This window comes from Astyanax mexicanus, chromosome 2 (assembly GCF_023375975.1).
Source record: "Astyanax mexicanus isolate ESR-SI-001 chromosome 2, AstMex3_surface, whole genome shotgun sequence".
Classification (NCBI taxonomy): Eukaryota; Metazoa; Chordata; class Actinopteri; order Characiformes; family Acestrorhamphidae; genus Astyanax; species Astyanax mexicanus.
Genome location: NC_064409.1, coordinates 48828027 through 48899926, shown reverse-complemented (window position 1 = coordinate 48899926; position 71900 = coordinate 48828027). Strand labels below are relative to the sequence as shown.

The 71900-nt window shown below is 38.7% G+C and overlaps 4 protein-coding genes across 8 annotated transcripts in view; 3 read left to right on the top strand and 1 right to left on the bottom strand.

Annotated features, from left to right (window-relative positions):
* The window catches only part of LOC111191047 (uncharacterized), a 13147-nt gene extending 10410 nt beyond the window's left edge, over positions 1-2737 (top strand). For 3 of the 4 annotated variants that reach the window (XM_049474433.1, XM_049474432.1, XM_022665065.2), the window contains 6 exons: positions 1-136; positions 318-511; positions 592-742; positions 1343-1470; positions 1850-1922; positions 2087-2737. The exon at positions 1-136 is cut by the window's left edge and continues 12 nt beyond it. In XM_049474433.1, the coding sequence (XP_049330390.1) occupies positions 1-136; positions 318-511; positions 592-742; positions 1343-1470; positions 1850-1922; positions 2087-2322 (918 nt within the window). In that variant the 3' untranslated portion in view covers positions 2323-2737. Of the gene's footprint in view, positions 137-317; positions 512-591; positions 743-1342; positions 1471-1849; positions 1923-2086 lie in introns of those variants that run through there. The other variant, XR_007437802.1, reaches the window with a different exon arrangement.
* Positions 2738-5056: 2319 nt separating this feature from the next.
* On the top strand, positions 5057-10931 carry adck2 (aarF domain containing kinase 2). Its single transcript, XM_007235191.3, has 8 exons — positions 5057-6781; positions 7048-7194; positions 7296-7424; positions 7527-7622; positions 8676-8921; positions 9057-9185; positions 9298-9351; positions 9894-10931. The coding sequence occupies exons 1-8, from the start codon at positions 5909-5911 to the stop codon at positions 10035-10037; spliced, it is 1818 nt and encodes a 605-aa protein (XP_007235253.3). The 5' UTR covers positions 5057-5908; the 3' UTR covers positions 10038-10931.
* Positions 10932-32476: 21545 nt separating this feature from the next.
* On the top strand, positions 32477-48923 carry bbs4 (Bardet-Biedl syndrome 4). The gene is made up of 16 exons (XM_022672425.2): positions 32477-32576; positions 34185-34236; positions 36513-36592; positions 36686-36749; positions 36848-36959; positions 37880-37952; positions 38407-38460; positions 38799-38926; positions 41641-41695; positions 41794-41862; positions 41979-42131; positions 42246-42417; positions 43261-43330; positions 43442-43586; positions 45676-45883; positions 46936-48923. The coding sequence occupies exons 1-16, from the start codon at positions 32550-32552 to the stop codon at positions 47079-47081; spliced, it is 1608 nt and encodes a 535-aa protein (XP_022528146.2). The 5' UTR covers positions 32477-32549; the 3' UTR covers positions 47082-48923.
* A 50-nt stretch (positions 48924-48973) lies between these two features.
* Positions 48974-57597, bottom strand: adpgk (ADP-dependent glucokinase). Of its 2 annotated transcripts, none has more exons than XM_007235188.4 (8): positions 57493-57597; positions 55720-55949; positions 55304-55529; positions 54637-54699; positions 53662-53782; positions 53265-53461; positions 52345-52443; positions 48974-52235 (listed from the first exon to the last, which is right to left on the bottom strand). In XM_007235188.4, the coding sequence occupies exons 2-8, from the start codon at positions 55932-55934 to the stop codon at positions 51666-51668; spliced, it is 1491 nt and encodes a 496-aa protein (XP_007235250.2). In that variant the 5' UTR covers positions 55935-55949; positions 57493-57597; the 3' UTR covers positions 48974-51665. The 2 variants fall into 2 exon arrangements, with proteins under 2 accessions (XP_007235250.2, XP_049330388.1); XM_049474431.1 differs by having other exon boundaries at positions 48974-52232.
* Positions 57598-71900: the final 14303 nt, after the last annotated feature.

The window sequence follows — 71900 nt, the reverse complement described above, 5'->3', positions numbered from 1 at the left end:
AGTCCAGGTCGAAACCACAGACCAGCAACTGGCTTCATTGAAGAACGTTTAAGAAATGTACGGAAGAGGCTCCGTAGTGGAACGAGCAGACCTAGCCATGTGGAGAACAACGTAATCAGTAGTTTGGTTTTGCCAGGTACATGCACAAACAGCTTATAATACCAAGAAAGGTTTTGAGTAACTGATTCTGATGAGATCTTCTGTTAGGGAGTATTGGGGGGGGGGGATTCCAAATTGTGGAGAAAAGAAGATGAATAAATAAATAAAACAAACCGTGAAAACATTATCTTTCTGTTTTGTTTTTTTGTTTTTTACAGAGACTGAAATATCTGATGAGAGGGCAGAGGCAATGATGGAGTGGCTAAAAAATAACATCAGACCCCTAAGCCAAGTTGAAGAATACATGAAGCAGACAGCCATCCATAGAGCTAAGTGGATAAGGGAGCATGGGTCAAAGACCATGGAAGAGATCAAGAGAGAGTATCCACGTCTGCTGGATACACCAGGAATGGTAGGATATACAAAATTTTGTCAGAATTGCTGAATATAAAAGTTATTTGGAAAAGTAATATATATTTTATTTTTCTAAAGATTGCTCAGGACTTTTCCATTTTACACCCAGCCTGTGCCGGGAAACTTGCAGAAAAGTGGATGCCTGTTTTCAAAGACAAAATTTTACGATTTGCTAGCCAGGAGAAGCAAGCTTCTGGAATTATTTCCAAAGTGGATTCTGTGTGTACAGGTACTCTTCACAAAGGATATGTTAATAATCTAATACACATTTAATGAACAGGAAAATGTATTCCCTGATTTACATCACATGAGAGAAAAAAACAAGTAGTAAAAACAATTGTAATGGTTTTTACTACTAATTAATGTTTTTTGTAAATCATTCACATACCCTGCCACCTGCAGTGCTGCCCTATTGCCTACAATCAGACCACGCAGAGCGCTGTGTTTAGAAGTGAGCGCTGTAGGGGTTAAGTCAGCACTAATGTGGCACAGATATTTCAAATTAGATTATATTTAAAAACTGATTCTGTTAAAAGATTTCAACTAAAGATTGTATTTCATGTTTGAATAGGCCGTGTCTAAAATAGGCCTGAGCTGAAGATTGTGTGTCATCTTTGCTAAAAAAAAATTATTCAAATCACAAGATATTTAAAATAGTTTAGGTAAGATATAGTCATACTGAACTCAGATGGATTTTTAGTTTTATTGCCCATGTCTGCACTGATGTAAAATCAATCGTATGATCAGGAAAATTGGCTCAAAAACATCATGTGAATCTAAAACATATATTATCCCTGTATTATTCCTAATAAAAGGTTTTTCTTTTCAGATGCACAAGGTGATATGGCTTTGAGATTATTGCCAGTAATCCTTCCAGCTTCTGTCTATAGGATTGGTCGGAAGAGCTTCCGTCCAAGCTGTGAAGAAACAAAAAAATCATTTATTGATCTGCAACCAGTAAGTTGATTTTCAGTGCTGTGACCTTACATATTATCTTTTTGCCTTTTTTGTCATTTACATATTTCAGACCTACAAACACATGTTAATATTAGACAAATGTAATCTGAGTAAATATAAAACTATTTAAATTGTACAATTTAATTTATTAAAGCAACCAACATGGCCTTGTTTGAAAAGAATTGCATTAAATAAGTCTTGTATTACCTAAGCGCCTGGTCGCATTGCAAAGATGGTCACCAAATGAACTGACATGTCTATAAGTACTTTACAAACATTGGATTGATAACCGCTTATGTTCAGTGTGTAGTTTAAACTTGTTTGTACTAATTCAAAGTAATAAAAGTACTAATTCTGTTCATTTCTATGTTTACAACAGGTTGGGACTAATATGGTGGAATTCCTGTCCGAGGCACAAGGCACAAGACCTTACCCGTTTGTTTTGGCTCTAGGTACGTACCAACATACCACTGTGTAGTATTTTAATGTGCAGTGCAGGTTTTATGTGTTGGAAGATTTTTATTTATAGTATTGGTTTATTTTGTAGCCTCTGTTATGCTCTGCCTTTGATGCTGTGTCAGCACTGTGGGACTAATAAAGGATTATCTTCTTGCAGGTGATGATCAGCGTTGCTCACAATCATTTGTGGTCATCAATGGGGAGGCCATGGAGCAGAGTACACTTATTGGAGCTGTTGATGTTTGTTTTAAAGCATACTATGTCTTTGACATAAACTACCCCAGACAGTGTTCTTCAGTGTGGGAGTTTTTACAGACTGTCGTCTATGAACTGCCAGGTCAGGAATCTCCCTCTGTAAGACTTTTGCGGGCATTTATTTTTTCCACCCAGTAGTGAAGCTCGTTTGCAGCTCCTTTGTATATTATACATGTTTGTAAAAAAAAAATGTTGTTACTGAGATGTTTTTGTTGATGTAAAATAGAGAACGGTTGTTGTTAATTAGAAATGTTTATGAAATGAAGAATAGTTGATGATGAGAAATGTTGATGAAATGGAGAATGGTTGATGTTAATATATGTTGATGAGAAATGATGAAATGTTGATGAAACGGAGAATGGTTGATGTTAATATATGTTGATGAGAAATGATGAAATGTTGATTAAACGGAGAATGGTTGTTGGTGAGAAATAATGTTGAAATGATGTTAATGAAATGGTTATTGAGATGTTGTTGAGAAGAAATGGTGTTATGGTTTTGAGAAATTACTTTGTTGAAAAATTACAAAAACAATAAAGCATTTTATTGTTAATCCTTGTGTATTTTATTCTTTCAATGTTTATAGTGTAAGAATATAAAATGGGTGTCAAAGTAAAAAAACAAAACTTGCATTAGGGGTCTAAATTATACATTTATTTGTACTCAAAAATCAACCCAAACTTTGGTTCATTTAACCCAGCAATCTAGTTGAAATTGCATAGCATTTGGGTTGAATGCTTGACCCAAAATGCATGGTCAAATAAATAACCAAATATGCTGGGTCAATTCTACCCAATGCTGTGTTTGTCCAATATTGACCCAGCGCTGGGTTGTGAAAACAACCCAATTTGGGTTAATTTCAACCCAATGTTTTTTAGAGTGTGCTGAAGAACCCTTTATCAAATCAAATCAAATCAAATTTATTTGTATAGCGCTTTTTACAACAGGTGTTGGCACAAAGCAGCTTTACAGAAACATGATTACAGGACAAAGAATCAGGCAAAACATTACACATAGAAAATACAGAATACAGAACCCCCAGTGAGCGCGGAGGCAAGGAAAAACTCCCTCAGAGCTGCAGGAGGAGGAAGAAACCTTGGGAGGACCAAGACTCACATTAAAGGGGGGGACCATCCTACCACTGGTCAAACGGCTTTTAAATTAAAATTTAAAAAGTCTTTTATACATCCATATAGGTTTTATGTACTCAGGAGTGTAATAGCGCCACTAATGGCTTGGATGTAATCTGTAGTGGAGAGTAAGATGGTCGATGAGCAGCTGATCTGTGGTGGTGGTGGAGAAGAGCTGACTTCAGAAACTTCCATCAGTCTGGCCGGACAGGAGACGCGAAAGCCTGAGGGTCCAACATCGGTATCGGGTCAGACAGGTGGGCAGTCAGTAACTCGGAGGAAAGCAGAGAGATGGAATTAGTTTTGACTGGATTTATGCAAAACTGAGAATATTAAAACATTATCAGAGTGTGGCAAATGACTCCGGCAGAACTGAATAAAACAGCCTAACTAAAGGCAGAGAGCCAGAAGGTAACATAGACATGGAGGCTCCCTGAAACACTGGCATCCACCCACTCCACCGTCCACAAACCTGAGTGACCGTGTGCAGTGGGAGAACAACAGCACCAGCATCTCAGTTTACCACAATTTCCTCTGTCCATGAACCCCTGAATCTGCAGCCTTATCTAGAGGGAAAAACATTAATTACCAAAAGCTAAACTAAACAAGTAAGTTTTCAGTCTAGACTTAAAGATTGAGACTGTGTCTGAGTCCCGAACATATTCGGGGAGATTATTCCAGAGTTGAGGCGCTTTATAAGAGAAAGCTCTTCCTCCTGCAGAGCTCCTCTGAATTTTAGGCACTACTAATTTTAGGCACTACTTTATTTATTAGGGTTCTTATTATTCGACTCATATCCCTGCTTAATGCTAGAGAAGAACGCCACAGCAGTTCATGCCAGTAACAATACTTAAAAGTTAAATGTCTAATTAAAAGACGATAATATTAAAACCAGAAAGCTGAACTTTATTAAACTAGTCTAATCTAGATTTAGATTTTTTAAAAAAGGAGATGGGTTTGATTTGTTTTTTTGTTGGGAACCTGCTGCACTTCACCTGCCACTTGTATTGCATGACAACAACAACACCCACTGTGTAAAAGCGCACGAGATGCGTTAAAACGCACGGCATGCATAAAAGCGCACGAGATGCGTAAAAGCGAACGAGATTCGTAATAGCGCACGAGATGCCTAAAAGCGCACGGTATGCGTAAAAGCGCACGAGATGCACAAAAGCGCACGTCATGCGTAAAAGCGCACGACGTGCTTAGAAGCGCACAAAATGTGTAAAAGCGCACGAGATGATGCGTAAAAGTGCACGATATGCGTAAAAGCGCACGAGATTCGTAAAAACCCATGAGATGCGTAAAAGCGCACGAGCTGCGTGAAAGCACAAACGTTCTCATTATTGGACTCAAAGCCCTGCTTAATGCTACACAGAGAAGAATCCCACAGCAGTTGATGGCAGTAATAATACTTAAAGTTTAATCTTCAATTAAAAGACGATACTAAAGCTAGAAAGCTTAACTGTTGATTTGGTTTCTATTGGGACCCAGCTGGCACTTCTGCCACTTGTATTGCATGGCAACAACACCCAAGCGCATGATATGCGTAAAAGCGCACGAGATGCGTAAAAGCACACGGCCTGATAAAGAGCACGAGATGCGTAAAAGGGAGATGTACTAGATACTAATGTTTTACGTGACTAAGTGGTTGAATAATTTTGACAATGATAAAATTACAAAAAGGGAAAAAAAATGTAATTTAAGTTGCGTTTGTGTACTATATTATACGTTCTTATTTGATCTGATTGTGAACAAGATCAAACATAAACGTTAAACTTGCTAAAACACTTTACTGCAGTGAGGGTTGAATAATTTTGAACACAATAATCTGAACACAATACCAGTTGTTATTGAAACAAATAACTGTATATTTTGTGATGATGTGGAAACAACTAATCATGTGTTTATTTATTCAAATATACTATATGCATGTTCTTCGTACAATAAAAAATGTTTATCTCCGGAACAAAGGGCAGAGTGTGTTTCTGCACGGACCTATTTAAAGGTAGAGCAGTGTACTATGAGCCGCATATACACAGCTGAGTATGAATGAATGTAAACATGCTGGAAGCTGAAAGCGGCTGCGGGGCTGAGGGTAACTCCGCGTATCGCTGGTGGAGTGTTTCAGTAAGATAACTGAATCAGTCAGTGTTAGTGAAGATCTTTAGTGAAGGCTGAGCGCGGGGACTGAGACGCACAGCAGCGTCTGTTTATCTGACTGTAGCTCTGGATGAGTGAGTTGAGTTGAATGGCGAACAGCAAAATGATTTGTATTAGAACTGTGTTTGCGTGCTGCGTGTGCTGATGTGTTTGTAGAATCTGAAATGGCATAGTATCAGTATTTACTAAGTTTTACCTTTACAGCCTTATGTGCAGTAAAATTTGGTGTAGCAGGTTTCCACTGAGAGCAGCTTTGGTGTTACTGTAAGTTTTATTTTTTTTGTAATTGGAAACAGTTAGTAGACTTTCACAATGCAGTCCAGTCAAATGTAGCTCAAATACAGCCTGTTGGAAGTCTGTACCAAGATTAGAATATCAACTAAGCACCAACTAAGGCTTAAGACCTAAAATATAAACGAGGCTACATCACAATGTCTGCATTTTGTGCAAAGAGCATTTTCCAAAGCCTCAGGTGCTCCATTCACAGAGTTTCAGTGTCAGTTCGATTGACACCATGCAGAACTTTTCTCATCAAACGGGGTCCACTTTTCTCTCAGACTCCCAAAGTGGCCCTGTTTTGTTGGGGTGTTGTTGGAAGTGTCACATATGCCTCAGCACAGGAGGCAGTACTTCCTCAGAGGACTGCAGAGAAGAAGTCTTCAGTTGCCAGAGTGCAGGTCTACAGGCTCATTTTCATCCTGAGACTAAGCATCCGTGCCTTGGTACTCCTGTTCAAGTTCACCCCCATCTTGCTGCTCTACCCCCTGACCCTTCTCTCACAGCGCTGGGCCTCCTGTTGGCTCAGTGCCCTGCTGTGGGTCACAGAGTCCTCTGGTCCAACGTTCATCAAGCTTGGTCAGTGGGCCAGCACACGACGGGACATCTTCTCCCAGGAGTTCTGTGACCGCTTTTCACGTCTCCATGTGAGAGTTCAGTCCCACTCCTGGGCTCACACTAAGCAATGTCTGAAGCGGGCCTTCGGTGAGGGCTGGAGGCAGCTGTTTGTGTTCGACAGCAAGGAGCCTGTCGGTTCAGGCTGTGTGGCACAAGTGTACAGGGCCAAGGCTCGAGTCTCGAGTGTGGAGGACCCGGCATTCCAGGAGTTGGTGGAGAGCCTTGAGAAAGAGGACCTGCTCGAAGCGTGGGAGATCCCTGGGCTTGGGAATGCTATAAACCACTGGTTGGGGTCGGAGCAGGTAGGGAAGGTGGAGGAGCTGTCAGAGGGCCAGGAGAGCACTGCTGAATTTCCATACACTCGTAGAAAGTACACAGAAGAGGATTGTCTCATGCCGGTGGCAATAAAGGTAAGGCTAAAATAAGATCTTCCTGGGCTGCATTTATATATTTCTAAGCATTTTGCTGTTTTGTGTATATTCCTAATAACTATATTTTGATCACTGAAACTATGCAATTGTTTTAATAGATTTTGCATTTTTGTCACTAGAGTCATTTCCAAAGTTAGGTACTGATAGTATATTACATCTAGTATCCGCTTTGGATTGAGTAATAATTGGATAATGTATTATATAAGTAAACATGTTGCATCTCTTGTCTCTCTCTATTAATGCAGGTGCTTCATCCTGGCATCAGAAGACAAGTTCAAATAGACCTGATTCTTATGAAGGTGGGAAGCGTGCTCATCAGCTTCTTACCTGGCCTTAAGTGGCTCAGTCTGCCTGAGGTGGTGGATGAATTTGAGAAGCTCATGACCAAACAGGTAGCATTATCCATATTTATTGAACCCTGCCTAAACAGGAAACCATGACACTCTCTTTGATCTTTTGTATGTGAGTGCATTTTTCTTTTCATTGGCTGCAGATAGACCTTCGCTTTGAAGCAAGGAACATTGAACGGTTTAAGAATAACTTCAAGGACTTGGAATATGTCAAGTTTCCAACTCCATTGAGACCATTTGTCACCAGGACTGTCCTGGTGGAGACATATGAGGTGATTTGCAGTCGATTTTCACCAGCGCTTTGGTTAAACCTTGTTCTTCATATATTATTTAAGCTGTTGGTACTAATGTTTTTTGTTGTTTGTTTTTTTCAGGAAAGTGAACCCATTTCTAGTTACCTCAAATCGGAAGTTCCCGCAGCTGTCAAGCAGAGAATTGCCCGAATGGGAGTGGACACTCTGCTCAAAATGGTGCGTCTTTATCAACTAAAGTCTAGCTGACCTTTTCACTCCACGTTCACTTTAGTACATGAAATAGATCTACATAGAAGCATTAATCAAATCAAATTTATTTTTTATAGTGCTTTTTACAACTTACAAAGCAGCTTTACAGAAATGTGGTCACAGGACAAAGAAACAGACAAAACATTTCATTCAAAACATTTCACTCAGAACTAGAGGAGGAAGAAACCTTGGGAGACACAAAGGTATTACTTCGATTCTCAATTCAAACTCTTGATTATAGGGTTACTCAGATTAGGGGAAATTATTCTAGATTATACAAAAAAGGGTTCCACCGTTCAGTCACTGACCACTGACACACTTTTTTTTGTCAACCCCACACACATATTTCTTGAAAAATTGCCATTTGACCCTTGAAAATATTGTGTGACTGGATTCATAATTAACATACAGTATGTATTGCATATGGTATTTGATGGCCATTTGAGGCATCACAAGAAAAAACAATGAAGTCATATTGTATAGGTTTATTCTTTTGCAACATTGTTGTAAATTTGATATTTGGTTATTCTAATATATATTTTAACTATCTAATGGAAAGTTGTATCAGTGTTCCTGTTTAGATACTTGACATTTGTCACATGACGTTGACACTGAAAATATTGCATCACTGGTATTTGCTACTCCAGTTTCTAAATATATGTGCTCATGTAACAAAAGTAGGTTAGAGGTGCTGGTGTCCATCGGAGCTTCAACACATTCATTTAATTTCAGTATCTTTTAATTTATAAAATAATTTTTAACATTAATTAAATTTGCATTACCTGACAATGGACTCACTGCGTTCATCGGTCACTGCTATTTATGTCACAATGCTGAAAAGATATATTGTGAAACCTTAGATCTTATATATTTTAATAAAAGCTCCTATTATGTGACCAGTCGATTCTTAATAAAAGCTTTTTTATTTTATTTTATGCATTGATTTAAAGAGCCTCTTTGTAAGAGAATCTTTTAGTTTATGAATGCATTTGTTTTACAGTCTTTGCTTGTTTTGTGCAGGTGTTTGTGGATAACTTTGTCCACGGAGACCTCCACCCAGGGAATATCCTAGTGCAGAGCGATCAGGGGGCTGGACCTCAAGACAGGGCCACCCTGACAGACCTGTGGGACACAGTGGTGGTCAGCATGAGGCCGACTCCTCCTCCGCTCCGACTGGTGCTGCTGGATGCTGGGATTGTGGCCCAGCTCAGTGAGAACGACCTGTGCAACCTGAGAGCGGTTTTCACTGCTGTTGCTCTCAGACAGGTATCAGAAGCCAAAATTAACATGTACTGTGAAACAGATGGCTTGTGTGTGTGTTTCAGCGCAGTCTGTTTTCTGTGTATCTATTTAAATGAGTTTTTTATGTTTGTGTATTTAATCTGCATGTTGTACTGTTAGGGAGAACGTGTAGCCGAGTTGATTCTGAAACATGCCAGGGCCAGTGAGTGCAAGGATGTGCCTCGATTCAAAAAGGAAATGTCTGAGCTTGTGAACCACGCACTCAGCGACACTCTTTCTCTGGGGAAGGTACTGCAGCTAGAACACACACCTGCAACTCTCAGCAGACCATTCCAACTTTATATGTTGTATGATCCAATACTTCTTGAGATTTCACTCTTTGCTTCTGTATTCTTCTAAGATTCAGGTGGCAGATCTGCTGTCTCGAGTGTTTGGATTGCTCATCCGCCATAAGGTATGTGAAGTAAAAACTTTTCTTCATTATATTTACTGGGAATAATCAAGTCTGATTCAGATGAATTGTGCAGGTTCGAACCCCCGCTCATGCAGTTTTGCCATCAAGCTTCCGGCACTCAGCTAAATTGAGCTAAATTGGCCCTGCTCCCTCCGGGTAGGTAGATGGCGCTCTCTCCCCACATCACTCATAGGGTGATGTCCGCAGCACAGGGCGTCTGTGAGCTGATGTACCGGAGCCGAGCCGCTGCGCTTTCCTGCAAGCGTGCTGTGATGCTGCTCAGCAATGCTGCATCAGCAGCAGCTCGAAAAGAAGCGGTGGCTGGCTTCACATGAATCGGAGGAAGCATGTGGTAGTCTTCACCCTCCTGGTGTGTTGGGGCATTACTAGTGGGATAGTGAGAGTCCTAATGAGTGGGTTGGGAAATTGGCTGTGCTAAATTGGGGAGAAAATGGGGGGGGAAAAAAATAAAAATTATTAATTATTTTGAGATGATGTTTCTGTGTAACAAGTATGTTTAGCTGTTGTTCATCCTGTTGCAGGTGAAGCTGGAGAGTAACTTTGCTTCCGTTGTGTTTGCCATCATGGTACTGGAAGGCCTGGGCAGATCACTGGACCCTAACCTGGACCTGCTGGAGATCGCTAAGCCTCTGCTGCTGAAGAATTGTGCTTCACTTCTCTCCTGAGCTTCTGCATTGAACTGGGGCCACCTGAACACAATGAGCCTGTTTGCGTCCAGTTAGCTTTGACAAATGAGAAACATCTAGGGGATTAATTAGGAATGGATTGGTAATAGATTTTTAATTAGGCAAGGATAAATTGAGGGTTTAACAGGTGTTCATTCTGTTAAAAATAAAGGTGCAAATAAATCTACAGTAAATTTTTTAACTTACTCTGGGTCTTTCCCTTTGCCACTCCTTTACAATATCAACTGATGACCTCATTCTCTTGACTGGAATAAAAATTATGAACAATGAGGTACAGATACATTTTGATTTGAGTTACAGCCTAATCAAATTGAGAATTTCCCTAAGATTTGCATCTGAACGAAGTAATAATGAAAGGGTTCAGGAAATGTGAACAGTCAAGGTTTTACACTAAGAATCCAGATGACATACATGCCCTAACAATGCAATGAAACCTAGAGGTCCACACATTCTTAGAAGCACTATTTGGTACACTGTGAATTTAATCCCAGTGAGAATAATTAGCCAGTAATATTCTAAAGTGTGAAAGTAGTGTTATTTATGTTGGTGTGTCTCATTTTATTGTGGGCAACCTCAGGGTTATACTTAAGCAGTCAGTGTCCTATGATACGGTAACTGATGTATAGACTTAATTTTAGACTGGAAAATTTTATCTAACATCAGATTTGTCACCACTATAAAACTGATGAAGTACAATCTTATATATTTTGCACAATTGTCTTGTATTATGTTCTGCATGGCTATTTTTTCTTTTGCCAACCCCCCGAAAAAATCCTTATCTATTTTGTTTTATTGATTTATTTACTTTGTCGGTAAGAACATTTTGCTTTTCTGTGCTCAGACTCCTGTATTAAACGTGTTCACCAATACCAACCACCTCTCAGTGTTTCTCTGTTAGTTTACACTACATTTCTACTTCTTAGGCTTCATTTGTATCATGCGTGATGAGGCACATGCAGTTGTTTATTTCTGTGTTTATGATTAGTACAGAAAGCGCTGGTGTTTGCAGTTTAGGTCTGCAGTTCTATAATTACTAATGAGGCTAATCTATAACTACCTTCTGTAAGACTGCTCCTCTGCATGTTGTCTTCTTGTGGCGAAGGCCTCAAATTGTGTTAATTACACTCGGGGGCACGATAGAGTGTGTATTGCAAGAAAGAAAAAGTACTGTAATTAAATTAATTTTAATTAATTCTATCTGTATCACAGTTAAGGATTTGCATTCTTCAATTAAGCCAATGTAATGTAGAATAATCATAATAATTAAGCCACCCGAGGAGCAATGCTGCTTCACATGGTGTAATATTTTACTGCTGTCTAGTGCTTTAGTTTAGTTACTATTTCCACACACTAATATCTTTAAGTATCATTTTAAATCGTTCTGTTTAAGCATGCTTTTTGACATATCACTATATTACAATAAATGTAAATAAAAACAATAAATTCAATGATTTGGAAATCTCATAGACCTGCATGTTATTTACAGTTAAACAAACAACATGCCAGATGATGAAAGTGAGACCTTTATCATTTTTTTTATTACTTAAAACACAATGGCAGAAACACTACTCCCAAAACAGCTACTCCCAAAACGACACATTATGGCTGAGTAGGCAATGCCAAATTGCTCCTGGGTATGAACGATTAGTGTGCAGAACCATTTGATGGACTGTTGGTCATTCCTTGCAGTCCATGCCTGGATGATTCCAGGTATGCTCCAGATACTGGGTGTGAACCATTCCAGCTGGCTCACAACCCATCTTTAACGGTGAAATGTGGTTGAAATATGACTAAAGTAATGTTTGTTCCGTTGCATCCATTCCCCCTGTATCCTTTATTTATTAATCTGTATATATCTGAGTCTATTACTGATGAATTTAATTTGATGTGCTCATCACAACGTCCACATAGCCCAAGCTTAAGGTGGATGAATGTAGTGAAGAGTAAACTATCAGCAATATAGAGATTTCTGTGACGACCACCTGATATTAAAGGAAAACAAAATGGCTGCATTTTTTTTTTTTTTTACAAAAGTGACCCACATGTACCATGTGTGAGCAAATAATTTTTCCCTGATTTCACTATAGGCCATTCTGATTCCATACTTGTCAAGTCTCCCGTTTTGGCCGGGAAACTACCGTATTTTACTCCTCTTTCCCGCCGTCCTCCCGTATTAGTATTTTCCCGTAAATTTCCCGTATTATACTAAAAAAAATAATAATTAGGCCACAGGCGACAATGCACTGACCGCTGTGTGTCTCTTAACCAATCGTGGTGCCGGTTCAAGGAGAAAGTCCCGCCTTTCAGGAGAAACAGCCAATCAGCTAGCTGGTTTTGTGGAGAGCTGTTTAGTGTGGGGGAAGCCCCGCCCCTCCCCTCGCTGTGAGTTCAGGCAGCTAGTCGGAGCAGCTATCGTTAAAAATAATCTGGATATACAGAGATTTTACTAAAAGAAAGGTAATTAACCATGTAAGCTGTGATGAGATTGTTTCTGATAGCTGGTTAAAAAGACTCTTCTCTGAATCAAAACATAAATTAAACCCACTGTGTGTTTAATAAAATCCAGCTTGTGACTCAGTTAGCTTAACTTTAGAATTAGCTAGATAGATATTCAGGGTTTGAGAAAAATCTACATAAATATAAATAATGCCCTGCCCTGATGTGCCTGATCAGCCAATAACTATCATTTCCAAACTCTATTTGTTCAGGGCTAGTTTTAGGGTTTGTTAGAATTTGTTTAAATCTCAAGTATTGTGGTGTAATGTATTATAATGTAATGTAATGTATTATTTAGAAGGGGTAGAAGAGATGGTTGAGCTGGAGAGAGAGAAAATGTGAAGAGGGCTGAAATTAACGGAACTGATCAGGAGTGGACTGAACAATAGAAAGAAGTATTAATGAAGGATTAGTAATTGTGTAGCCCCCTTAGGACTATTATTTACTTATGGAATATATCTGATCCATGTCCTTCTTATAAATTTGTGCACCCTTCAATTTCATATATATATATATATATATATATATATATATATATATATATATATATAAAGCACAAGCCCTCGGTTGGGCTGTTGGGGCGGCGGAAAAAATCCCTTATTTTTAAGTCCAAAACTTGACAGGTATGTGATTCTCGTGGTAAGAAGTAAATGTGCACCCCCCTGTAATGTTTGGTACTGTAAGTCTTTAATCAGGTACACTCACTAACACTAACTAGCCTAAAAAGGCTAGTGTTGATCTCTTTGGACTGAGCATCATGGCACACTAGCTAACTGATTTTCTTATGAGAGGTTTAAAATCATGTATTAATTAAAACTGTGTAGTGCATCCATACAGTTTTTGTAGAGCACTTAAATTGCCTGTATATCTGGTATCATAAAATAACATGACACACAATTAAGTAGATAATGTTTACAAACAGGTGTAGGAAATAAAAGACATGAGACAAAATGTATGTTGAAACTATATACTAACTATATACTAACAATAACAATTAAAAATATAGCCGCAAGCGGCAATCTGCGGGTTCAAGCACCAACTGGCACAATGATGCCTCTTAGAGCATAGAATGGTGATGTGTAAAAAGGACTAATATGATTGGAGACGCCCTGTCACATTTAGAAATTATCAAAAGTTTTTCACCTGTTATTAATGTTGAGCAGAGGCCTTTCAACCTGATCAGTGCTTAAATTCACATACAAATCTATTGAAGTTTGTAGGATAGTCATCAAGTGAGTTAGAGTGCATTGTCTGACATGACATGTAACTACAAAGTTATTCTAAATCTAGTTCTGAATTACATGGCGCTTCATCGAGCACCAACTGGCACAATGGTGCCTACTAGAGCATAGGATGATGATGTGTAAGAAGGTCTAACATAATTGGAGACACACTGTCACATTTAGAAATTATCAAAAGTCTTTCACCTGTTATTAATGTTGAGCAGAGGCACAAAGGAGTGCATGTTCTGATATGACATGTAATTACAAAGTTATTCTAAATCTAGTTCTGAATTAAATGGCGCTTCATCAGAGTGATTTTGTACAGAGGTCTTTAACATTGTGAGATTACAGCAAATACTGCAGAGTTACAGCAATTTAGGTTGGAAATTCCAAGGACGCACAGATAGCTTGATGCCTGGACACTATTGTATCCACTATTGCCCCAAATGTTTTTAATGAACATTTACCTAGAGACTCTACAGTGTGCAACAAGACTGAAATGGAGGTGATATGCCAAATATCCAGAGACTAGTTTCAATATAGCTATTTTCAAACAATTAGCAATTATGAATAAACAAAGCACTTTTTAAACAGAGTTGTATTGAGAAATTTGTCAGAGCCACTGTACTAAACATGGCAAAACAATTAGATGTCAAAATAGTACAGCATGATTGACATATACTCATTTTTTTGGAACAGCGCCCCCCAGTGGGCGGATTGTTTCAGCACTTTGCAGGTCACTACAGTGTCTCCACCTGAACATAACTGCCAAGTGTCATCCAGATTGGGCAACATTCAGCCTGCTAAAATGTCTGCTGAATGCTGATTGGCTGATGGTGTTCAGCCATGTTAATTGATTCAGTTGCCCTTTGACCATCCTTTAGAGGTTGTATAATAGATTCTGCATGCAAAGTTTTAGCTTGCTAGGTTGCACTGTTGCTGAGAAACAGTGCTCCAAATTTATCTGTTGGAGTGAATGGGGCATGAGTCCGGAAGGACTAATTTGCATATGGCGGCCATATTGTTTACAAATTTCAACATTTTTTAATGAATATTGAAGGCCATGCCCTCACGAGTATTTTGATACCAAACATGCCAGGATTGGTCAAAATTCCTAAGACTAGTTCGCAAAAGTATGTTTTGCATATTATGCAAATTAGCAAAAAATCTATATAGACGGAAGTGCATGGTTATTGAGCAAAATGTGAAAAATGAACTTTCCTTGTTTATAGCGCCACCTATTGACCAATCAGTGCCATTTTTGTTGTCCTCTGAGATGCACTAATACTACATATACATACCAAGTTTCATGTCTCTAGGACTTACAGTTTAGGCTGTAGATATGCTTTTTCAGAGGAAAAAGAATAATAATAAGAAGAAAAATTTTAGCAAAAACAATAGGGTTCTATGCACCTTCGGTGCTTGAACCTTAATAATAATTTATATTACAGTAAGTGAGGAGAGTTTAATGTAGTTATGTCAGTAATCACACATTTTTAAAATAATATATCAAATGTTCTGATTGCTGCCTTTTTCCTCTATAACTGTTCTTTTGTTCACTGATTGGATTACACTGTTGGACTGTCTGCATTACCAGCCAGTGCTGGATGTTAAACACATGTTATGCTATTGTGGCGATAATATTATGTATATTTATATATGATTATTATTACTACATTATTGTGCTAACATTGGGCTAACATTTTAAATGTAAACAAATTGCACTGTGCAAGTTACCTAGGATACGGTGGTGACATCACCAAGCCACTGTACATAAGGACTTGTGTCTCTTATTATTCCATCAGTAGGTGACTATACACCTACTGTATTGGACAACTGAGGCTGATCTCCATTTAAAAATGGATTTTCGCGGAAACTTTGAGCCCTTTTTTCCACCGCTGCCGCCCTCTGGACCTCGTCCCATCAGGCCCAAGACTCGCAGGGGTCTGAAGGTGCTGAAACCGGAATGGCTGGAGGACTCCTTCACATATGAGGAGTTCCTTTCCAGACCATTTCCTCAGCACCCCGCTCCTCCACCTGGACCTCCCCGCCTGTCACTACCCAGCCAGACATGGTGAATAAAGAGCCGGCCTACTACTCACCGGGTAAGTTCCAGTTTTGAGTGTCCCTAACTAATCTCTTACTAATTTATTCCTTACTAACTAATTCCTTACTAATTAATCCCTTACTTGACCTTACTTCTTCCATTTATCTTTTAAATAATAACAGGTAGCAGGATCCCGATCCTAGACAGGCGGAGGAAGCAGAGGCCTGCTGCAGGATGAGGAATGGTAAGATCTTTACTAATTCTTTAATTCTAACCGAGCAGTGATATGTTTTAGAGTAGTGCTCAGACTAGAGTTATAAGAGCTGAAGATTACTGAAAACATTAGAGACCATCTTCCAGATGTGTTTAATCTATAATTCTCTGCATGTTTTGGTTGTAAAACAGGGAAAGAAAAAACGAGGGACTGCGGCTGGTGCGAGCTCTGGCTCAACACCATGCTGATGTGGTGCTGCCGGAGCTCCACAGCGTCAGCACAGCCGTCATTGAGGAGGTAAGAGTTTATAACACACTACATAAACACTCTACAGCAGCTTCTTCTGTAATGATATGATTCAGAAACTGATTCAGAGTTCAATAGACCGAGGCTTAGTGTGCTGCTTCTGTTGTCTCCACTTTCTCAGATAAAAAACCTCAGGACAATAGTCTCTCGGGACACCATTTACACCATGGCTCACCTGTTCCATCACCTGCAGCACAGTATGGACAGCGAGGTCGAGGGCGCCGCTCGCACCCTCCTGCACAAGGCTGGTGAGGCCAGTCTGTTTATTAAGGAGGGTGTGGAGCTCGCCCTCAGCATGATAGTGCACTCCTGTTCGCCCGGCCGAGTCCTGCGCAGGCTGCTGGCCGGTGGATTCAGGTAAATATATATTCACGTTACTTATTCATTACTAGAGTTGAAATGAAACTCTCACTCTCTTCTGTCCAGACACAGAAACCCTGCCACCAGGGCAGCCACTGCACTATGTCTAAATAGGCTAGTGCATGTGATGGGGGCATTACGTGTGCTGAAGGGCAGGACATTTACCAGGAAGATCCTTCCTGCCATCAGCACACTGGCGTTCGACGCTGCCGAGGAAGTGAGGTAAGCAACTGTCTGCTTTAATCAACCTAAAGCAACCACAATCATCTGATGAAGGAACCAGAACTAAATCCACTAACTGTTGTTATCTTTCTCTACAGGACTCCTGCCCGAGCCGCCTTACGGTTTTTGGGCGGGCACAGAGAGGCTGCGGCAGCGGTGGAAAAATTTGTTTCCATTAGAGATCAGGCCTCAGTAAAACAATTACTTGTAAATTAATCAGATCAAATTAATCAGTTGTACAGTTTTTGTATATAGTTCAGATGTATTCGGTGTTCAGCTGTTCAGAGTGGGTTTGGGGTGAAATCTCTGTTCTAGAGAAGTTTACAGAGTCAGAGCTGTTCACAGTGGTGGAGACAGGTACCACATCTGAAGAGGTGGTCGAGGCAGGGACTCCACTTTCTTACCAGAGGTGGGGTCTCTGCTTGGCAGGAAACGCACCAGCCCTGTGGCATCAGGACATCCCAGTCAACCAGCTGGGAATGTCCTGCCCCAAAACAAGCCCTACAAAGCTTGTGAGGGGTTCGCCCAGGGCCGGCCGGCGTGCCCCAGCCACTCTTTTAGAGCCAGTCCACCCTTCAGACATATGGGTCCTGTCTCCATCACTCTGACCAGTTCTGACTCGGTCAGCTTCTCTGGAACAGAGAACACCTGAACACCGAATACATCTCATCCATTTGAATTTTTATCATTGCAAAATAAAAATCATTAAAAAAATCATTGTCTCTGTCATTATTTAAATAAGTAGAAACTATTCAGACAGACAGATAGACAGTTAAGGTCTGTAGGGATGGATAAATAACAACCATATGCATAGACAGTAATAAACAGACAGACAGGCAGAAAGTAAAGGTCTGTAGGAATACAGATATAATAACCACAGACAGATGCATAGACTGAATTATAACACTAGCCAGTTATCTCTTTTAAATATATGAATACTTTATATAACTTGAAGGATAATATTAATGCAGACTGAACTGACTGTATTTATTAACTGGAGAAACAAAGGAAAGTGATAAACTGATAAACAGCTGCTTAAAATATTTTAATGCCTCTAATGGCTTCAATAAAATCATATTGTAATTTAATATTAAACTTGTGTCTTACTTGTGCAATAGAGCTTCTGAGAAATCTCTCTTTTGAATACTTACACACTGAGCATTTTAGGTCCATTTATAGTGTTTATAGATCTATTTACCTCTCCTGTTATGTTACGGGTGTCAAATTGACCTGTTTTAAAGTTTAAAGATGTAAAAAAAAATGTTGAAAGTATTTTTTTAAGTATGAAACTTTTTCTGCTTGCCTTAATTAGTGTAATCATAGACTGTGTATAGCTGGACAGAGCATCGTCTCTCAAAAGTAAAGCCCCCACAGGTCGGGCGCCCCCTGCTGTTCGGTTGCAGAAAGCTGTGTAACCCCACCCATCCCCATAGATTTCAATGGCAAAACAGACAACTTTCAATCACGTTTTTTTCTAATGTACTGCAATTCTACCTCCTTTATTTAAATGCAACAGCTAGTGTAACCTCTACTTAACCTTTCTCTTATAAAGCGCCTCAACTCTGGAATAATCTCCCTGAATATGTTCGGGACTCAGACACAGTCTCAATCTTTAAGTCTAGACTGAAAACTTACTTGTTTAGTTTAGCTTTTGGTAATTAATGTTTTTTCCTTTAGATAAGGCTGCAGATTCAGGGGTTCATGGACAGAGGGAATTGTGGGTAAACTGAGATGCTGGTGCTGTTGTTCTCCCACTGCACACGGTCACTCAGGTTTGTGGACGGTGGAGTGGGTGGATGCCAGTGTTTCAGGGAGCCTCCATGTCTATGTTACCTTCTGGCTCTCTGCCTTTAGTTAGGCTGTTTTATTCAGTTCTGCCGGAGTCATTAGCCACACTCTGATAATGTTTTAATATTCTCAGTTTTGCATAAATCCAGTCAAAACTAATTCCATCTCTCTGCCTTCCTCCGAGTTACTGACTGCCCACTTGTCTGACCCGATACCGATGTTGGACCCTCAGGCTCTCGCGTCTCCTGTCCGGCCAGACTGATGGAAGTTTCTGAAGTCAGCTCTTCTCCACCACCACCACAGATCAGCTGCTCATCGTTCTCCACTACTGATTACATCCAAGCTATTAGTGGCGCTATTACACTCCTGAATACATAAAACCTATATGGATGTATAAAAGACTTTTTAAATTTTAATTTAAAAGCCGTTTGACCAGTGGTAGGATGGTCCCCCCTCAAATGTGAGTCTTGGTCCTCCCAAGGTTTCTTTCTCCTCTTGCAGCTCTGAGGGAGTTTTTCCTTGCCTCCGCGCTCACTGGGGGTTCTGTATTCTGTATTTTCTATGTGTAATGTTTTGCCTGATTCTTTGTCCTGTAATCATGTTTCTGTAAAGCTGCTTTGTGCCAACACCTGTTGTAAAAAGCGCTATACAAATAAATTTGATTTGATTGATTATATTGTCAATTTTTTATATCCCCACAAAATTCGTTTTTTAAAACGTTATGCAGCTCTATTCAAAAAGGTGTGGCTATTGAAAAATGGCTTGTTATGGGCGGGACCAATAACAGACCATCAGCTCCTCTCTGCAGTCTGTGACCGTGAGGCAGCCCTCAGGGGCGGGGTTATTCAAATGAGTAGGCTGTCTCTCCACAGTCTTTCTCCCTCCTCTGGGCTCTACTGCACAGACTCGGGTATCAGGATCGCCAACATGGCGGAAGGTTTTGGCTTAATTTTCACTGAACGAATGGGAATGGAGACACGACGTCCATCTTTTTTTACAGTCTCTGAGTGTAATCAACATATAATATGATATGTATTCAGTGGTGATTCAAAGCACAAATACATTCTTGACAGGGGAATATCATAAACCTGCTTTGAGCTCCATTTTATAAGCTTACATGATAAAAGAAATAAATCTTATATAAAGCTGCTTTAATCTCCATCTCATTAGATTAATATGATTTTAAAAGTGTCCAGAGAAAAAAACTAGCCCTATTTAAAAAAGGTGGGAACATATCATTAGATGCAAACCAGCAAGAGTATGTGTGAGAAAGAGTTGCCAGATAGAAAACAACCTTTAAGGTAAAAGAATATAAAAACCCTCATATACATGCTTTAACTTAAAAAATTACTGTAGTCCTGAAAAAGCAACCCTTTTCTATTAGTAACATTTCATAAATAAGTGTTTTTATACAATTACCATTTTTGTAAAATCTGATTTTAAAAATAATAATAAATTTCCTTGCTTACAGTACTGCAATATACTGACATATATATTGAATCAAACTGCTTAAAAAAGGGCAAAAATCTAAACGCTATGACAACTGGAGTGGGTGCCAGGTAATCAGTGCTAAGCTAAATGCTAACCTGCTAAACAGCTTCAATCCTATTTAATGTCTTAAATTTTGATTTACAAATGTAATAGTAAGTATCATTTTAAAAATGCGTTATTTAACCACTTTATCCTCCACCTTAACCAGGCAGTACTGTGGATAATGCAAAAAGGCGCCCCCCCCCCCCACACCACAGAAAACTGTATAAAATGTACAGAAAGTTCTTTAAAGTGAAAATTAACATTTCTTTATATGTGTAATAATGTGCTCAACAGGGTAGATCTTGAGAAATGTGTTACAGTCATACGAGTGAGAAAAATTAAACTAAGGGACAGAGGAGACAAGCTTTTGCTAGTAGCTGTTTTCAGAAGAAGCTGAAATTTTAAATCAAAACAAGCCCTGTGCTGGAAAGCTAATGGATAAGCCCTGTCAAAATCATGTCAAAATCTGCATTTAATAATAATAATAATAATAATTAGAATTTATATTACAGTAAGTGAGGAGAGTTTAATGTAGTTATGTCAGTAATCACACATTTTTAAAATAATATATCAAATGTTCTGATTGCTGCCTTTTTCCTCTATAACTGTTCTTTTGTTCACTGATTGGATTACACTGTTGGACTGTCTGCATTACCAGCCAGTGCTGGATGTTAAACTCATGTTATGCTATTGTGGCGATAATATTATGTATATTTATATATTATATATTATTTATATATGATTATTATTACTACATTATTGTGCTAACATTGGGCTAACATGTTAAATGTAAACAAATTGCACTGGGCAAGTTACCTAGGATACGGTGGTGACATCACCAAGCCACTGTACATAAGGACTTGTGTCTCTTATTATTCCATGAGTAGGTGACTATACACCTACTGTATTGGACAACTGAGGCTGATCTCCATTTAAAAATGGATTTTTGCGGAAACTTTAAACCCTTTTTTCCACCGCTGCCGCCCTCTGGACCTCGTCCCATCAGGCCCAAGACTCGCAGGGGTCTGAAGGTGCTGAAACTGAGGAGTTCCTTTCCAGACCGTTTCCTCAGCACCCCGCTCCTCCACCTGGACCTCCGCCTGTCACTACCCAGCCAGACATGGTGAATAAAGCGCCGGCCTACTATTCACCGGGTAAGTTCCAGTTTTGAGTGTCCCTAACTAATCTCTTACTAATTTATTCCTTACTAACTAATTCCTTACTAATTAATCCCTTACTTGACCTTACTTCTTCCATTTATCGTTTAAATAATAACAGGTAGCAGGATCCCGATCCTAGACAGGCAGAGGAAGCAGAGGCCAGTCCTCGCTGTGGAGCAGCCTACAATCAATATGGCTGCCCACAGCATCCAGGACAAAGCTGCACAGGTGGAGAGAGCCCGCAGGAAGCCCAAAATCGTCAGGGCAGCTCCTCAGGCTGTTGAGAGAGGTCAGGGACTGGAGCAGCCACCGGTGCTACCAGCCCTGACCCGGGAGGAGCCCCTCAACAGGCCTGGGGAAGCTATCGGCCAGGCTCTGCGCCTGCTGCAGGATGAGGAATGGTAAGATCTTTACTAATTCTTTAATTCTAACCGAGCAGAGATATGTTTTAGAGTAGTGCTCAGACTAGAGTTATAAGAGCTGAAGATTACTGAAAACATTAGAGACCATCTTCCAGATGTGTTTAATCTATAATTCTTTGCATGTTTTGGTTGTAAAACAGGGAAAGAAAAAACGAGGGACTGCGGCTTGTGCGAGCTCTGGCTGAGCACCATGCTGATGTGGTGCTGCCGGAGCTCCACAGCGTCAGCACAGCCGTCATTGAGGAGGTAAGAGTTTATAACACACTACATAAACACTCTACAGCAGCTTCTTCTGTAATGATATGATTCAGAAACTGATTCAGAGTTCAATAGACGAGGCTTAGTGTGCTGCTTCTGTTGTCTCCACTTTCTCAGATAAAAAACCTCAGGACAATAGTCTCTCGGGACGCCATTTACACCATGGCTCACCTGTTCCATCACCTGCAGCACAGTATGGACAGCGAGGTCGAGGGCGCCGCTCGCACCCTCCTGCACAAGGCTGGTGAGGCCAGTCTGTTTATTAAGGAGGGTGTGGAGCTCGTGTAGCTGGCTCAAGTTTGACTGTGTGTGTGTGTGTCCCTCTCTCTCTCTCCTAGTAGGCTTGGCCACCCTCTGCGTTGTCAATGCGATGATGGAAACACGGGACACACTCTGCCATACAACGGGAGTTTTATTCTCTCTATTTCCTGTGCATGAGAGTAGCATACAACACAGCATAGAGTGAATTCTGGTCCTTCTCACACACACACACACATGCAGCTGTGAGAAGAAAAGCACACCATATTAGCTTAAGTGGTAGCAGTATCTCCCTTAACTCCACTAAATCTGCTGTACTTATATAAAAAAAACTCTCTACACAAACGAACTACCCACACAACCAGAGATAACTTACTCTTAGTACTAAAACACATGTAAGAGTACAGATTTAGTGCACTATAAGTGCTTGAACAGTTTTAAAACAGTATTTCATCAGGAGCACAGTAAACACCCACCTCTCCTCAGCAGCATTTAGCGCGAACTGAGGAGAGAGAAGCCCGCGCTGACACTGAAAACTCGCGCGATTTCAAAATAAAAGTCTGCTCCGCAGTTCAGCTTAAAATCAATATTACAGCATGAAATCGCCCCCAAAAGGAAAAAAAATCACAAGTATAAAATAAATAATACCCAGAAATACAGAAAAATACTCAAAAGGATAACAAAGATAATTAGAGAAGGATTTTATGTGGAATGAAATAATAAAATATTATTTATATTCTCATCCGCTACACTCGCCCTCAGCATGATAGTGCACTCCTGTTCGCCTGGCCGAGTCCTGCGCGGGCTGCTGGCCGGTGGATTCAGGTAAATACACTGCTCAAAAAAATAAAGGGAACACTTAAATAACACATCCTAGATCTGAATGAATGAAATATTCTCATTGAATACTTTGTTCTGTACAAAGTTGAATGTGCTGACAACAAAATCACACAAAAATCATCAATGGAAATCAAATTTATTAACCAATGGAGGCCTGGATTTGGAGCCACACACAAAATTAAAGTGAAAAAACACACTACAGGCTGATCCAACTTTAATGTAATGTCCTTAAAACAAGTCAAAATGAGGTATTGTGTGTGGCCTACACGTGCCTGTATGACCTCCCTACAACGCCTGGGCATGCTCCTGATGAGGTGGCGGATGGTCTCCTGAGGGATCTCCTCCCAGACCTGGACTAAAGCATCCGCCAACTCCTGGACAGGCTGTGGTGCAACGTGACGTTGGTGGATGGAGCGAGACATGATGTCCCAGATGTGCTCAATCGGATTCAGGTCTGGGGAACGGGCGGGCTAGTCCATAGCTTCAATGCCTTCATCTTGCAGGAACTGCTGACACACTCCAGCCACATGAGGTCTAGCATTGTCCTGCATTAGGAGAAACCCAGGGCCAACCACACCAGCATATGGTCTTACAAGGGGTCTGAGGATCTCATCTCGGTACCTAATGGCAGTCAGGCTACCTCTGGTGAGCACATGGAGGGCTGTGCGGCCCTCCAAAGAAATGCCACCCCACACCATTACTGACCCACTGCCAAACCGGTCATGCTGAAGGATGTTGCAGGCAGCAGACCGCTCTCCACGGCGTCTCCAGACTCTGTCACGTCTGTCATGTGCTCAGTGTGAACCTGCTTTCATCTGTGAAGAGCACAAGGCGCCAGTGGCGAATTTGCCAATCCTGGTGTTCTCTGGCAAATGCCAAGCGTCCTGCACGGTGTTGGGCTGTGAGCACAACCCCCATCTGTGGACGTCGGGCCCTCATACCATCCTCATGGAGTCGGTTTCTAACCGTTTGTGCAGACACATGCACATTTGTGGCCTGCTGGAGGTCATTTTGCAGGGCTCTGGCAGTGCTCCTCCTGTTCCTTCTTGCACAAAGGCGGAGGTAGCGGTCCTGCTGCTGGGTTGTTGCCCTCCTACGGCCTCCTCCACGTCTCCTGGTGTACTGGCCTGTCTCCTGGTAGCGCCTCCAGCCTCTGGACACTACGCTGACAGACACAGCAAACCTTCTTGCCACAGCTCGCATTGATGTGCCATCCTGGATGAGCTGCACTACCTGAGCCACTTGTGTGGGTTGTAGAGTCCGTCTCATGCTACCACGAGTGTGAAAGCACCACCAACATTCAAAACTGACCAAAACATCAGCCAGACAGCATAGGTTCTGAGAAGTGGTCTGTGGTCCCCACCTGCAGAACCACTCCTTTATTGAGTGTGTCTTGCTAATTGCCAATAATTTCCACCTGTTGTCTATTCCATTTGCACAACAGCAGGTGAAATTGATTGTCAATCAGTGTTGCTTCCTAAGTGGACAGTTTAATTTCACAGACGTTTGATTTACTTGGAGTTATATTGTGTTATTTGAGTGTTCCCTTTATTTTTTTGAGCAGTGTATATATTCACCTTACTTATTCATTACTAGAGTTGAAATGAAACTCTGAAAACTAAATCAAGGAAGTGCCACCAGGTCATGTGATCATGTGTATCTATCTGACTGAGCTTGTTCACTCTCTTCTGTCCAGACACAGAAACCCTGCCACCAGGGCAGCCACTGCACTATGTCTAAATAGGCTAGTGCATGTGATGGGGGCATCCCGTGTGCTGAAGGGCAGGACATTTACCAGGAAGATCCTTCCTGCCATCAGCACACTGGCGTTCGACGCTGCCGAGGAAGTGAGGTAAGCAACTGTCTGCTTTAATCAACCTAAAGCAACCACAATCATCTGATGAAGGAACCAGAACTAAATCCACTAACTGTTGTTATCTTTCTCTACAGGACTCCTGCCCGAGCCGCCTTACGGTTTTTGGGCGGGCACAGAGAGGCTGCGGCAGCGGTGGAAAAATTTGTTTCCATTAGAGATCAGGCCTCAGTAAAACAATTACTTGTAAATTATCAGTAAATTAATCAGATCAAATTAATCAGTTGTACAGTTTTTGTTATAGTTCAGATGTATTCGGTGTTCAGCTGTTCAGAGTGGGTTTGGGGTGAAATCTCTGTTCTAGAGAAGTTTACAGAGTCAGAGCTGTTCACAGTGGTGGAGACAGGTACCACATCTGAAGAGGTGGTCTAGGCAGGGACTCCACTTTCTTACCAGAGGTGGGGTCTCTGCTTGGCGGGAAACGCACCAGCCCTGTGGCATCAACCAGCTGGGAATGTCCTGCCCCAAAAAAAGCCCTACAAAGCTTGTGAGGGGTTCGCCCAGGGCCGGCCGGCGTGCCCCAGCCACTCTTTTAGAGCCAGTCCACCCTTCAGACATATGGGTCCTGTCTCCATCACTCTGACCAGTTCTGACTCGGTCAGCTTCTCTGGAACAGAGAACACCTGAACACCGAATACATCTCATCCATTTGAATTTTTATCATTGCAAAATAAAAATCATTAAAAAAATCATTGTCTCTGTCATTATTTAAATAAGTAGAAACTATTCAGACAGACAGATAGACAGTTAAGGTCTGTAGGGATGTATAAATAACAACCATATGCATAGACAGTAATAAACAGACAGACAGGCAGAAAGTAAAGGTCTGTAGGAATACAGATATAATAACCACAGACAGATGCATAGACTGAATTATAACACTAGCCAGTTATCTCTTTTAAATATATATTAATACTTTATATAACTTGAAGGATAATATTAATGCAGACTGAACTGACTGTATTTATTAACTAGAGAAACAAAGGAAAGTGATAAACTGATAAACAGCTGCTTAAAATATTTTAATGCCTCTAATGGCTTCAATAAAATCATATTGTAATTTAATATTAAACTTGTGTCTTACTTGTGCAATAGAGCTTCTGAGAAATCTCTCTTTTGAATACTTACACACTGAGGATTGTAGGTCCATTTATAGTGTTTATAGATCTATTTACCTCTCCTGTTATGTTACGGGTCAAATTGACCTGTTTTAAAGTTTAAAAATGTAAATAAAATTGTTGAAAGTATTTTTTTAAGTATGAAACTTTTTCTGCTTGCCTTAATTAGTGTAATCATAGACTGTGTATAGCTGGACAGAGCATCGTCTCTCAAAAGTAAAGCCCCCACAGGTCGGGCGCCCCCTGCTGTTCGGTTGCAGAAAGCTGTGTAACCCCACCCATCCCCATAGATTTCAATGGCAAAACAGACAACTTTCAATCACGTTTTTTTCTAATATACTGTAATTCTACCTCCTTTATTTAAATGCAACAGCTAGTGTAACCTCTACTTATATTGTCAATTTTTTATATCCCCACAAAATTGTTTTTTTTAAACGTTATGCAGCTCTATTCAAAAAGGTGTGGCTATTGAAAAATGGCTGGTTATGGGCGGGACCAATAACAGACCATCAGCTCCTCTCTGCAGTCTGTGACCGTGAGGCAGCCCTCAGGGGCGGGGTTATTCAAATGAGTAGGCTGTCTCTCCACAGTCTGGGCTCTACCGTACAGACTCGGGTATCAGGATCGCCAATATGGCGGAAGGTTTTGGCTTCATTTTCACTGAACGAATGGGAATGGAGACACGACGTCCATCTTTTTTTACAGTCTCTGAGTGTAATCAACATATAATATGATATGTATTCAGTGGTGATTCAAAGCACAAATACATTCTTGACAGGGGAATATCATAAACCTGCTTTGAGCTCCATTTTATAAGCTTACATGATAAAAGAAATAAATCTTATATAAAGCTGCTTTAAGCCCCATCTCATTAGATTAATATGATTTTAAAAGTGTTAAGAGAAAAAAAACTAGCCCTATTTAAAAAAGGTAGAAACATAGAATTAGATGCAAACCAGCAAGAGTATGTGTGAGAAAGAGTTGCCAGCCTTTAAGGTAAAAGAATAAAAAAACCCTAATATACATGCTTTAACTTAAATATATACTGTAGTCCTGAAAAAACAACCCTTTTCTTTTAGTCACATTTCATAAATAAGTGTTTTTATACAATCAGCATTTTTGTAAAATCTGATTTTAAAAATAATAATAAATTGCCTTGCTTACAGTACTGCAATATACTGACATATATATTGAATCGGAACTGCTAAAAAAGGAGGCAAAAAGCTAATGCTATACCAACTACAGTGGGCGCCAGGTAATTAGTGCCAAGCTAAATGCTAACCTGCTAAACAGCTGCAACACTATTTAAAACTGAATGTTTGAACTAAAAATGTAATAATATAATCATCATTTTAAAAATGTGTTATTTAACCACTTTATCATCCACCTTAACCAGGCAGTACTGTGTATAATGCAAAAAGGCGCCCCCCCCACACCACAGAAAACTGTATAAAATGTACAGAAAGTTCTTTAAAGTGAAAATTAACATTTCTTTATATGTGTAATAACGTTTTCAACAAAGTAGATCTTGGGAAATGTGTTACAGAGTGATAAGAGTGAGAAAAATTAAACTAAGGGACAATAATAATAATAATAACAATAATAATAATATATGCAAGCGGCAATCTGCGGGTTCAAGCACCAATAGAATAGTGATGTGTGAAAAGGTCTAATGTAATTGGAGATGCCCTGTCACATTTAGAAATTATCAAAAGTTTTTCACCTGTTATTAATATTGAGCAGAGGCCTTTCAACATGATCAGTGCTTAAATTCACATACAAATCTATTGAAGTTTGTAGGATATTCATCAAGTGAGTTAGAACTAGTCAAAAGGTGTCTACATGTTATGGGTATTGATCAGGTGGCTTCAACCAGAATGTTCCCAAAGTGGTGTTCAGATTGACCTTTTGACCTTTGCAAAACAAGCTGAAATGTTTGACTAAACAAGTTTAAATTAACACAAACGAGTGCATTGTCTGACATGACATGTAACTACAAAGTTATTCTAAATCTAGTTCTGAATTAAATGGCACTTCATCGAGCCCCAACTGGCACAATGGTGCCTACTAGAGCATAGGATGATGATGTGTAAGAAGGTCTAGCATAATTGGAGACACACTGTCACATTTAGAAATGATCAAAAGTCTTTCACCTGTTATTAATGTTGAGAAGAGGCACAAAGGAGTGCATGTTCTGATATGACATGTAATTACAAAGTTATTCTAAATCTAGTTCTGAATTAAATGGCGCTTCATCAGAGTGATTTTGTACAGAGGTCTTTAACATTGTGAGATTACAGCAAATACTGCAGAGTTACAGCAATTTAGGTTAGAAATTCCAAGGACGCACAGATTGCTTGATGCCTGGACAGTATTGTATGTGAAATTTTCACAAATGTTTTTAATGAACATTTACCTAGAGACTCTACAGTGTGCAACATAACCGAAATGGAGGTGATATGCCAAATATCCAGAGACCAGTTTCAATATAGCTATTTTCAAACAACTAGCAATTATGAATAAACAAAGCACTTTTTAAACATAGTTGTATTGACAAATTTGTCAGAGCCACTGTACTAAATATGGCAAAAATAATGTGATGTCAAAATAGTACAGCATGATTGACATATACTCGTTTATGTCCCCCAGTGGCCGGATTGTTTCAGGACTGTGCAGGTCACTACAGTGTCTCCACCTGAAAATAACTGCCAAATGTGATCCAGATTGTTCAACATTCAGCCTGCCAAAATGTCTGCTGAATGCTGATTGGCTGATGGTGTTCAGCCATGTTGATTGATTCAGTTGCCCTTTGACCATCCTTTAGAGGATATATGATATATTCTGTATGCAAATTTTCAGCTTGCTAGGTTGCACGGTTGCTGAGAAACAGTGCTCCAAATTTAACTGTTGGAGTGAATAGGGCATATATCCGGAAGGGCTAATTTGCATATGACGGCCATATTGTGTACAAATTTCAACATTTTTGATGAATATTGAAGAGCATGGTCTCCTGAGTATTTTGATACCAAACATGTCAGGATTGGTCAAAATACCTAGGACTAGTTCGCAAAAGTATGTTTTGCATATTATGCAAATTAGCAAAAAATCTATATAGACGGAAGTGCATGATTGTAGGTATTGGCCCAAGGAATCCATCAAAAAAAGAATTGTGAATGTAGGTCTTATGGTTTTTGAGTTATTGAGAAAAATGTGAAAAATGAATTTCCTTGTTTATAGAGCCACCACTTGACCAATCGGTGCCATTTTTGTTGTCCGCCGAGATGCACTGATCCTACATCTACCTACCAAGTTTCATATCTCTACGACTTACAGTTTAGGCTGCACAACTGCTTTTTCAGAGGAAAAAGAATAATAATAATAATTATAATAATAATAATAATAATAAGAAGAAGAAGAAGAAGAAAAATCTTAGCAAAAACAATAGGGTTCTACGCACCTTCGGTGCTTGAACCCTAAAAATTTTAGCAAAAACAATAGGGTTCTACGCACCTTCGGTGCTTGAACCCTAAAGATTCATAAAAACATTCTTGAATGCTTATTTCTGATTATTTGAACATTTAAACGTTTGAGAATTCAAATCTAATTCTGAGACTGTGTAATTCTATTACATTTTAAAAGCTAATATTTTTAAAGCTTTAAATCTAATAAAGTACATTTAAAGTTAAATCAAAAGTTAAAAAACTGGTGTGAATGCTGTTAATAATTTAAAGAACTAAATAATATTTGAATATGTGACTAGAGTAATAACAATAATATAATTTATCTATTTATTTATTTATTTATTTATAAAGCACTTTTTATTCATAGAATGCAGCTTTAAGATTCAAAGTTTTTACAACATAATGTAATAAGAAACAGGATTAAGCAATGCAAAAAACTTACTTTTAAATGGGTTTGTAACAAGTCTTAATTAAGCTAATTAAGCTTATAAAAGTTAATTAAACTTATAAAAAAATAATTAATGAAAGTGTAATGTAAGGAAACTTTATTTCTATAAAAATTATAAAGTAAACTTATGAACTTTTAAAAGATATAATTCAATTATGAACTCTAAAAATATTAGGTAAACTTATGAACTCTATAAAATGATAAAGTACTCTATACAAATATAGCTAGTTAATTCATGGACTATAAAAATATAAAGTAAACTCATCAGTAATAGACAGATATATACAGATTAATAAATAAACGATACATGGGGATCAGATGCGACGTCTTAAGAGTTTTACACTGTGCGTTATATAGGACTAACTTAAGCTGTCACGTGACTCAAGACAACAAAATACAAACTCCACCCAAAGACAACAGGGGGTTTTATATATGAATGCAAAATATCATTGTACAACGACATATCTAATATGCTACGGTGTAATAATATCAGCTGCAACAGTGAAAGTGTGTGATAACTGTTTGCCTCGGCGCTGAACAGCGACACCTGATGGTGATTTTTTCAGTCTCAGTTAAAAAAAAAAAACTAAACTGAAAGAGCCTGAGGTCTGTATTTACTTCTTCAATATTATACAGTAGCTGAAAAGAAAAAAAAATCTAAGGTATTCACAAACTTTTATGCACCACTGTATAACAGTTTCAAACATTTAGCAGGAGCAAAAAAATCTAAACTTTTTTGTAATATTTTGTACCAACAGCTACAAAACAAGAATAAGAATAATAATAAGAATAATAATAACATATCAACAAATCAAAATGTAAATAAAACAATGTAAAAGAGCGAAAAAAGCTACCGAAATACTAAAGTGCAGAGTATTTGGTGCATGCACGTGAACTGCAAATATAAACAATTATATGGTTGACAATTTGAATAATTTTTGCGAAAAGTTGCCATGGCATATCAGAGGTCCAGGGAATTTTTAGGATGTCAGACTGGAATGGGGAGGTTCTTCAGGCATGTTCCTGCTTCCAGAACTTAGTTATTTTATAACAATACATCATTATATGAGTACATACCTGTCAAGTCTCCCGTTTTGGCCGGGAAACTACCGTATTTTACTCCTCTTTCCCGTCGTCCTCCCGTATTAGTATTTTCCCGTAAATTTCCCGTATTATACTAAATAAAAAAAATATATAGGCCACAGGCGACAATGCACTGTGTGTCTCTTAACCAATCGTGTTGCCGGTTCAAGGAGAAAGTCCCGCCTTTCAGGAGAAACAGCCAATCAGATTGCTGGTTTTGCGGAGCGCAGTTTAGTGTCGGGCAGAGCCAGCCCCGCCCCTCCCCTCGCTGTGAGTTCAGGCAGCTAGTCGGAGCAGCTGTCGTTAAAACTAATCTGGATATACGGAGATTTTTCTAAAAGAAAGGTAACTAACCATGTAAACTGTGATGAGATTGTTTCTGATAGCTGGTTAAAAAGACTCTTCTCTGAATCAAAACATAAATTCAACCCATTGTGTGTTTAATAAAATACAGCTTGTGACTCAGTTAGCTTAACTTTAGAATTAGCTAGATAGATATTCAGGGTTTGAGAAAAATCTACATACATATAATGCCCTGCCCTGATGTGCCTGATCAGCCAAAACATATAATTTCCAAACTCTATTAGTTCAGGGCTAGTTTTAGGGTTTGTTAGAATTTGTTTAAATCTCAAGTATTGTGGTGTAATGTATTATTTAGAAGGGGTAGAAGAGATGGTTGAGCTGGAGAGAGAGAGAGAAAATGTGGAGAGGGCTGAAATTAACTGAACTGATCAGGAGTGGACTGAATGATAGAAAGAAGTATTAATGAAAGATTATTAATTGTGTAGGCCCCTTAGGACTATTATTTACTTATGGAATATATCTGATCCATGTCCTTTTTGTAAATTTGTGCACCCTTCAATTTCAATTTTAAATCTATTAAATAATAATAAAAAAATATATATGTATATATGTATATATATATATATGTGTATATATATATATATATATATATATATATATATATATATATATATATATACACATACATATATATATATATATATATATATATATATATATATATATATATATATATATATATATATATACATTTTTAGCCCTCGGTTGGGCTGTTGGGGCGGCGGAAAAAATCCCTTATTTTTAAGTCCAAAACTTGACAGGTATGTATGAGTATATATACTTTTTCTTTTATCTACATTATTTTATGTGTAGATTTTAAATTATTTTAAGCTCTATATATTATCAAACTAGTTCATAGTATTTAATCACCAGAGTTTTATTACGTTTTAGGGGGGACTTTTGACAGAAAATCGTTTTGGACTCGTTTGGATGGGGGCGGGACTAGTTACTATGGTAACGGCCGTGCGTTTTCAGGGGCCGCGTAGAAACCGGAAGTGTGTTTTCTGGAGCTGGAGGGATGGCTGATGAGGAGACGGTTAAAGCGGTGAGAATGGGGCTATGGAGCTGCAGCGGCTCTCAGTGAAACTCTGTAGCTGTAGCTGTGTATAAAGTGTGTGTTGGTGAAGCGGGGCAGTGGATATATATAGCGGGGCGGTTCGCTGGGAGGGTCTGTCTGAACAGCGGAGCTGCAGATCAAGCGCGTCTGTTAGCCAGCAGCGCTGCTAATGATACGATTTAAACCCATTAAACAACAGCTACAGTGTCTCAGATAACCTACTGTTTAACCCCTGTAGCTGCCTGACTGTCTGAAATACAGCCACTAACTAAGCCTAACTAAGCTTTAGTGTTTATGCTACCGTTACCGTTAACTCAGTTTAGGCTGTTTTTTGTGGTAAAGCTCATTTCAGTCTTTCTGTACTTGTTACTCGTCTGCAGGGGCTGGTAGGCTATTGAGAACACACTAAAATATCGAGTCTTTCATAAAATAAAGTTTTAGTTAGCTCTTATTTCTGTAGCTACCCACCTTCTGACAGTCAGTTCATTCATCCTGTCTCTGCTCACGGTATTAGCCACACTATACAGCTCTGTACAAAAAAAAAGACCACTTAAACTTGATTTTACCAAATTGAAAACCTCTGGAATATAATCAAGAGGAAGATGGATGATCACAACCCATCAAACCAATCTGAACTGCTTGCATTTTTGCACCGGGGGTGGCATAAAGTTATCCAAAAGCAGTGTGTAAGACTGGTGGAGGAGAACATGCCAAGATGCATGAAAGCTGTGATTAAAAACCAGGGTTATTCCACCAAATATTGATTTCTGAACTCTTAAACCTTTATGAATATAAGCTTGTTTTCCTTGCATTATTTGAGGTGAAAGCTCTGCATCTTTTTTGTTATTTCAGCCATTTCTCATTTTCTGCAAATAAATCCTCTAAATGATAATATTTTTATTTGGAATTTGGGAGAAATTTTGTCCATAGTTTATAGAAAAAAAACAATGTTCATTTTACTCAAACATATACCTATAAATAGCAAAATTAAAGAAACTGATTCAGAAACTGAAATGGTCTCTTATTTTTTTCCAGAGCTGTTTGTTCAAATGGTTGTGGACACTCCTTCTAATGACTGCATTCAGCTTATTTAAGTTACAAACACCCATTGCTCACACAAGCTGGAAATGCATACACAGCTTGTCTACTGTCATTAGAATGTGCAATGTGAGGGCTAGAGGGGAATAAAAGCCTTGATTTGGACAGTTAGGCATAAGATGGGTGAAATTTATCAACATCTGGGCCTTACTAATACTAACCTAATGCTGAATACAATAAAACCTCCCGGCAATGTTTCAGAATTATGCCTTCCATGGAGAGCAGAAACAGTTACTCCAACAAAATAAACTATTATTTAATACCATTTTTAATCCCTATTTGTATCTATGCAGTGTATATATAATGACATCGTCTTTCTGTTCACACAGTGGTTACTTTGTGCATGAAAATAATCTGACAGTATCACATGGTACTCTAGTCACACTGTAAAATTAGTCAAAAAGTTTAGCATTTGTTTAATATTGAAATATTGTATTATGTTATTCATTTATGCTGAACATTTTGATAAATTAATTTGTATGAATTTATTTGTTTTAGGATGCTCCGCTGCCGGTGGCCACTGACCCTAAGAAGCCTCGTCTTAAAAAAGGTTTGTTAGATTAAAAAGACAGCTGCTGAACACCAGTATCTAGTATTTAGCCTATAAGAAGATTAGAGAGGGCTTAAAACAGTGGCCATATATGTTACGGCGACATATTCTCTTCTATTTACATTAAGATATTACAGTTATAATAATGTGACAAGTGTTTGATTCATGATGTGATTAATTAAATTCTTTGATCTAAACTAGACGTGACGCAAAATTATATTAATTAAATATTTGATATTGATTTGCTGATAGGTAGATTATAGACTTCTTGGCTGTAGTGGCAACAGTTATGTGTTTTATACGTTTCATTGCATCTAGAAACTATGCAGTTATTGGTGTGATTAATAGTAATGAAACTTCAGGTAGATTTACTACTAATTCTTATTTTTTGTATTTCATGTGCATATCATTTGCATATCATTGTTTTCATTGAATTTCATTCTTGGCATGCCTCAATTTTTGCAGATTTTTTTTTTCGCTTGCAGTTGTTGTTTACATTGTATCAAAACTTTCTGAGGAATTAACCAACAGTAATGCTCCACAATTACTTGGAATAAAATATTTTTTTCATTGACCTCCACGTTAAGAGTTTAAGAGAGATTATTTTTTTCTACTTTTGTAAATTTGTCATTTGAAGATGCAAGGTTTTTGTATAAAAAGTGTTTCAGAGCTTTGTCCCTGCTCCAATTCGTCTCAATTGCCATTCTCTCCTTCCTCCTGTGGGTGGTGCTGATTGGCTGAGTTTTCTTCTCCAGTCTCCGATTAGCCTTGAAGAGGATTACAGCTCAGGGAGAAAAGTCTGTCCAGGAATAGAACTGCTTGAAATCAGATTTTGCCAGCAGCCTTATGAGCCAGCTAAGTAAGATGCAGATGCAGCCCCTCACTGTAGATGCTTCCTTTGTTGCGGTGCCTGTTGGGTTTAGAATGGGGGAGCTTTACATGGTCTCCAGCAGTGAGGAGGGAGCACAGCGGCAGAGTGTTCCTTATCAGAGACACTGAAAAATGTGCCTTCTGTCAGAAAATGCAGTCGCTAAAACATGCATGTCTTTATTCATGTCAGACTGCGTCAGATTATGTGTAAACTAAGTAATGTGGAACTTAGCTTGAACCCTGAGCTAAGTAATCCTGTTGTTTTGTGTCTATTGAAGTCGGCGCTTAATATTTTAGAAGATGAGGCATGCTCTGAAGTGAACTTTGGAGGCAAAAGGCTGAATATGTCTCTGAACAGAAGGCCCCCTTTTTTATGGTGCAAATCTATCAAGAAAGATTTCAAGGGTTAACACCCTGTCTTGAGTGTTTTAGTCTGGCTCTGTAAGTATTACTCATGTGTGACTGATCTGTTATGCGCAGCTAATTGCTTTGTCAAACTTTTGCAAAAGGCTTAAAATACACATGCTAAAATTTCAGGGGTAATAATCTAGGAACTATGACATGTAAAGCTTTATTGATCACTCGCTTTTGGACCCTGAACACCAGCTCTACAGCCAAGAAAGCCCAGCAGCGTCTCTACTTCCTCCGGAAGCTGAGAAAGGCCCGTCTCCCTCCACCCATCCTCACACTCTTCTATAGAGGGACCATTGAGAGCATCCTGAGCAGCTGCATCACTGCCTGGTTTGGGACCTGCACCGTCTCTGACCGCAAGACCCTCCAGCGTATTGTGAGGACAGCTGAGAGGATCATCGGCGTCTCTCTCCCCTCCATCACGGACATTTACACCACCCGCAGCATCCGCAAAGCAACCAGCATTGTGAATGACCCCACTCATCCCTCACACGAACTGTTCTCCCTCCTGCCTTCGGGAAGAAGGTACCGCAGCATCCGGTCCAGCACGACCAGATTCTGCAACAGCTTCTACCCCCAAGCCATCAGACTCCTTAACTGCAGAGACTGAAATGATGTTTTTTCTGTACATGCACACACACTCTTACCCCACTTACCCCAGAAAATGGAAAGCACTAAAAACCCTACTACCTCACTGGACTCTATTGCACACTGTGTAATAGAGTAATTACTACCTCACCTGGTCCTTTTTGCACACTGCAAAATTTGCACACTGTCTTGTTATTTATTATTCTTTGTCTGTATGGTGTTGTATTGTCTGTCTGCACTTTTGTACTGTTGCACTATTGTTCTGTCTACACTGTGTTTATGTGCACCATGGTCCTTGGAGGAACGTTGTTTCGTTTCACTGTGTACTCTGTATATAGCTGAAATGACAATAAAAACCACTTTGACTTTGACTTTGAATTTGATCTATCTGTGTGTTCCTGTTTCAGCCCCAGAACTTCCGATTCTAGAGAGGAGAAACTGGCTCATTCATCTTCACTACATCCGCAAAGACTATGAGACCTGCAAGGTGAGATGTGTACAAGGTGGCTGTGCTCAGCGAACGTGTTGTAAACAAGAAGTATGTGGTGTTTCATATGTTCCCTTTCCTGTCTTGTTCCAGGCCATCATTAAAGAGCAGCTCCAGGAGACTCAGGGCATGTGTGAATATGCTGTTTATGTCCAAGGTTGGTTCCATCGCAGCTCAATAGCCTGCCATATTTTTGTCTTCAAAGTTGTTCCATGTTCTTATATATTTCTATAATGTGTTTGTTTATATGTGTAGCTCTGATCCTGCGTTTGGAGGGGAAGATCCAGCAGTCGCTAGAGCTGTTCCAGAGCTGTGCCATCCTAAACCCCACCAGCTCTGATAATCTCAAACAAGTGGCCCGCTCCCTGTAAGGATCCTGTCATGTTTAATCCAGATTAAAATTATAGTTCTCTCTCTGGCTCATTTTCACCCTTCATGTGATTTTTTGGGCTGGTGTAAATTCTGTAGTTCACACTCTGATGCAGACTCAGAAGCTGTCTCTGCTATTACTCCATGTTAAAAATCACAGAAATCTGCATTAGTCCAGATCCTTCTTTCTGTATTCACTTTCTTGCTCCCTCCCCAGACATATAGCTCTGAACAAAATAAGAGATCACTTCAGTTTCTGAATCTGTTTCTCTGATTTTGCCATTTAAAGGTACATGTTTGAGCAAAATAAACAATATTGTTTTATTCTATAAACTACGGACAACATTTCTCCCAAATTCCAAATAAAATTTTCATTTAGAGCATTTATTTGCTGAAAATGAGAAATGGCTGAAATAACAAAAATAATACAGAGCTTTCAGACCTCAAATAATGTAAAGAAAACAAGTTCATAAAGTTTTAGTTCAACAAGTTCAGAAATCAATATTTGGTGGAATAACCCTGGTTTTTAATCACAGCTTTGCATCTTGGCATGTTCTCCTCCACAAGTCTTACACACTGATTTTGGATAACTTTATGCCACTCCTGGTGCAAAGATTTAAGCAGTTCAGTTTGGTTTGATGGCTTGTGATCATCCATCTTCCTCTTTTCAATTTGGTAAAATCAAAGAAACTCATTATTTTTAAGCGGTCTCTTATTTTTTTCCAGGACTGTATTCCCTGGTATAACCTACATCAAAATCTGGTTATAAGTGATTATGATTAAAACTTTTGTATTCTAATGTGAAAAATATGTTTTTTGTGCATGATCAACTAGTTTTAATGCAGTAAATAATCAAGAATGCATAACAATTAGAAGCCATATGTTTAATTTTTGTTTGTGGCCTGTTTTGGTACCCAGGTTTCTCTTAGGGAAGCATAAGGCCGCTATTGAAGTTTACAATGAGGCGGCCCGTCTCAACCAGAAGGACTGGGTAAATATCCACCATTATCTTACTGTTACAATATCCGTAAAAGACTTGGACTAGAGATAACTTTCTTTATTCTTGTTCCTTATACAGATACAGATATTTACACGGATACAAATATTAAAATCTTGAATATTGTCTGATACTGATCCAATATTTTTTTCCCCTTTAAAACAACTAAGCCTTTAAATTTGTTGTTTTTATTAGAAGAACTTTACATATTAAAACCACTCAAATACAATATCACATACACAGCATGAGTGCTTGCTGCTTGTGCTTGTTTCAGGATAGATTTGGAACTTTTTCCATCCATAACCTAACACTTTCTATCTGGACACTGATTATTATTGATATTGGTATGCCATGCAAACTAGAAAATACCGATGTTTCAATTTATCAGCTGTGACTTCAGTAAAGTGCAGTTTGTAGATTGCTAAATATCTGTTTTAATTTTTTGCAGGAGATCAGTCACAATCTTGGAGTTTGCTACATCTACACCAAGGACTTTAAGAGTGTGAGTTGTTGTCAGTGTTGTTGTTTAGTCAACATGTGGATGAAGCTTACATTATTCATCAAACGCTACCATGATGGCCATAAAAGGAAAATAGAGTGTAAAATGTGTAGATGTTTGATTTTTCTGAAGTACAGTTTCACATTTTACTACTTATTAAATGCCACTAAATAATTCACCTTTTAATTAACTGATGTTTCCGAAATATTGTTAAAGATTGGGGCTGCACCAGTTGAAAAAAACAAAAAGCATAAACATTTTGTCTGCACAAATTCTATTGCTAAGCATATTGATTGATGGTTATATATGATTTCGTGTTGGCTCTTTTGATTTGTTTGCAGGCTGAGGAGCAGCTCAACCTGGCACTGCAGCTAAACAAACATGACATGACCTACATGATGCTGGGAAAGATCTACCTGTTAGAGGGAGACACAGAGAAGGCAATAGAAATCTACAAGAAAGCTGTGGAGTAAGTCTGTTCACAGTATAATTCTAGGTCTCTTGAAAGTTCAAGTTTACAACATTATTCCCAGTACTAAATACTGCACAAATTTATATTTACAGTTACTGTATCCAGCAATAGAGCTACACAATATTGAAAGGAAACGATTCCATTCCATTTTTCTTGACACTGAAGATGAGAACAGTGTGAAATGTATTTTTGTATTAGACAACCATATACACCATACTTATGATGTGCACAGATAGAATTTGGTCTTCGCCTTTAACCCTTTTGTGCAGTGAACACACACTTACACACTAGTGAGTACACTTAGAAGGCACACAGTGTTTTTGTGAGAACACATTGCTGTTGCTGTGGGAAACAGTGAGGATTTATTAAGGGCCTAACAAGCTACTCACCAAATCCGTGTTTTGAACCTGCAACCTTGTTGTTGATGTACCGGTGCTCTAACCTCTGGGCCGCCACTGCCCCATAAACAATATTATGCAGCACGAAAGTTTTTTTTTAATTGTGACATTACATGAAACATTGCGAATCCAGGGATGTGACTATTGCAATAATGATACTGAAACATTATATCTGCCTGGCCAAACAAAAAGTCATCACCTGGAAGTAAATGATGTGGGGTTGTTGCAGTTGGTCAGGTCTAGGTTCAGCAACATGTGCTGAAAGAATGAGGTCAGCTGACTACCTGAATATACTAAATATAGACCAGGTTACTCCATCAATGGATTTTTTCTTCACTGATGACACGGACATATTCCAAGATGACAATATCAAGATTCATGGGTCTGGAATTGTGAAAGAGTGATTCAGGGAGCGTGAGATCATCATTTTCACACATGGATTTTTCACCACAGAGTCCAGATCTTATCCTTTTTGAGAATCTTTGGGATGTGCTGGAGAAGACTTTGTGCAGTGGTCAGACTCTACCATCATCAATGCTGCAAGATCTTGGTGAAAAATGAATGCAGCTTAAAATAAATTGAAATAAGTCATGTGACATTGTAAAAGCTTACTGAAACAATCGCACAGCCAATGCGTACCGCAATCAAAGGTGGTTAGATGAAATATTAGAGTGTGACTTTTTTTTTTTTTGTGACCATTGTGTTGTGCAGTCTTCCCAAGTGCTAAAGATCAGTATTATGATATTGTGCTCAATATTAAACTTTGCTCAAAATGATAAAATACTGTACTATATCCAAGTTTACAATAGTATACCAAAAACTGTCAACCTTAGCGTGGTTTCAGATTTTTTTTTTGTTTGTGGTTTGTTTTTGCGCATATATCTGAGTCTTCTTTCTGCTGCTTGACCTAGAATGCTCTTCATCAAAAGTGTTTGGCTCGTGCTCAGTGCTCTCGTGTTTGGCACTCTTGTGACTGCACACACACACACTTGTGAAGCAAAAAAACCTAAGATGCCCAGAGAGACTCGCAGCAAGCGGCTGTTGTCTCTGCCACAGCTCCAATAAGACGCCCGAGGCCACGTGGCATGCTGAGATGAGAAACGGAGCCATCGCCGTAATTAATCACATTTACAGGCTGACTGTGACACTGCTTACACTGTTTCTCTGTTTCTCAGCACTTTCTGAAAACCTCCCTGAGGACACAGTCCTCTCCTTTAAACAGCTTTCTCTAGCAGTGATCAGAGTCTCTCCTTAAACAGAATTTACTTACTGACTGCAATGAAGCCTCAAAAGGAATCGCTAATATTTTTCTCCCTGCGAACTCTAATGTTTGATTAAGAGTGTTGACTTTGCTCTTATTGACTCGTCTGCGAGACGCAGAAAGAGAAAAGGAAATGACTCCATGAAGTTGTTACTTCTTGGCTCCTTGTTCACACAGTTTGGTCTCCTCAGCTCTGGCTCGGATATCAGAGGGATGCGGGGAGAGTAAATACGTGAGGGCACAGGAGCGCCAGTGAGCGCAGTGTGTGTTCTCATCATTACCGCTGCCCTCCTGTGGAGCAGATGAATTAGTAACACCGAACAGTGGGATGTGCTTTAATGAACGGAGCTGGGGGGGTGGTCCCGAAGCAAAGCGCCCCTGCGCTTCTTGCCTTTCTGCCGATTTCAACCGGCGATAGAAGAAAGAGACGCACCCCTCCTGCTCTCCCTCTGAGCTTGAATGAATAACTAACAGCCTGCTGTGAAGGGTTGCAGTCAGACGCAAAGTTGGAAGACAAATCTGATGTTGCTAGGAAGATGACGGTTCAGGCAGGAACTTGTTGGATGTTTAGAAGGTTACAGAGTGAGGTGAGTTGGATCTGTGGGTTCTTCATAGTGTTTTCACAGAATGCAAGATAGACATTGTCCTTTCTAGATACACTGACAGTTTAAACTAAGGCTTTTGCCACATTTGGAACCGCAATTTAGGACTCTTTTTAGAATTGCTACTTAAATTCTAGAGAGCATTGACCTCAGTTAGGGGATCTTATATAATGAAGGTTTTAAAAAAGAAAATTGTTAGTCAACCTATGGTATGTGCATCGGTTTAGATGGAGATGAGTGTATGCTACGTGAATTAGGCGCTGTGATTGTGACAGTATACGGTCTGGTATGGCATATTTATTGCATGCAGCTTGTCAGTAGCGGTGTATTTTTAATACTGTAATTAAATTTGTGTATATACTGTATTTTCCCTCCAGCCTAGCCAGAACATTTTAACACTAGACTAGAATTGCACAAAATTTATTTGTCAATTGTGCTCATTTCTTGTAGGTTCTCCTCAGAGAACACAGAACTGCTGACCACACTGGGGCTGTTGTACATGCAGGTCAGTTTAATCAGGCACCAGGCAGACCTGTTCTCTAGAACTTGAGAGTTCAGGTGTTCAGAATGTAAATGTGAAACTGTATTTCTGCTACTTCTCAGCTTGGAAAATATCAAAAAGCCTTTGAACACCTCGGGAATGCACTGACGTACGACCCAAACAATTACAAGGTGGGTAAACCTAGACACAAACTCCATGCCCTGCCAGTTTGATGCCTTCCCTTTGAAGTTATTCTAAGCCCCCAAATTCTGCAATATAAAAGTCAGCATGCGTGTGTTTCCCTCAGGCCATCCTGGCAGCAGGCAGCATGATGCAGACGCATGGGGATTTCGACGTGGCCATGAATAAATATCGCGTGGCAGCGTTCACGGTGCCTGAGAGCCCCCCTCTCTGGAACAACATCGGCATGTGCTTCTTCGGAAAGAAGAAATATGTAGCTGTAAGTTTTGCAGAATTCTGTTCTGTCCCATAAAGGCATTAATGATGCGCTACAACTTGACAACTTGTTATTGTTTCTCGTCAACATTATTATTTTATTTTTTTTCCTTAATAGGCTATAAGCTGTCTGAAGAGAGCAAACTACCTGTCTCCGTTTGATTGGAAGATCCTGTATAACCTGGGTTTGGTGCACCTTACCATGCAGCAGTACGCCTCAGCCTTCCACTTCCTCAGTGCTGCCATTAACCTGCAGCCACGCATGGGAGAGCTGTACATGCTCTTGGCAGGTGAACATTGAACACACTGATGTCCTTTTTACCCAGTTAACTTACCCTAATTGATTTTATCTGAAGATATACACTAGTATATTTTTAATGTATTATTTTCCTATGTAAAATAGTGGTTACAACAGTTACACTCTAAAGTCTGGTGTAAAGTCTTTTTCACACTGTCAGAAAAACGCTTGTCAAGTTTTAAATACGTACACTGAAAGTGACTGACTTTACCGCTGTGTACATTTTAAAATCAGAGCCTGCACAGTTTCCTGGATAGGATGGATGTGTTCAAATCAATTTGACCAATCAGAGCTCCATTTACATGGTTGCAGACCAAACAAATGAGTATCATGGCAGGGGCATCATGGGGCATCTTGCTTGGAGTAGAACTCAGAATCTTAAGAAAATAAAATGTAAGGTTAAAGAAACTATGGCTGTGCAGAGAATCAAACTACTGCTTCATCCCTCTCTAATGTATGTTTTCATGCAACATAACATAATGAGTACATTACATATTATCAGAAATATGCTGCATATGAAATATAAATCTGGATATGCTGAAGAAAAAAAACTGTACAGGGCACTTCAGATTTTTTGGGCAACCAAAAGACCTCAAAGAACATCCATGTGCAGTTCATGGTGCACAGTGTGAAATCAAAGCCCAAAAACATGGTAACATTACAATAAACAAACTCCACCCTGAACAAAAGTGATAAACTGAAGGTTAACTGAAGCAAAGTGAGTCAAAATTTGTTTAGTCTGGGACAAGACATATGTCATTTTGTGCTACTTTTTATTGTGTTATCATTTGAAATAATCTTCTTAAAATATGTATATATTTTTTATTTTAAACAGTTGCTCTGACGAATCTGGATGATGTAGACAATGCACGCAGGTCCTATGAACAAGCCATTCAACTGGATACGTAAGTCTTTTAAATATTTATAGGTGGAACAACATTCAGTCTAAGACTAAATTCAAGTGACTGGATGTTGATGGATTTCCCCTTTTGCTTTCTCTCTCTCTCTCTTCACAGGTCCAACCCTCTGGTGAATCTGAATTTTGCAGTGTTGCTGTATAATCAGGGAGACAAGAAGGCTGCACTACAGCAATACCAAGAGATGGAGAAGAAAGTCAACATGTTGGTGGAGAGCAACAGCAACACTGAATTTGACCCAGAGGTAGAGTCTTTCCTGGTGTCTCCACATTTTACACACTTCCATGCTTTTTTTCATCATCTAGCACATCACATTCAGTGTATTAACATCTTAAAGAGAGCATCCACCCTCAATATCAGTGAGTTTCCTGCCCTCTCAGCACATTTGAGAAAAAAATGTTAGGGCAGGAGTATTTAATTAAAACTGGATCTGGATCAGTAAGATCCTGTTAGGGAAAATTTCCTCAAGCCAAGCTCTGGGACATCATAATCTGCAACTTGTCTAATGATTAGTAGTATAGTCTGTATAGTAGGGGTGTGCCAAGATGTTGAGCTACAAGATCTCGCAGGATTTAAACGGTACAAAACAGTATTTTTTGTCAGGTGTCTCATGAGACACAAGCACAGGTAACCAAAACAAATGTTTGATCATTTTATTTAAGCCGGCAAACAGCAGTGCAGGTCTGCTCAAGTGTGTCGCCACAAGAGATGTCAGTAACAAATTACTCAGTGTTGTCGGAAGCTGCTGAAAGTAACTAATGAAATGACTTAAATAAACTTACCTGGTGGATGTGATAAATTACTTGAATTAATTAGCTAGCCAGTTAGCATAGTAGCCAGCTCAGCATCAGTCTTTTAGTCTTTTTGAGCTCTCAGTCATTTCCACCTTTCAAACTCACTGCTAATATACACTCTTGTTACATTCCTTCTTTTTGAGACATTCTGAGGCTTTTTAGGCTGTGTAGCAGCTAAAGTTTAACTGAACCAGCCCTGCTTGCAAGCTTCCTTGCTGTAAGAACGATCGCTTGCTGTTGTGTACATACTGTCAACTTCGGGGGTGGGGTAAGTGTTGGGGAACAAACAGCAGGTGGAATCAGAGTACAAAACAAATACAGATACCCGTGACGGTCTGCACACTTCAAAGTAATGTACTGGCCAAAGCCAGGAGCTGTTTTAACTCAGCATGTTTCCTTAATATGTGATGACACATCCTGATCATTTTATCATTTACTACTAAAAAAAATACATATTGATCCCTACTTTAAAAGTAAGTTACTTTTAAAATCAAGTAACTTAGTAACTTAAAGTGATATGCCATCACTGGCCGGTACATACACACACACACACATGCACAGCTCCATTAATCTTGTGTTCCTGGTCACACATTCCTGCCTTTGCAGGTTAAACTGCAGAGCAACACATGCAGAGGAAACACATTGACAGGACGCCAAACCATTTATCAGATATTCCGTTATAGGTTGCCAGGTATATATAGAATCCTCAAGGGGCATTGCCAGTTTAATACAGAACCCTCACTAGGGGGATTATGACAATAATTCTTAGGTGTGAGATCATACTGGAGAGAAGTAGTTGGTTTTCTGGAAAAAAATCATAATAATTCATAATCAGTAAAAATTGAGATAAATACTTACCAAATATTTAAAAAAATTACCCTATTTTAAATTAGTTTTGCATTTTGTGAGTTTCAGTTAAATAAAATATATTAAGTCACATATTAAAAAAAAGCATATTGTTAAAATCTCGTCTCATTCTTGTGAACTCAGCATTGTGTCTTGTCTCGTGAGATGAGTCTCAGAACACCCCTACTGTATAGTGAACAGTAAAGTTGTCAGTCTTAAATGAACACTAATATTGGTAAATGAACGCTGCATTTTGTCTGTTCACTAGCCTGGTTTGGAACAGTAAAAGTGTTTTTTTTTAAGCATTTTGCCCAAATGCTAAGTGTATAAATGTAAAAATGTTTATGGATAAAATATTATTTTTTACACGCACTTTAACAAGCTTCTCATGTGCTGGTTTAAGTGTGTTTACTCAAAAATGTGCAAAACATCGGCAATGACTTTGTTATTGACTTTTGGAAGACTTGCTAGTTAATATTCACACATATTAAAATGTGTGAAAAAACTCAAAATGTCAGGCTCATAGATAAAAAACTGTAATAAAACTTGCAGCAGATCTGCAGTGTTTTAGATACATGTCAGAGTGTAGATACTGTGCGTCTTCAAGGATCCATCACCATGCTGTGTTGAGACATTTATGCTTTCAGGGTTTTTTTTTTACCACTCTAAAGCACCTGTTCTCTCTCTCTCCAGCTTATTGAGATGGCGCAGAAGATGGGTGCAGCCCTGCAGGCGGGGGAGAATTTATTCTGGTCTAAACCAGGAAAAGAATCTAAGAACAGCCAGCATTCCTCTTCCAACAAGTCTGCTTCTTCCCAGCAGCCACTAGGCACCAATCAAGCTTTGGGCCAGGCCATGTCTTCTGCTGCTGGTTACAGCAAGAGCATTCGGTTAGCTACAGGTACAGTACAGAACCACATGAGAGGTGAAATCACTGTGTAGTGTGCAGGTTTGAACCATTATTGCATTTTTTTTATTCTGATCATTAGGTATATCCTTAATAATTAGATCTTACAAGTGTATATTTGTAGGAACACTGTCCACTCAGATTAGTATGGGCACCTTCTTGTCTCTACAACCATTGTCTGTTTTTCCCCCCAGCTCTACTGATCTTATAGGAGCATGTTGTAGTATTATAAATAGAGACTGTTTTCCTTCTGTTTCTCTTGATACATAAAGATCTGGAAATTAGGAAAGAGACCACTTCAGTTTCTGAATCAGTTTCTCTGATTTTGCTGGTTATAGGTATATGTTTGAGTAAAATAAACATTGTTTTTTTTTATTCTATAAACTACAGACAACATTTCTCTCAAATTCAGACCTCAAATAATGCAAAGAAAACAAGTTCATATTATAAAGTATTAAGAGTTCAGAGTTCAATCACAGTTTTTATTCACAGTTTTTATGCATCTTGGTATGTTCTCCTCCACCAGTCTAAGACTACTCAGCTTTATAGAGGGAAATGGATGTGTTAGCAGCTCATATGTGGAGCATCTTTTGCTGGAGTGGAGATTAAACAGCTGGTGTAGGGTTCATGTTCAGGTCGAGGAGGAGAAAAAAGGAAAGGCGGTTTGCTTTTGCTGTTTTTGCAGCTATAGCTGTACGGCTGCACCAAGAGATGTGTGAGAGAGAAGCACGTAGTGCATGCATGAATACAGATTTGACTGTTCACATTAATGTTGCATGTCCATGGATCATGTACGTATCCGATTTAGGTCCACATATGAAAGTGATTCAAATCTGATTTGAAAAAAATGTATTTGGCACGTTCACACAGCCATGAAAAAAATCAAATCTGAGCCACATTGAGCACTTCAGCCTGGTAATCTGAACGTAGCCCAAAAGTATGCCCAAGACATATATTAGAGGCTACAAAACCATAACAACAAATTGACCACTTTTCGCTTGCATCACGGTTCTGTCCAACACATTTTTTTTCTGTTTACTTTCTAGAGCCAGAGCCAGATGTGGAAAGCGCCCCGTCTCCCCCCACAGAGCCCCCCGGGGAAGCAGAGGCTGAAGATGATGTAGAGGAAGCCGTGGAGCCTCCTAAAGCCAAAGAGAAGAAAAAGAGCAAACCCAAAGCAGTGGCTGAATAGAGATGACCAAGCTCCTCCTTTTCATTTTAAGTGATTTAATTGTTTATAAACTTTACAGAGCTGCATTTTCCAAGCTTCTCTTCTATAGAATCTCCAGACCCGTCCAGTATGATAGAAAAGGTGTACAGGTACGCTGGGAAATGTGACAAAAATTGAAAAAGTGGAGCATCTGGGGGACGCAGTCGATCAGGCTAGAAAGGATGTATACAGGATTCGTGTCCTATGAATGTATAGTGATATTTTGGTAGAAATGTTGTTTGTATAGCGTTTTCTAAGACACTTTAAAATATGTGTAAAATCTTTAGTTATAAGCTGCTACGTTCTCATCAACCAGAACATCGTAAAACTTAACAACTGATTAGAAGAAAATGTCCTGGAACCAGCAAGACAGGAAATATTTCATTAAAAATGAGCACATATGAGTGGTCAGTTGGAACATAGAACTCAACTGGAATGGCAATCTGAGGTTTTATTGATTGTACTATGTTGCTTTTGGAACAGAATTATTAATTGTGTTATTTAATATACTATATACACAGTCATAATATACATGGTGCTTGAATCTTTGTAAACCCTTTAAAATGTTCTATATTTCTGCATAAATAGACTTAAAACACATCAGATTTTTACAGGACTGATCAGGACTGTGCCAGAATAAACAGAACCATTTAGTTGCAGTTATTGCTGCAAAGGGTCACACTTGATGCTAAAAGCAAAGGTTCACATACTTTTGCCACTTACAAATATGTAATCATTTTCCCCAATAAATAAATATATGACCAAGATTCATATTTTTTGTCGTAATTGTTTAACTGGGTTCTCTTTATCTACTTTTAGTGTGAAAATCTGATAACATTTTAGGTCATATTTATGCAAAAATATAAAACATTCTAAAGGGTTTACAAACCTTTAAGCACCACTGCACTTCTTTTTGTACAGGGTGTTTGTAAAGGCCATTTTCAAATGTAAAATAGATTGGTAGACTCTTTTGCATCCTTAATGCAATTATGCATTACATTACTGTAGCTCATTGCTTTTTCCAGTGAATATACTGTACATTCACCGCGCATTTCATTAGGAATGAAAGGCTTCTCACAGTAATGTTACCAAATTATTATACAGTATATATAAAGTGCTTGGCCCAGTGGCCTACTCAGATCAACTGTTTAAAAATGCTCATATTCCAATCCCGATTGCTGATTTTTTTTTTTTTTTTTTTTTTTGGCAAAATTGAGTTACTATGCTTTATTGTTTTACTGACATAGTATGGTCTTAAATTAACAATATTGTTCCACAATTGTTTGAGACAATTCATTGTCAAAAACATTGTTATTGTGACAGACCTAATAATAGGTTGGAGCACCTTTTCGGCTTTTGAAACGGCTTAATTTAATATTGTATGGATTCATCATTCCAAGCTATGCTTTCCTAGTCCTCAGCTATCTAGTTATAGTGAGCCTGTGCCCTCTGCAGCCTCAGCTTTCTGTTCTTGACTGAAAGAGGTGGAACCTTGCGTGGTTTGCTGCTGCTGTTGTCCATACAATTCAAAGTTAATTGTGTTGTGTGTTCTGATTTATTTTTTCTTACATTAAAATTCAGGTGACCGCATTGGTTTTTAGAGTTACTGTAGCCTTTCTGTCAGCTCCAACCAATCCAAGCAGTTTCCATTAAACTCACCTAATTAATTTGCATCTGTAGAACTGAAAGCATTACTGGACGAATGAGTGCAAGTGTTCCTAATAAAGTGTTCAGTCAGTGTTTTTGAGCTTCGTTTAAAAAACACAAAATAGGTCTGCATTATGTATGTTGGAATTTTATTGAATTAAAGTGTAGTTTACTAAAGTTGTCCAGTCATTCTTAAAAACAAACAAAAAAAAAGACAATGAAACATTATGGGTTTAACAGATATTTTATTGATAAAAAAATATTCTGACCAGTTACCATTAGCTAGACAGTTTTTTTAATCTTAGAACACCAGGGCCTCTTAAATGGCCGTTTACTTTAAGACTTTTGCATAATGTCACATTTGTGCAAACTAACTTTACCCCACATAATATCTATAATGTCTTAAAATGAAGTGATGTTAAAAAAAGAAGAACATGGCAGGTGTATCAAATCATGTCTTAAAATACGCAGCAAGCATCTCAGAGCAGAGAAGGTTTATCTAGGATTAGCTCCAGGCCCCTTCAGTCCATGATTGTAATCCTAACAAATCTGCATTAACAAATTTACATTAGACCAGCAAAAAGTATTTCCTAGGGTCCGTCACCAGACACTACTGCAGTTTGGTCCAACTTTAAGATTAATCCATCCAAGAAAAAACAAAAACAAAAACAAAAAAAAAACACTTAAGAGACTAGTCTTGATCACAACAGAGCCAACTCCAATAAAAAGTTATTCTCTTTTGAGACGGAGTGTCATAAAAGAATACAGTACAACTCAGAATAAAGAAGAAGCATCAAATAAAGTTAACATGTAAACCTAAGATGCACCTTTTTCAAGAAAGAGAAGCAGTTAAAAAAAAACATTTACATGTACTCAATGCTTAAGGCATCCATCTATCCATTCAAACCTGTGACCAACACTACCGCTCACTCAGCCAGCTTTTTGATCCCTGATAAAGCGCTAACAGGAATAAATAAACCAATTTACATTTAGTATAGGAGAAGGCTTATAGAACTGCAGTACAGCATAGAGGAGAAATCCATTTCTTTCCTAGGAAGGGGCGTACATGTCACACCAGAACTTTTAACTCTCATTATACAACAAGAAAAAGGAACAGCAGCTATTAAATGGCAAGGGATTTCTATGTACGGTATGCACAACTTTACAGCTGGAACCATCTACACTACTGCTGAAACATGTCAGTCCTATTCATGTACAAATCCATCTGACCTATAATAATAGGAACAGTCAAAGTCCTTACCATCCTTTCCCTCCTTACAGTACATATCTGAAAAAGTTCACTCAAATTGTTCTTTAAATGACCAAAAAACAACCACTTTTGGTTCCTTCAAGAAACTATGATTGCAAAAGATTTGTGACCAAGAGAGTCTGGTGCATTTTGCTTAGCCTTTCCATGGGTTATGGCATCACTCAAAGAACCATTTAAAGCACCTTTATTTTAAAGAGTGTAGAAAGTCTGACTACACTCTTACCTCCCCTTATGCTAGATATAAAAAGATAGTCCTCCTAAAAGGAGTGCAGTAACTTTTATGAACACTATGAATGAATAAATGAATGCTAAGGATGAAGAGTGCATGAGATTCCTCAGCAGATATTTACAGAGTGTGCCGGTGCAAGTCCTTACACACTACAAAGCATATAACATTACAAAAACCTGTCCCCCCATTTGCACAAGTAATACCATACATTTAAGACAAGTCAGTTGTGTAGTTTTGTTACATCATAATATCAGTAACCACAAAAAGCTGACCTAGGTAAGAAAGAACATGGCAAATTTAGACTATCCAGTTTTTACTGTAGCGAGATGTTCATTTAATTCATAAAAAACAGGGATGCACTGAATATTCAGCAAACCTACATTATTTGGCCAAAAAAAATTGGCGAAAAATGCTCTTCGGCCAAAGACTAATTAGAATAAAGAATAATTTATACCGAACAATTATGGTTCTTTTTTATGAACCCCAATTATAAATCTGGAATATTAAAACTGGTCAGGGTTCATTAAACATCATTTTTTAAATTGTTGGTTTGGGATTGCTTTTTAGACAAAATAAATTTAGGCTATTTAATTTATGCAAAGGTGAAAAAAGTGGCACAAATAATGAAAAACTGCTAAAAACAGCTATCAGCCAAATATTTAATTTTGTTCAGTTTCGGCTTCAAACAAAAATGTTAATTTCACTGCATCCCTATTAAAAAACAAACAAGGCTTAGTCATAAGGCTTTGTGATTTGTTCTGAATCACTCTTATGTCACTGTACACAAGATATAATAATATACTGTATATATTGCTAGAGAAATCAGAAAACTTGGACTGGGACTGCTGGGAGTTGTACAAGTCCACAACATCGTATAGAAGGACATTTATATATTTGGGGTGGAGTTGCGGTTAAAGCAGGAAACGAGTATGGCTATAAGTAACCTAGCTTTGGTTAAGGTATCTAAGGTACACTGGAGATGTATAGGACTCTAAACAAATCTATCCACTTGATTTCATAGCAGCTCAAGAGTTTCTGCATCATGTTTGAAGGCAGGTGAGATTTCACATCTCTTCACGGTAGTAGTCAGGAGAGGTAAAAACACAATTTCACGGAGTGCGCTGACAGGAAGGTACGGTACAATCAAACAAAAATACAGAGGTCTCCTTTCCTGCACTGTTAAAAAAAAAAAAGAAAGAAAGACAGAAGAGAAAAAACACCCTCTTTTTCCTTCATCCTCCATTCTTCTTGTCAGCAAGCACTGCTTGCTATGAGGGCTGAATGAATGGAGGAGATATCCAGCCGGTAAGATGCTTAGCAACTAGAAGTTGTAAAGAGGATCAAGAACAGGTTAGCCTTTCAAAAAAATGGATCTAGACCTCAGGGAGTGATTAAGTCAATACTTATTAACTTACAAGGCTTAATGCTCAGACTGTGGCTGGGACGCCAACTCAGAGTACATCAGTCCCTCTGCAGAGATGGCGTCCCCCAGCCCGACTGTCCGTAGTGGTCGTTTGCATACTAGTACTGGACTGAGATGGAAGGACACGTTCCTCCTGCTCCACACAGTAACTGGACTGGATGCTTCCAACACCAAGCTCTCTCTAGGCTCTGAAAACGAGCTGTAGAACCTCTGTGGCATCTTCAGCACCACTTTACTTACATCCACAGCCTGTAGACCACACGCCTGACTGCTGGCCACACGTGCCCCAGCCGCTACCGCTGCCCCCTGGTTCGCCCAGTGCCCGTCAACTGTAGCCAGGATGTGGTAGGCCAGCGTGTGGAAGTGGATCCGTGTCAGATCGGCCTCAGACTCCGGGTCAGCCCTCCCGTGCTGCTCCAGGATCCACAGGAGAATGTCACTAACTCGGCCCACGTCGGGGATCCCGTCCCAGGCGGGGAGGTCAGAGTGAGGACCATCTCCGGCTTGGGAGAGAAACAGCAGCTCCTGCTCATTGAGCCCGATGGAGTTGACGATGGGCATGACCTGCTAACAGAAGAGCCCACAGTACTGAATGTGGTACATCTGCTACTCAGACACTTCAGATAAATAATCAAATAATAATTCTAATAATTCTCTGTTAAACCTACACATTTACCTCCTTCATGATGCTGCTCATATAGTCTTTGTCAGTCATGCTGGCCAACTCCAGATGTATGGGCACCTCATTGCGGACATCTGAGATGGCAACAACAGCCTGCGCAACAATATACAAAAGAGTTCTATAAGCTCAGACAGGCTGAGAAACAGCACTAAAATATTCTAAATACAATACACTAGTGCATCTCGGAAAATTGAACATCAAGTTACTTTATTTCAGTAGTTCAGTTTAAAATGTTAAACACATATTATATAGATGTATTAAAAACAGAGTGATCTATTTTAAGCGTTGCTTTCTTTTATTGTTGATGATTATGGTTTACAGCCAATGAAAACCTAAAAATCAAAAATTTGAATATTATATAGACCAGTTGGTACTTTTGTCAGCATGGGTGGTGTACCAAGTCCTGCTGGAAAATGAAATCTGCATCTCCATAAAAGTTGTCAGCAGAGGGAAGCATGAAATGCTTAAAGATTTTCCAGGAAAACACTGCAATGATCTTGACTTGATATAATAAAGTGGATCAACACCAGCAGATGACATGTCTCTACAAACAATCACTGATTGTGAAAACTTCACACTAGACCTCCAGCAGCTTGGTCTGTGTGTCTCTCCACTTTTACTTCAACTTTTATTTGAGACACAGATTTAATTTACCAGCAGGACTTGGCACACTGCCCACACTGCCAAAAGTACCAATTAATATTCTGATTTTCTGAGACACTGGTTTTTGGGTTTTCATTGGCTGTAAGCCATAATCATCAACAATAAAAGAAATAAACGCTTAATAGATCTCTCTGTGTGCAATACATCCATTTTAATATATGAGTTTCACATTTTGAACTGAATTACTGAATATATATAGCCAAAAGATGAATTTATTTAAAAAATAAAATAAAATAAAAGGAACTGCACACCTCTTTGAGTCGGTCCTCCCACAGCTCTCGGCCCATGCCCTCCATCATGTGCAGTCCAGAAAGCACCACCAGTCCAGGCTGGAATTCCTCAAGACTTGCCACAAAAGTCTCCAAAGCACTCATCTCCCCATTGGATACATCATGAGAGAAGATGAAGCGGTTGGCCTGTGGAGCTCGAGTCGATCCCCACTGCTCCCCTAAACACATACAGAAAAAACTTTACATCACTGACATCATCTCACGAAATCAAACAGCGCAAATGTTCAGCAGTAATGATCAATTACTTAAGAAAAAAACTTACAAAAATATGGATAACATGTTAAAATAAAATGGTTTTAATTCACATATACATTTGTTAATCTTAAGTTAATTAATTAATACATGAACACATCCTTACCTGCCTTGTATTCCAGAATAAGGTGATATTCGTCAGTCTCTTGCAGAGATTCTGGAGGTACTACTATCTGCTCGTCTAACAATTCGTGCAGTTTAGGCCCCACAGGCCCACACAGGAGCACCTATAGGAAAACACAGCTTTTAGTGTCAAGAGGTGTTTTATTGTCATTCCAACAGAGTACAAGAACATTATTAAGACAGCAGCCATTAGACAATTCAACACACAGAACAGTGCAGTACAGTCAGAGTACAATCTGAATGTGCATGGTGAGACAGGACATTCTGTAGTGCACACTGATTTTAACTGGATAACAAAGAGCTGAAACATAAAAGCAGACTATTTAAAATCATTCAATAAACAAGTGATAAGACAAGACCTGTACCTAGACACAGGAGTTATATATATATAAAAAACACAGACTAGAGTTTTAGGTTTTTAGTTTCTTGTTTAGTAAACCTCCCATAGACACTTCTGTATCTTAATTTTCACTAGGCCTGAAGATTTATTAATGTCATTTGTCTGCTATATGAAATTGTCCTGCAGTTTTATGTTTCTAATTAGTTTAGTTTAATGCATCAATTTGGATGAATCCAATAGGCTTCTGGCTCCATGTGGTCTTTTAAAAGAGTAGTAGCTTCCTCAGTGCCATCCTGCAATGCAGACCACTTTGGTTCAGTGTTTGTGAATATTCATAATTTGACTAGAGGGCAGTCAATGAAAGAGGCCAGCTTATTCTTAGAGGTCTCTCTGACATTCTTTTTGGGCTCACCATACTTATTCGCATTCCCTTGATGTGACTGTTTCTGGATAAGTAGTCATTTGGGAAAAGTAAGGATTTTGCTGAATTTCCTCTATTTGTACATTATGTATTTCACATTGAACTCTTTACAAATCGTTTTTTAACCTTTTGTAAAACATGCAAAACATGAAACAAACATGAACTCACTGCAGCATCTGCAGTTTCTGTCTACTCACCACCAGTTCAGGGTAGGAGGCAAATTTCTGACCAATCAGAGCAGCATTTCCTCCCACATATAGCTGCAACAGAGAGGGAGACAGGAAACCACTGATTATGAAATATCCTGAATCAACCAAAAGCAATGTATCCAAAACCACAAAGCACTGTGGCTAAACATAAGCTGTAAAGGTCACATCATGCAATAATTAAAAAGCAAGAGCCTAACGCAAATACATATTCAGAGTAATGGACTAGTCTTCATTTAGCCTGAACCTACTGCTTCAGCTATTAATTACTGTCGACAAAGCGGAATTACATTTGACACAGAAACCCAATCCTCACTGGGCTTAGCCTTCATTCAAAATTAAAAGTGTGTCTTAGTTCTCACAGATCAACACTTTCTCCTCTACAGTAGAGACACCAAAATTAGCAGGATATTTAGGAAATAATATTGTCAAACTGGTCAGGACAGTTTTAGGGGCGTGTGCACAAACTAGAATGGCCACACCAGGCCCTGTGACAAAGCAGGAAGATATTACACTGGTTTACACTCCTGTAAAAAGACAAAAGATGATCCACCCAGCAGTGATTAGAAGATCCTGTTACACTAACACTTTCTGCTGACGAGACAGGAACAGAACCAAACCCTAAAAGCAACGCCAGAAAATAAATAGTAAATTTTACCTGGGCACCAGGGTATTCAGCAGCAGCTCGAGCAATGCTTTGAAAGACTTCACTATTGGCGAAGAATCGCTCTGCAGCTGCCCCTTTCTCCATGAAGTGAATGAAGGTCTCTTTTAGGTCCTCTTTGGAGTGTAGAACATCATGGTCTCTGCCTGATCCCGGATCGACAGCTAAAGCTTGGAGCAACCCTACCCCCGACACCACCACATCAATACAGGCATTCACCCTGAAGGCAGAGAGAAGGGGTGATTATTTTAATTATAAGAGTGGCGGCAGCAGTGCTATTGTAGCACAATTTAGCATTTACTCCATTTACTCTCATGTCACTGAGTAAATTCAATTTATAAAATGCCTAAACTGAGGTCTATACCGTTTAACCACTTGTGCACTTAGCTCATCATGTGCAAGAAACTTACCCAACTGCTACTCGACCCCACTGCTTCGTCGGGGCAGTGATGAGGACATCCCAGGCCCTGGCGATGGTTTCTTCCAGACTTGGAGCAATGGGTTCATATTGGGGAAGGGACTGGGTGACAAACTGCAGCATTCGCTCTGGTAGCTCTGGGTTTGTGCGATAAAAGTACCCCAAAGTTATGGCCATCAGAGCCACCAGCGCAGCCTTCCTCCACATGGTTCAACACAGGTCCTGAAACACAGCCAACCACCAAACCCAGTAAACATATAAAAACAATTCTCAAGGCAGTTCTTCATGATCTTGTAAGGCAGTGGGGCAGAGGGTTCATTGCTTCTTGAGTAACACTATGAAATCCACAGTGAACATACTATACTCTGTACAGCACGTATGCTATGCAGAACACCCTGGATTTAAGTAGGCCTATTTTTAGACAGCAGCTTTCATCTTATTCAGGGGGAATGAATGAAACTCTCAACCAAACGACCTGACGCGTTAATAGATGGCCACTCCTTTACAGGGAGTTAAAGTTACTGGTATTTAGTGCAGACTTGCTAACATAGCTAACGCTAGCTATATACAGCTCTGGGAAAAAAAAAAAAAAAAAAAAAAAAAAAAGAGACCAATCATTTTCAATTTTGCTAATTATATTTTATATATTTTAAGTAGAATAAACATTGTTGTTTTATTCTATAAAACTACGGACAACATTTGTCTCAAATTCCAAATAAAAATATTGTCATTTCGAGCATTTATTTGCAGAAAATGAAAAATGACTGAAATAACAAAAAAGCTGCAGAGCTTTCAGACCTCAAATAATGCAATAATTAATAATGCAAATATTCATAAAGTTTTAAGAGTTCATAAATCAATATTTGGTGGAATAACCCTGGTTTTTAATCACAGTTTCCATGGATCTTGGCATGTTCTCCTCTACCAGTCTTATATACTGCTTTTGGATAACTTTGTGTCACTCCTGGTGCAAAAATCCAAGCAGTTTAGTTTGGTTTGATGGCTTATGATCATCCATCTTCCTCTTGATTATATTCTAGGGGGTTGCAATTTGGTAAAATCAAAGAAAAATATTTTTTTCCCAGAGCTGTATATATACCCATTCATTACACTGTATAGGGTCTCTTTCTGATCTAACCTAGGTAACTTAACCTAGATACAGAAAAGATGACAGTTCCTTTACTGCTCAAACTAGCTGGATAACTGGCTAATAGTTAGCTGGTTAGTGCTTAGCTTTAGGGGGTTCGCAGTTTGATTCGAGGTCGGGTCAAAAATTCGCAATATAGTTTAGGTTACATTAACCAGAAAATGGGCTGTTTGGAAGTCCACTGTTTTGGTGCTCTGGCTGGCTATGCTAGGCTAGCCAGTTAGCTAGATAAGCTCCCGGTTCTTGCAAGCGTTAGCAAGCTAGCTCGCTAACTAATAAGCTAAACCTCTGCGCTACAAAGATACAACTGAATGGCACATATTAAATCCTGAGGGGGGAAAATCCAGCCCAGTCTGCCTTTAATACCCCAGGAGCTAATTCTGCCTAGTATTATGTGTCTGACTGCTGCCATAAACCCTCTGACTATTAACAGGCTAGGCTAGCTGACAGGCTAACGACAGCGTTATCACACATATCACAGGTAGGTTAAGTTAACGAACCTAGCCGCTCAACTTCCAGCTATAAAACTACACCAACCCACCAGTTTACTCATTCCGAGCGATACTCAGGCGAACACACACACACACACACACGAGGCGCAGAGCTGTGCAGACTCACCTGAGAGAGCGCTGTGAACGCCGGGGCTACCTGAGTGAAGTTGTGAGCTCCGCGGCGCCACGTCTGACTGACTACGGAGGAAGTCGGAAAGTTCCCTTAGCGAGCAGCAGCTGCTGAATCAGATACGCAACTTTATTGCGTAGCAGCGTCTGTGAAACACAAAACACCAGCGTAAACACACTAACCCAGCTGAAATGCCCCTATCAAGTGTTATTCTGTGTTTATACAGCACTCAGTCAGTAAAGCAGGCATTTCCAGGAACTCTGCAGTGTTTACTAACTACATGTGATTTATTCTAAGTTATCTAAATCACAACTGTAGACAAACATAATCTGACTAAACTGATAACCTCCACAGTGCAGTGCAGGCTAGAAAAAATAAAAATAGTTTAATTGATATCCGCACAGAAAAGTCCCAGTTTCAAAATGCATTTTAAACAACTGCAGTACATAAAGAAAAAATATATATTTTTGGGCCATTTTCATACATTTATGATTGCATTTTTATTACTAATTGTCTCATTATAAATCATTTTTATACACAGTTTATGACTACACATACTTTTAAATTTATACTTTTTTTATTCAGAAATGTATAAAAAAACATTTTTTTATTTATAACATTTATAAACGCATTTTACAAATATTTGCTTTTAAACACACGCATAACACACAAACACTACTATACAATACTACAGGTCAAAGCTTTGAAAGCTACATATCACTATGAGTCAGCAACTCATGTTGAACTCTAATCTAAACTCTAGTCAGCGCACACATACACACACATCACTAATGAACCTTAGGCACAACTACAACATACAACTTTCTTTGAACAAAATTGCACATGTACAGTGTCATCTCTTTAACTGAAACACCTTTTGTCAGCTCTTGAAAAGTCATTAACACAAAGTTTTACTTACGTTTTCTAGCCTGCTCTGTGGATGTTTATGTTTTAATTATGTTTATGTTATTTATGTTTATGTTAATTATGTTTATGTTTATGTTACTGTTTTTTTTATATTAATGTGCTTAGTGCAAGACATGAACAGTGAAGCTCTTTGGAAGGTTTTTGATCATTTGTGTTTGTCTGTAGTTGTGACATAATAATCAGTCCTTATTTTAATAATACATTAATTTATTAGGCATTAGGTCTGTATAAAGACCATTGAAAATTATACAGAGGTATCTGTATTCAATGATTCAATTATTGGGATATATTAATTCAGTTATTGGGATATATTTTTAGTTTGAACATAGTGCACTGTATAGAAACTTACTGGCACACATATTTTATAGTGTCACTGATTGAAACCTAATGAAGCTTGTGCACAACTAAAAATAACATAAAACATAAAAATATAAAATAAAATGTAATGCTGCTGCATTACAACATTCTTTGGGCAAAACTGCACATATACAGTGCAGTGAAAAAGTATTTTGTTATTATTTTGTTTTGCTTTACATTTTTAAGATTATCAAACCAACTTTAATATCAGACAATGGCAATCTGAGTAAATGCAAAAAGCAGTTTTTAAATGATGATTTATTTTATTATGGAAAAAACTATCCAATCAATCCTGGCCCTGTGTGAAAAAGTAATTACCAGGATACAGAAAAATATTTTGCAGGCTGAAGAGACAAAAGTGGAACTTTTTGGAAGGTGTGTGTCCTGTTATACCCGGCTGAAAACTAACATAACTTCAGAAAAGGAATGTCATACTGTAAGTCACACATGTTAGTGGTAGTGTTATGATCTGGGGATGCTATGGTGCTTTAGAATCTGGACAACTTGCTTGAGTTGATGGAATCATGAATTCTGCTCTCTACAAGAGAAAATCCTGAAGGAGAATGTCTGTACATCAGTTTGTGACCTTAAGCTTAGGCGTACTTGGGTACTGCAGCAGGACAATGATCCAAAGCACATCAGCAAGTCCACCTTGGAATGGCTCAGGGAAAAAAAGAAGAAGGTTTTGGAGTGGCCTAGTCAAAGTCTGATTGAAATGCTGCAGCATGATCAGGCCGTTCACGCTCAAAAACAATTAAAACAATTCAAAGAAGAGTGGGCCAAAATTCCTCCATAAAGATGTGAAAGACTCATTGCCAGTTATCCCAAAATGTATTAGGTTTAGGGGGCAAATACGTTTAGGGCTAGACTGGCTTCAATAGTTTTTTTTTTGCCTTAATATATTGTATTATAATAATTAAAAACAGCTGTTTTATATTTACTGAGGTTATATTAGTCTAATAGTCAAATGGTCTTTGTTGGCTTTTTGTCATTATGTGAAACACCTTTTGACAGCTTTTAAATAAAGTCATTAACACAGAGCTTTACTTACTTGTTTATTCAATGTGCTTTGTATAAGACATGAACAGTGCAGCTGTTTGACAGGTTTTTGTTCATTTGCGTTTGTCTGTAGTTGTGACATAATAATCAGTCTGCATTTTAATAATACATTTCTGTATTAGGTATTAGGTCTGTATAAAGATCACTGGAAATTCTTCTATTAGTATTCAATGATTCACGTATTTGGATAAATTAATTCAGTTATTGGGATATATTTTTGATTTATGTGAAATGGTGCTCTGTACAGAAACACATATTTTTCAATGTCACTGATGTAAACCACAGCTGCAATGTCTGCATTGCAAATATCACCATTTCATTTGCTATTCAAAACTAATAATGACCCTACATGCCTCCTGATTCCATGACCTAATGTCACTGGTTCACTATTTGTCCAAGCTTGAACCACTTTGGCTAAGTACTAACCACTGCATGCAAGAAACTAACTGCAAAATCTGCACTTTCAGAGAGGTTCTGACCCAGTTGTCTAGTCATTACCATCTTGCTCTAGTCAAAATGGGATAAATTATCAGTGGTGGATGACCAGTGGGAATAGTTAAGCTTAAGCTCTGGGATACAGGCCATTTTTTTATTCAGTAATACGCTGCCAGCATGTATCCCATCCCTCCCATTTTCAAAAGCGTTAACATAGTCTGCTCAGGTAAAGACACCAAGCATACTTTGATATTCTGTTACGTTATGACATAAATTATTAAATAAATTATGAGGATAGTACATTCTCTCCTTGTTCCACATTGGTCTTATTATGTATTTCTTTAACAGACTATTTCTGGAAAGAACTTAGACACCTTTTTGGTGCTGTTCTTCATCATTACCAACAGGTGGCGGTATTATCTAGGCAAGAATCTGCAAGACCTAAGCTGCATTGCTCCCCAACAAGCATTCACTGATTCTGATATTAGTAGAAACAAAAAGCCTCAGAAATTTGTTCTAACATCTAGTAGCAGCTATTAGACATTCTGTGCTTTTAACATATAACATTCCCTTTACAATATGTTATTTTAACAACGACAGCAATTTTGAAATACCTTTCAAATGCTAAACTTTGAGTCTGACAAAAGCATTTGACTCCTGCGTATATTTCAGATACTAGCCACGTGACGTAAACAGGTGTAAACTGTGTATTACCTTGTAATATGAAATACCTTTTAATCATTTATTGTCATTTATTATCATATCGGTGTAAAATCTAGCAGAAATTATATCACATGCTGTTTTTTCATTTTCAGTGATGTTTTTGAATTACTAGTGATGCTACAACACAAAGAGGGTGAAGACTAGCGTTACAAGTGAAGTCAGCCACCGCCTCTTGCCAAGTAAGCCAGTGTAATCAGAGAAAAGTGCATCAACTCAAACCCTTGTGTTGATTGCCATCACCCTTTGGACTGATGATAGGAAAGAGCATAATCTACCCACCCATAGAGATCATGGCCAATTGTGCTCTCTCAGGGCTCTGGCAGCTGATGGAAAGCTGCATAACCGAGATTCGAATCAGCGTTCTCCCAATCATAGTGGCAGCGCTTAGCCCACTGAACCACTCAATGCCCTACATGAGTTATCTTGCCCGATTAATCAAATGTAGATAGGGCAGATAGCAGTGTGTCTTGAGAAGTGACACTTCTTAGTTTTGTTTTTATATCAAAATTTTGGTAAATATGATTTCCTGATTTAGCTATGCCAATCAACCCACCCTCTTAGCTGCTTTCTCCTTATCACCTGTAATGCTTCCAACACCAGGAGGGTGAAGACTATGAATATGCCTCCTCCGACACATATGAAGTCAACCACCCTCTCTTTTCAAACTGCTGGTGATGTAGCATTACAGAGTGGGCTAGAAGCGCAGCAACTCGGCTTCGATACATCAGCTCACAGATGCCTGTGCTGACCAACATCACCTTAAGAGTTATGTAGGGAGAGGGCGCCATCTACCCACCCAGAGAGAGCAATGCCAGTTGTGTTCACCCTTGGGACCCAGGCCACTGATGACAAGCAGCGTGACCTGGGATTCGAACCAGCGATTTTCTGATCATAGTGGCAGAGCCTTAGTGTACTGGACCACTTGCATTTATTATTGGAAAACGATGAGATGAGAATATTGATATTCTGATGCTATTTATAATTCTATTCATATATATTGACTGCAGTTTCCCCAAGAAGCAGGTAAGAACACTTAAAGGTGACATGCTCATTATTCTGACTCCACATGTGAAGTAGGATTTTCTAACTAACACATGTCAGTGGAGCTTCGACATGGTTCTAAAGCTTTTATTTTAGGGTAAAATGCTGCTTAATGTTGGTTTAATGTCGTGGAGCTGTAAAACAATTTCCATTAGCGCTATAAAGACTATTACGAGAAAGCAATAGAGCAATTGAGTTATATGCCAAGCAGCTGCATAATGATAAGGAAGCAATGCTCATAGTACATTACATTACATTACATTACATTTGGCAGACGCTTTTGTCCAAAGCGACTTACAATATTGAAGTGCAAATAATAGAAGAGTTTAAGTACAAAAATAATAGAAGTTAAAAATAAAGCATCTATAGATAGGGCCTTAAGGAGGTCAGAGGGAAATAATGGGATAGAGGAGTAGAGAAGAGGAAGAAGGAGATGAGGTTAGAATTAGTTAGTGTGTTAGAGGTGTTAGGAGAGTAAGTGCTCTTTGAAGAGCTCTGTCTTCAGGAGTTTCTTAAAGATAGCGAGAGATTCTCCTGATCTGGTAGTGGAAGGTAGTTTGTTCCACCATTGGGGAACTCTGTATGAGAACAGTCTGGATTGCTTTGTGTGAGTGTTTGGCAAAGCGAGGCGACGTTCATTGGAGGAGCGCAGCGGCCGGGAGTAAACAGTGCGTGACCTGGAAAAATGCCTTTCTGGTTTAAATCTGGCCAGCTATGCGACCAGCTGCGAGCTGGTAACTTGAGACATGTGCAGATGACCTCTCCCAAAACAGTGTGGCACACACAGAGATTGCACGTCCATACAGCACAGTGTAAATCATTATATATATATAGCATTATATTCTGGAATTATGCTGTATACTAGGACTCTAGTAATTCTCTAATTCTATTCCATCAGAAAATAGATTCTGCTGAATCTGAAACATGATGCAACACATGTAACATCTGCGTGCAAACTGAAAAGTAGGATGAAGAAAGAAGTAGAGTCCAGTGCTTTTTTTCCCTTCTTCTATAATAAGTAGCAATACTTATTTCCTATTACGTTAAAGGAATATATTGTCCGGAAGAGCAAAAAAAAAGAAGAAAAAAACACCAGGCCGTCTCTTTGTCTCTGCTTTGATCAGTGCTTTGATTGGCTTTATGTTGCTGGATATGTTGCTCTGAACGAAGGCCTGGGTTTCAACCTGTTTCCATACGGCAGCAATAACCAGGGTGGCGCCTTTGATAGCAGTCAGGGAGAGCAGGGAAAATGTGTGAGGATTTCCTAATAGTTTAACTAATTCCAGATTAAAGGGATATCAAAGAGAAGAGAGAAGCCTGGCGAAGGCGATTACGAGCGCAGGCTCTGAGCAGAAATGGCGAGCTTAAACCTGATTTCACACAAGAGTCGAGTCAAAAAATAAATCAGCTTTCTCTCCCTCCCTCACGTAGACACAAAAATACCACTCGCACTCACACTTACACACACACAGGCTCACAGACTCACACACAAACACACACACACACACACACACACACACACACACACACACACACAGACTTACACTCTCACACAAAAACCCATAACTATGTCCACCCCAGCATGGAGTCATTAAAAATGCAATGGTGGCCACCAGACTTTGATTTCTTGGATTGCCATCTATCTCTCTTTCTTTTTTTTTCTTTTTCTCTCTCTCACACAGACAAACACACTCTTTCTAACCCCATCTCTTTCAATTTAGTCCTTGCTTCAATGGCACGGCTGTTGTTCATGAATTATTTCCAAAGCAATTGATCACACACAATGTGATGATAATGAAAAAATAAGAAGAAATAATACGCCTAAAAAAAAACAATTACAACAGCTGTCACAACATTTCATTCTTAGCATCAGTAATGCTCTGATTGTTATGATGAACATGAGAGGAGTCAAACATAAGGACAGTCAGACAGTCCTTCAGGCTGTGATGTATGATGTATACAGATTTCGTCAGCGGCCGCTGCAGCTTGTCCGTTCCCTGGGTGAGCTGTAGTTGCTACCTTTTCAATTTGTAATAGCTGAGGAGTGTTCTGAAAAAGTCATAAATATTCCCTTTCATTTTAAACAGTGTTTATTTTGCTTCTTTGCGCAGCTACACTGGTCACTCTGTCTGTCCTGCACTCAGTCTTCTTGCCTCCTTCAGTCTACAGTACTATATGGGTTATAAGGTAACATCATTGTGCTTCTGTTCCAAATATGAGTTTTCTATTTTTCTGGATAATCGTGTTTACTCCTTAGTTTTGGTCAGCAGTGGGGAATGGTCTGTAGTGGCTGTGTATTAGCGAATAGTGGCTTAGTTCTCTTCAGCAGCAGCTGGCATAGTGGTCCGTCCACTCTGTGATCTCTTTCCATGCTCTCCAGTAAGCTGTTCCAATTTAAAGTCTCAAAGATTTACAAACATGTAGATAAATTTTGATTTATTAAATAAAAGCTATAATATGTAAACACTGATAAATTCTAAGCTTCACACTAGTCTGCCTATACATTCTATACAGTGGGTACAGAAAGTATTCAGACCCCTTTAAATTTTTCATTTTTTGTTTCATTGCAACCATTTGATAAAATCTGCTAACGTCCTAAAGTGCATACTTATGACCATGTGATATTTATTTTTTTCCTTTTTAATACATTTCTACATTTTAGTTTTTTTATCAAGATGGTTCTACATTAATGAGAAATATATTTTTTTATTTTAGCAAATGACTGCAATATAACAAAGTGTGAAAAATTTTAAGGGGTCTGATTTTTTCCCTATACCCACAGTTTATGGAAATTAGGCTGCAAAACTTCATTTTGAATGAATTCTTTTTGTGATGAACAAAAACTTTTACATATATTCATTTTTACAGGTCAATGTTTCAGGCCAGATCGATATTAAATAAAACTCTATGTCCAATATATAGACAAGCATTTAAGCTCAGGTCCAGTCAATAACTGGAAATGGTACAAAAATGTGCAGTAAATTGCCAGGGCCTTTAAGGAAAACAAATGAACAAAAATGTAATTTAGTTTAGTTTAATTCTAAACAACTATATGTCAAAAAATTGAAAAAAATCAAATATTTAAAAAAGAGGGGTTAATTTTTAGCAAAAAAAAAATCATTGGTTATCAGCTAATAGCTGGTATATAGCAATTCAAATAAACTGAGCTCTGTTCATTTACAAAGCATTTGTCAGCCCTGAGGCTCCACCCATACCCTCTCAGCAGCGCTCGACGTCGCCAGAGTTCTGATCACCGGCCCACCCTTCCAGCTGATCATCATCAGCTGGGGTATTTAAGTGACTCAAGCTTCAAACCCAGTGCGAAGTCTTAGTTGCCATATTGTTGTTTCTAAGTTCTGAGCGTTTCTAAATATATGTTTAATTGTTACTGACCTCTGCCTGTTCCTCGACCCCGATTCTGATTTCCTCTTATATTCCTGTTTGCCGGTACACTGACCTCTGCCTGAATTTTGATTTGTTTGTTGTGGTAATAAACTGTCTGCACTTGCATCCAGCCTCCCTCCTCCTTGGGGTAACAGCATTTGTCTGTAGTAAAGCAGTGCTGGGACAAATGATGTTACTGCAGTCTGTACTGTAGCATTTACACACTTTCATCATAACTAAAAAAGAAACAGAATCACAGATAACTCTGTAAATAATAAAAGCATAATTCTTTTCTATAGAAAAATTACAGATAAAGCCAGAAAACTATAAATACTGTTTCCTACACCTTAAAAGACTCTTGGAAACTGGAGAAAAATGCTACAGACAGAGGTTTGGCTGGACCACATGGCAATGCCTTTTGTTAAAGTTAACATCAGACTAAGCCTCGTCAGTTTCAGCAGTGAAGAGAATAATTAGAGGTCTGACAGGTGAAGTAGTACAGTTTTAAAGTCATTGATTAGATGAGAAAATAAAATAAAAGCTTGTCTGGGCCGTACAACAGTGTGTCCAAACTTTTACTCGTACTATATACTTCTGTACAACATTTGTACTATAGTCTTTAAAAGCTTACATGTGTAGTTTGTCCCCAAAAAACATTAATCAGCTAATCTCTGATTAATATCAATCGTTAGAATACCCGAACAGGACTAATGTGAGAGTGCTATTAATACAGTGAAGGTTTATTTTAAGCAATGTCTGCACTGTCAGGGTCCCAGGCTGCCACTCAGAGTCTGGATGAGATCATTAGTGTGTGTGGCTGGTGGCTGTGGAGCTGCCCTCTGCCCATCTCCCCGCTGATCCATGTGTTAATTACTTATCTCAGCGTGACGAGGCCCCGGGCCCTTTAGGGCAGATGTAATGAAGGCGAGGATCCCGACACCTCTGATCTCCATGGGAGGCGAGTCTGTGTGTGTGCTTCTGTGTGTGGGTGTGGGTGTGTGTGTGTGTGTCTGTGTGTGTAGAGGTGAGAGGATCTCGCATGGTCTAACATGGCACAAGTAATTACCGCTTCAGGAAGAGGGATTGAGGTACCTGGACAAGTCCCCATTTACTGTGTAAGCCTGAGTTTGTGTGTGTGTGTGTGTGTGTGTGTGTGTGTGCACTTACATGCACACTTCTAACCTTTTAAATTGAAAGGGTCTCAGCTCCTCACATTCAGAGCCTCATACTGTGAAACCAGGGCTGAGAGGATTACTTTTAAAATGTAACCAACCTTCCTACTACCGACCTGCCTGATTACATGTTAAAAATGTAATTGTATGGAGAATTTAACGGATTACTATATTAAAGCAATGGAATCATTGCTGCTGGGGTAAAAGGAACAGGGAATTAAATATATATATATACATTTATTAGTAATCTTAAATATTGTAAATATAATTTTAAATAGTTTTAAATATTTTTTTTCATAATTCATTAAATGATTAAACATCTGGCTAAAACAAAACAAATAAGACCAGCACAAATTCCATTTTCATCTATTTATATATACTGTTAGAAACATAACAATATAGTATTCTAATCAAATTAAATCAAATTTATTCATATAATGCTTTTTACAACTGATATTGCTGCAAAGAAGCATCACAGAAATGTTATAGACACAGAATAAGACAAAACATTGAACATACAATACAGAACCCCCAGTAAGCAATGGTGGCAAGAAAACTCCCTCAAAGCTGGAGGAAGAAAAAACCTTGGGAGGAACCAAGGCTCTAATGTACCTTTTAAAATCGCATGTACTATCAATGCTAATATATGAGGGGGGACCCATCCTCCTCTGGTCAGTTAACTTGTAAATTAATGTTAATCCACATTATCCATTAGGACTCCATCTATCACTAGTGATGCCCCAACACACCAGGAGGGTGAAGACTAACACATGCTTCCTCCGCTACATGTGAAGTCAGACACCACTTCTTTTCGAGCTGCTGCTGATGCAGCATTACCGAGCAGCCAGCACGCTCGGAGGAAAGCATGGTAACACTTTATAATACTGTTCCATAGTTAATAGGTAACTAAGCAGGAACTAAGCAGTAACTAATTAATAGTGCTGCATTAACACCTAAATATTTTCTATTAACTACCAGGGAGTACTGAATAATTACTCAGTAGATAGTACTGAACTAATATTTATAGTAGTTCACTATTAACTCCACAATAATTACTGAGACTTACATATCTCTCAGAGAACTACTTACTAATGATGTCTTCTTTATAATAACTACTTATTAATTACTGCTCAAATCAACATTAACTACTGAAAACCCTTACATGCCACCTGGGGAACTATAGATCTAAATCAGTCTACACAAACAATTATTTGATCAGTGGTGATATTAAAGGCATATTTGAAGCCAGTGACACCATTTGTAGTAGTAGTGACATTAATTACCTTATTATCATCATCATTATCTTCCAAATATTAGCAACATATAGTAAAATACTACAGTGTGTTGTAATCTGCTTAAACTTTATAACGTAATATTATTACATAGTAGACATTATTTATGTTCTCCAGAAGGCATCTAAGACTCTAAGACTGACTTTACTCAATTTTGTTTTAATAGTCACTGCTTTAATTTTAAGCACCAACCTTATAAACGTTCATCTTCAGCCTTGCAGTCTCACAGTTTTTTAGTGCGCATTATTAGGGTAATTACGGTAATTCCACAGCGCTGGACCGCTAGCCTCTATCAGTGTGTTTATCTGCTGCAGGTTATTCTATCAGTGGTGATATTAAAGTCAGTGACACCACTTATCATATATTAACCTTACTTACCTTAGTATGCTCAATATCTTCCAAATGTTAGACACACTGAAATGTGCAGTAGTCTGCTTAACCCCCATTTTTGTAATGTTCTGTCAGTGTGTTACAGGTGTTTATTCTAAACCTGTGCTCTTCTTCAGTCCTCCTGGAGATGTGCTCAGTAGAAGTGATGGCTCACATACAGCTGTACTCTAGGCTGTGTCCTACATCCTTATTCTGGAGGAAATCATGTTTAAATGAATAAATATTTGTGTTATATAACGGACTATGTGTCCCTGTGTTCTTCATAGATAATTAATAAGGGGTCCCTGTCTTCTTTTTTCGGGAGTTAACAGCAGCACATGGTAACCCATTACTAATTACTGAGGGGTTACTGTGTTCTTCTTTAGGAGTTACTGCAAATCATACCACAGTATTATAAAGTGAGAAACATGTTAACTAATTACTAATTACTGAGGAGTTACTGTGTTCTTCATTAGGAGTTACTGCAGATCATACCACAGTATTATAAAGTGAGAAACATGTTAACTAATTACTAATTACTGAGGAGTTACTGTGTTCTTCTTTAGGAGTTACTGTAAATCATACCACAGTATTATAAAGTGAGAAACATGTTAACTAATTACTAATTACTGAGGAGTTACTGCAAATCATACCACAGTATTATAAAGTGAGAAACATGTTAACTAATTACTAATTACTGAGGAGTTACTGCAAATCATATCACAGTATTATAAAGTGAGAAACATGGTAACTAATTACTAATGACTGAGGAGTTACTGTGTTCTTCTTTAGGAGTTACGGCAGATCATGTCACAGTATTATAAAGGGAAATATACATTAATAATAATAATAATAATAATAAAAATAATAATAATAATAACACACATTTAACCTAGCTTACTAACACACACACATTTAACCTAGTTAACTAACACACACACATTTCCCCTAGCTAACTTAGCTTGCTAACTAACACACATATAACCTAGCTAACTAACCCACACATAAAAGTTAACTTAGCTAGCAAACGAACACACATAACCTAGCTAACTAACACACATTTAAACTAGCTAACTAACACACACATAACCTAGTTAACTTAGCCAGTTAACTAACACACACACATAACCATGCTAACTTAGCTGGCTAACGCTAACTACACACACAACTTAGCTAACTTAGCTAGCTAACACACATCCTAAAACTGTTTAACAACCCACAAAGAGTCCTCCTCTGATCCGGGGGTAAAATCAGCTGGAAAAGATCTCAATATCTTGATTACTAGTTTATTTTCAATCAAATACAGAAATATGAAAGCAGCAGAGTTTCTCTTAATCCTCCTCCATCAGCAGCATCAGCACAGCAGAGAATTTACACGAAGGACCAGGAGAGCTGCGTCCGCTGCGAAATTACCGTAATTACCCTAATAATGCGCAGTAAAATAAATCTCTGTGAGACTGCAAAGGCTGAAGATGCACTTTTATAAGGCTGATACCTAGTATTAAAGCAATGATTGTTACATTATTACAGTCTTACAGTCATTCTTAGAGTCTTAGATGCCTTCTGGAGAACTTTCATCAATGTCTTCTATGCAATAATATTACGTTATAATGTTGTTTTTTTCTTCCAAAAATGATGGTTAAGCAGAGTAATACACACTGTAGTATTTTACTATATGTTGCTAATATTTGGAAGGAACTGAGGATAATAAGGTAATTAAGGTTACCACTACTACAAATGGTGTCACTTGCTTAATACAAAAATGCTTTCAATTATTATGCATTTAACTCAAATATGCCTGATTTAGATCTATAGTTCCCCAGGTGGCATGTAAGGGTTTTCAGTAGTTAATGTTGATTTGAGCAGTAATTAATAAGTAGTTATTATAAAGAAGACATCATTAGTAAGTAGTTCTCCGAGAGATATGTAAGTCTCAGTAATTATTGTGGAGTTAATAGTGAACTATTATAATCATTAGTTCAGTACTATCTACTGAGTAATTATTCAGTACTCCCTGGTAGTTAATAGAAAATATTTAGGTGTTAATGCAGCACTATTAATTAGTTACTGCTTAGTTCCTGCTTAGTTACCTATTAACTATGGAACAGTATTATAAAGTGTTACCGAAAGCATAGATACATCAGCTCACAGACGCCCTGTGCTGCAGACATCACCCTAGGAGTGATGTGGGGAGAGAGCGCCATCTACCCACCCGGAGGGAGCGGGGCCAACTGTGCTCTCTCTGAGCGCCGGCAGCTTGATGGCAAAGCTGCATGAGCGGGGGTTCGAACCTGCGACCTCCCGCTCATAGTGGCAGCGCTTTAGACCGCTGGACCACTCGACGCCTTGACTGGATTTCTGAAGAGAAATGTGTAACATTATCAGAGTGTGGTAAATGACTCCACCAGATCTGAATATAACAGCCTAACTAAAGGGAGAGAGCCAGAAGGTAACATAGACACAGTTTACCACAATTGCCTATGTCTATGTCTATGTCTATGAAGTCTATGAAGACTTAAAGGTTAATACTGTGTCTGAGGCCAAACATTTTCAGGAAGGTTATTCTAGAGTTGGGGTGCTTAAAAGAGCTCCTCTGAATTTTGGAAACTACTAGGAAATCAGCACCCTGGGATCTAAGTAATTGTGATGGACTTACTCATAGTGGGTTTCACTGTGAAAGTCACTTACTTTTGCAATTGTAATGTGTTTTATTAGGGTGACATTGATGCACATAATTAAGAAAAATAATTTCAAGTCATTTCAGAGATAAATCATGGGCATGAAAGGCCTCATGAGGTCCCACCAGCAATAGTAGGTACATTTATTTTTTAATGGTATTTAACTGGTGGGTAAGTCAAATCTGCTGGATAAAACAGCCTGACCAAGAACTCTTTACTCCTGTGTACCAATCTTGACCTCCAAAGACTTAAACTCCAAAGAAAACCTAAACCATCTGAAACCATCTACCAGGACAAAGATAAAAATAAATTAGCAGGGAAAACAGAAAAAAGTTCTGCACATATGGGTACGAGGGTACATGCTAAAACCACTTTTCCAGCCCAGCTAATAGTCCACCAAAAGATCCCATGAGTCAGAATGTATATAGGTTTGTATGAATTTAGGGGCTATTGATGAATAAACACTAAAACATGTATATATATATATATATATATATATATAGAGAGAGAGAGAGAGAGAGAGAGAGAGAGAGCTCTTTGTACAGCTAGCATTCACATTATGTCTGACTTGCATTGTCCTGAGGATTTGAGCTAAACTACACTTTTAGTGATGCTCTCTGAGGTCCGTGACATTCAGAGGCCCCTGGCCCACTGGCCCAGTGTCCCACTGTCCTGCAGGCCCTGTCAGTAATCCATCCCTGATATTAGTTTCATAGAAGTCACTGAATAATACGTCTTAACATCAATAACTGAATGATAGGGTTTAAAAGGTTAACAGTCATGTTATGTGTGTATGCGTGTGCATCTGTGCATTGGAAAATGAATGTCTGGTCTGCGGTGCTTAAGAATATGGTGGGGAAGGGGATTATGTATGAGAAATCATAGCCGCTAAGCTAACAGATCAGTTTGTTTAAAGCTGCCTGTTGGGAGAAGGGGCACAGATTGCTTTGTGCTTGGCCCGCATTCAA

Excerpts from the sequence above, each read along its gene's own strand:
- adck2 (XM_007235191.3), top strand. The coding sequence starts at position 5,909 with ATGTCTGCATTTTGTGCAAAGAGCATTTTCCAAAGCCTCAGGTGCTCC. Across the intron at positions 7,425-7,526 it reads TCCTGGTGGAGACATATGAG|GAAAGTGAACCCATTTCTAG; the intron begins GTGATTTGCAGT and ends TGTTTTTTTCAG. Across the intron at positions 7,623-8,675 it reads TGGACACTCTGCTCAAAATG|GTGTTTGTGGATAACTTTGT; the intron begins GTGCGTCTTTAT and ends TGTTTTGTGCAG.
- bbs4 (XM_022672425.2), top strand. The coding sequence starts at position 32,550 with ATGGCTGATGAGGAGACGGTTAAAGCG. Across the intron at positions 32,577-34,184 it reads ATGAGGAGACGGTTAAAGCG|GATGCTCCGCTGCCGGTGGC; the intron begins GTGAGAATGGGG and ends TATTTGTTTTAG. Across the intron at positions 42,132-42,245 it reads GAAAGAAGAAATATGTAGCT|GCTATAAGCTGTCTGAAGAG; the intron begins GTAAGTTTTGCA and ends TTTCCTTAATAG.
- adpgk (XM_007235188.4), bottom strand. The coding sequence starts at position 55,934 with ATGTGGAGGAAGGCTGCGCTGGTGGCTCTGATGGCCATAACTTTGGGG. Across the intron at positions 53,462-53,661 it reads TATTCTGGAATACAAGGCAG|GGGAGCAGTGGGGATCGACT; the intron begins GTAAGGATGTGT and ends GTATGTGTTTAG. Across the intron at positions 52,236-52,344 it reads TGAGCAGCATCATGAAGGAG|CAGGTCATGCCCATCGTCAA; the intron begins GTAAATGTGTAG and ends CTCTTCTGTTAG.